This window comes from Syzygium oleosum, unplaced genomic scaffold (genome assembly GCF_021117445.2).
Source record: "Syzygium oleosum isolate NSW1041296 unplaced genomic scaffold, Sole_v2.1 Sole_v2.40, whole genome shotgun sequence".
In the NCBI taxonomy this organism is placed as follows: domain Eukaryota; kingdom Viridiplantae; phylum Streptophyta; class Magnoliopsida; order Myrtales; family Myrtaceae; genus Syzygium; species Syzygium oleosum.
In genome coordinates this window covers 2763909-2834136 of record NW_026607524.1, presented here as the reverse complement: position 1 = coordinate 2834136, position 70228 = coordinate 2763909, and the positions used below count along the sequence as shown (strand labels likewise).

The following is a 70228-nucleotide window of genomic DNA, read 5'->3' as shown; positions in this document are numbered from 1 at the left end:
ATAGGTAAAACCATCTGATGCCACTTGGGGATCTTGCATAATTTCCTAAAATAAAATGCCAATGAGGTGTATAACCATTTCAAAGTAGAATCGATATAATCATGCCGACATATAGCCAAAGATCTTAGACTTTAAACAGCGATCTATATCCTAATACACAAATAATAAGCAAACTCACCTGGTAGATTGGACAAATGAAATATGGAGGAGGCTGGCTAGGCTCTTCAGGACCTGACCAATTGGACGATGAATCTTCACTAAGAATTCGCATCTGCTCGAGCACAGGCCACACTTCGGACTTGAGCTCAGGCCGGTTGCTGGGATTTATGTCACAGCACCTCAATGCCATGTGAGCCAGCTCCCTGGCTTGCTCAAATGGCCAGTGCCCTGCTGTAGGATCCAGTAAGTCCTTTAAGTTCTCTAGAATGAATGAGTCTTGCACTGTCTCTTTTAAACTCAAGGCCGATTTCCCGATCAGTAACTGCAATATTATAAGACCAAATGAATAAACATCTGAGGCAAAAGATCGTTCCCCTGCCGTTGGCTCACAGGACAGTCCAGATTTTATTAGTTTTGGCAGGAAGTTGGTGTCGAGAAGAATATTTTCTGGTTCCAGGTCACCATGAGCTATTCCACTGTGGTAATGCAGATAAATTACTGCAGCACATGTTTCCATACAAATGCATACACGAGTTTGCCATGACAGAGGCGCAGTGTTGCCTACGCAGCAGAGTCGGTCTTCAAGGCTACCATTGGGGAGATACTCATAGATAAGAGTCCAAGCTTCAGTGCAGACTCCGATGAGATTAACCAAATTCGGATGTCTTAGCTTACTTGCTGTGTGGACCTGAGAAAAAACCCACAAATTTGTCAAACTTTCCACTTAGGACCTACAAAAATTTCATGCGTCTATCGTCTCTCGAACTTCTTGGACGGAAAAGTTAAAAAAGTTCTTTATGTGCCTAGAATCAAATGAAAGTTGAATGACCTTCCAATCTTATGCTTTGGATTACATATTAGAATGACGTACTGCGATATAAGCCTGCATACTTCTGATCATTTGTCAAAACAACCACAATATTCTTGAAAATATGCTAAGACTGCAAATGCCTCACCTCTTGATGGTACTGTGAGGATCCCTGGGAAAGCAACTTAATGGTCACTAGGATGTTACAAAGAAAACCTTTATAAGTGCTCCCGTACTCTCCTTCCCCAATCTTTAAGGATGGATCGAAACTGTTGATAGCTTCCATAATTTCTGAGAAAGAAAATTCAGAAAGGAAGTCCTGCTGATTTGCAGTCAAGGGTTCGCTTGCTTGGCTTGTAAGGAGCTCCTCGTTTACTTTCAGTGCATTCTCTAGCAGCATCTGTAACTCATCCAGTTGGTTCTTCGTCATTTCGAGTGCTTCCTTTTCTTTAGCTAGCGATTCCTCAAGACCGTTCCTCCGCCTTAACTCCTCCTGAAGTGCTATAACCTGTAAATAAGCAACGATGTTCGGATAGTTTATTATATTACTAAGATACTCAAAATTCTGCCTCTAACAATGTCAACTTATGAAACTGAGGCTGTGCCAAGCACTTGCATCAAAGATGGACTGAGCAACTTCCACCTAATGGAATCTGCTCAAACTTTAGGAATACTAACGTTCTAAGTTCTTTGAAATCCAGATGAAGGAACTTCATTTAGATTGGTCTACAAGACTTCTGCATCCTCAAGTGTACCATCTAGAGTACTTTGTCCGGACATTGACTTGAGGTAACAAAACTAGCAAAAAGAAAGCAGATTCTGAACCATTGATTAACTAAATTTGTCTCCCATGCACGTGTTGTCTCTGCTTTCTATCTCCAATACCTCAGAATCCATGAATACATCTGTGCACAGAACATAGTAAGATAATCACGACAAGAACATTACTCTGCGATTAGCATCAATTGCATTTTTTTCAGCTTCTTGACGATTGATCCACTCTTCATATGCCTCTCGTTTTGCCTTTGCAGCCTCTGCCATTGCTCTGTCAAGTTGTTTATAGAGTTCATCGTTACTTCCTTCCTGTCAGGAAATTTGGAGCCTTAAGAATGACTCATAATCCCAGTGCTCAGTTGTATATGAAACTATCTAGTTTACTGAACAGATAGATACGCTTGAAAGTAAAGAAATTTTCTTGACCAAAAAAAAAAAAACAAAGAAAGTACAGAAATTTTGTTCTACCAGAGCACAAAATGGCGTTGGAGGTTCACAAGAAAGTTCATCTGAAGGTTTTAAAGAAGGTCCAGAGCTTGATTCTGATTTATGATGGATCCTCTGGCCTCTCGTAATCCAAACCAAGGACCTATCGTCTTCAACTTCACTAGAGTTGGATCGTGAAAGAGCTGATGAACCTATAGGGCTTCTCAAGTTTTGTGATCCAGATTCCGCAGCAGAATTCACTGATACCGATGATGGGGGAACATCCATATCGAAAGTGTTTAAATCTCCTTCCCTATAAATTTTTTAATAATCCACATCAGCTAACATAATAGTTGCATTTGACAAAAACAAAAAACATCATAGTTGCATCCGAGGCATGAAAAGTTGAAGAAGAAGCTTGAGCAGCAACCTCCTTTATATGCATAAAATGGAGATGGCCTTCACTAAGAGATGGTGATTTGGACAGAGTGAACTTAAGAGAATACATTGAAAAGCGTTCAGACATAGGTTCCAGAAAAGACAGCATAAACTCTCATCAGCATATGAAGATGCACTCTGGAAACTCAAGATGCCATTTTGAAACTTAGCCTAAGAGTTCCGGGTATAGAACGACCAGTGATTTAGGGTTCACCCTAACAAGGTATTCGTACCAAGAGCAGAATGGGAGGAGCAAATAGGAACAATTCGAAAGAGAACAAACAATGTAACAGATTGTCTTCTGTTTATTGAAAAACACTTTACTCAATCTAGACGATTCACTAATCAGAAAACAACCCTTCAAGACCAAACTAGGCATAAAAAACCTTTATTCATAGGACTGTTAAAACATAAGTAAATACCCAAAAGAACTACAAAGACCAGAATTGAAAAATCTGCTACAGTAACCGTGATATAGGGGTGACCAATCGGTCCGGTTCAATTTGGGAATGGAATTGAACCACCCGAATTGAACCAAACCGGCCATACCCGACCTATTCGCATGAGGACCGAGTAGGTACTTGGGTAAAATATTGGGAAACGGCGTAGCTCTCGATTTTATACCGGTTTTCTAGTCTAGGAAATTCATCAATGTCTTAACCACTATGCCATATATTATTCACAGGGTATGTTTTCCTAAAATAATAGTTATATTACTTAAAGTTAGGCCCAGTTCCCTATTTACAAGGTAGGTTCAAGGTTCTCGGTCTCGAACCCACCCACCCTGGAAACGGTCACCCTTACCACTCGAGAAAATAGATGACATTCTCCTATGCTCCTGCATCAACAATAAAGAGGTTTTAAAGGGGTCGGCCATTCGGTTTTAGGTAAGTGGTTTTCTTATTCTGCTTGTTGCACATTTCATGTTTCAATGACTTATTTTGTAATTCTCTACATGTTGTTCCAAACTCTGGATGTTATTCTAGCCAAGAAGTCGAGTTCTACACAACTATGTATAAAAATATTAGTGGTGGTAACTACTTTCCATACACTGGCTTAATTCCTTACCTCTGTCCCTGCTCAGCACTAGTAACATGAATGAGTGATTAGATAAAACAAAAACTTGTTTTGTGGTAATTGCCATGTTCGTGCTTGTCATCAACTACATGGAGAAATAAAGTAAAATATGGTTGTGTTGTTACCTGACATGAATTAGCTGCCCCTTGCAGATAAACCAAATATAACAAGATGGATCGGCCTGCTGGTTGACAAATATTGCTTTTTTGGATTTAAGTTGCGCCATCCCTCTGCAATGTCAAAGGCGCATCAGCAACCAAAGATTTTCGACAAAGGAATGAAAATGTTGTGTCTGACTTTGTTAAAAACTGCAGTCGTCAATAGGTGCTGACCTATGAAGCAAAATAACAGCTCAACTGAATTAGTCATCATCCAAAATGACTGAATTTTACTGAACTCTCTCTCCAGTTGCCGCACAAAAGACATGAGGAACCATATCCATGGCAAACTACTAGCTCACCTCTTCATTAGATATATAATGATATATGAGACTCAAGATAATACTTTTGCAATGCACTTAAGATGCACTCTTTGAGCAAAGTTGGTGTCATTAATCTAAGACTAGGACTCAAAGTAGCTTGTCGACTGCAGAGTTCACATTTTCTTTTACCTTCGGATCTATGCTAAATAAACGAAGAAGTCATGAGTAAATCATACACAAAATAGCGCTTATCTGCTGCTGCTCCCATAATCAGTTTCTCAATGGCATGCTCCTCAATAAGTTGCACTATCCCCTTCCCTATATCTTGCATCTCAATATATCTTTTCTCCGCAGGAACCTGCAGACAGGAAAACATTAATGCGGGCACAGACAAAACCCATATTGGATTCCAGTGTGCATGTCAACGATTAACTTTGAAAAGTTTTGAATGATGGGCTGATGTCAGGTTACATAAGCATATAGATTTCTGGGTAAACTTACCATATTAAAACCTTAAAACAGAACTTGACACAAACCTAATCCCATACAACGATGATATCTCTAACTTCCACCACCCTTTTGTGCTCAGTTAATTCAGAAGAAGCTGGGAGTACAAAATTATGGGAACGAAGTCAAGACAATCTGATTTGGACGAATTAAGCGCTTAGTTTTTCCCGTAATATTGTCTTCTCTACATCACTAAAATGGGAAAACAAGAAAAAAAAATTCTTACAAATTTAACAGTAATGCTAAGAAACAACAAACTAATCATATGGCAAATGTGGAGGAAGACATATGATTTGGGTAAAAACGAACCCCTGTTTGGTTACAAATGCGAATGTACTCATCCAGGATCTTATCCATGTTCTGCCTCGCAAGTTCTTGAGGAGTCCTGGCACCATAACCATACGACTGATTCACTGGGAAATTTCACAAGTCAAGGAAACTGCTGTTACGAAATTGCTGCAGTGGAAGAATTTAAGCTAATGCCGACTTGCACAGAAAAGGACTATCAGGACTAAAATCATGTTCCCTCCAAAGTTAATCAGTCCTCGGAATAAGGAAGCCTCTCAGCATGCAAACATTTCGTAAATGCATCACATTTGGACTATACTTCCAAAAATGCGAGCACACACAACCCCATAGACCAAGAGTTATTTTCGCATGGAAAACTACATGACTGCCAACATTACAATGAAGTCCAATTGACTTGTGTATACCAACCAGAAATGTTTCTTCAAATGGAGCGACAGGAAAGTACTTTTCACAAAATGTTAATTCGAGATCACCTTACTGGTTAGAGGAACCAGCATGAGGAATGGCCAACAGTTTCATTCAACCGCAAATTACCAAAAGTACTTAGTTCAACAAAACTAAATCGTGCCACCTCATATGCAGCCACGTCTCTGTGGAATTAAACAAAGCAATCTCTAATGATGTATAGCGGTCGAATGCAGCTTATCAGCTAACAATGCCAGAGAAACCATTCTCACAAGAAGTATCATCATCGATACAGTAGACACTCATGCCCTTTTAGAGTCCTCCTATAAGAAGGTGCGCTTGAGTTAGCATTCTACTTAGCTGAGGTATCAAACTTTACCGGTGCGGCTATCATGCCCCGCCGCACCGTGTCCCCGGCATCCTAGGCCGTCGTAGAGCAGTTCAGTTCCACGTAGTCCGATACAAAGAGTCTTAAAAAAGTTATTTTGTGATAAAAAAAAAAAAAGGGTTTCAGTTTACGGCATCCTACGTAGATATACGTAGGTTGATGAAACTTACGAGGTGGGTTGAGATGGTTCCTGTCATTATCATCCTCGGGAGGCTGATGAACATGGAGGATGCGGAAGTGGCCGCCGAAGTTCTGCAGCGCCCACAGGAGAGTCGACTTGCTCTCCTGCACGTCGCTGCCCACGGCCACGTAGACTCGATCGTTGACCAGCCGCGGCGGCGACTGACCGTCGCCGGCCTCCATGAGGACGGGAGGAGAGGAAAGACGGAGCACCCTTTTGAGCTACAGTAGCAGAGGGAGAGAGGGAAGGAGGAGATGAGTGATCGCTCGGACGATGATGATGGTGGTGTGAGAGTACTTTCGCTTGAGGAAAGCCAACAAGGCCAATCAGTGAAAGCTTACTGTGTCAAAAGAAATGTCCTCTCTCTCTTTCTCTTATCTCTCTCGCGGAAAAGGAAACGAAGCCGCAGGTGGAGGTGGAGGTCGTTCCAAAGTCTTGGTGAAGTCAATACACCAACCAAAGAACTCGAACAGTTAAGTAAACAAGAACAAAGACAGAGAAAAAGGAAAGGGTGGAGGCTGCTTCCTCCACACACATTTTTTTTTTCCTGGCTAAAACAAATATTTTAAACTTAACTGACCAAATTATGGTTGAATATTTAGTAACATTACTCTCTCTCTCTCTCTTCAAACATTTCATGTTCTCTCTCCTATGTGTCACGAGCTGACAATTTCTTGTGTAACATCTGGTGAGTCGAGAACACCAGACCGGCCTTCTTTGTATAGATTGCTCCTAAGAAAGTTATGGCAAATTGCATCTTCGTATCAGATCGTACCACGTCCAATTAAGATCGAGCATTCCATTCATCGAGCATCCCGTTCGTCGAGCATGACACATAGATTATTTCAATACAACAACTGGTTTTATCCTGCCATGGTCATATCAGGAGAGCAGCATTAACTCCTGATCAGTTTGTACATGGGAGACTAATCCCACCTTTTAACTTGACTGACCAAATTTTGGTTCAATATTTAGCAAACATTACTTTCTCTGTATTCATACATTTCATGTTCTCCCTTCTTTTACATACCCCAATTTACTAAGTTATAAGAAAATTGAATGAAAATTTTAAATAAAGATATGAAGTTGGGTGTTTTTTAAGAGATAGCCCGGTTCAAATTAGCCACTGAAGTGGCCAACTTAGTGTCAAATAAGGCTTCGAACGTGTTTTTCAAGCCATGACAGGGGCATTCTCGTCTAGGGCAATTTTCTTTTTCTTATTCTTTCTCTTTTGCTTTTCCTTTTACCCTTTCGGTTCGTTCATCTTCTTTTATTCTTTACTTTTTTTCCTACTTCCGATGCCCGATCTCGCTTGACGTCATGAAGTCACCGGTGAGCCTATGTCTCGGCATCACCTACGACTACTCCTCCGTCCGGTGCTAGCTCAACAACATCAATGGCCGTTCTCTCTCTTCTCACTCACGGCCATGGCTACCAAATCTCCGAGCTAGCTCTCGACCACGTAGAAAGCGAGTTCAACGTTGAATAGTGAAACTAAAATGCAAGATGCAATTCAGACATCCTCATAAATTCGGATGCTTTTGGACTCCAATTAGTCGCACTGAACTTTAGATGATGTTAATTAAGGTCACGAGTGACTCCAAATTAAGTTCTGGTCAAAAAAAAAAAAGAAGCCAATTAGCAAACTAAACGAATTAAATCAGCACATCTCGAGTATATCGCACAAATCCAAGATTTTCTCATACGAGTTGGGTGAACATTTTCAACCACGACTTCACGCATAAAAATCCAGATTACAGCCAAATGAAGAGAGAGAGAGAGCGGCCATGGATGCGAGTTTAAAGCTAGAGTGGCCATGGTCACTAGCTCGGAGATTTGGCAGCCTTAGTCAAGAGCTCAGAGCTCCAGCGGCCATGGTCGCGAGTGAAAAGAGAGAGAACATCCATCGATGCCGTCGAGCCAACCCTAAATGGAGGACTGATTATGGCCGATGCCGTTACAAAAGCTCACCAGCGACTTCATGAAGTCGAGCGAGATCAAGCATCAAAATTGGGAAAAAGAAAAGAACAAGAATGAGATGAACAGAAAAAGAGGAAAAAGAGAAAAAAAATAGAAAAAAAAATTCGTTGGAAACCCTAGTCATGACTTTAAAAATGCCCTCGGGGCCGTATTTTAGATTAAGTTGGCCATTTCAAAGCTTATTTAAGAAGATGTCCATTCTGGATCCTCTTTCAAGAAAATAGCCTCATTAAGGGCATCATTGGAAATTTTCCGAGAAATTAATTAACTTATCTTTGCTTTTAAATTGTAATGAGTGTAGAACATGTTTGATAATTGTTTACCAACTTCAAAAGTAAATAATATCAACAAAAAAAAGTGTCTTCATTAGAAAAATAATTTTTCAAAATTGAAAGACAAATTGTCTCTATTCGAATACGAATCCATTAATTTGTTAACGGTACGATGTTGTTGGTTTAAGTTATTAATACATTGTTCATCTGAGCGTTGCGTAATTTTGATGTGGGCCCAACCTAGTTACTATTTTTTGTATTACTCATATTTTTTTTCATCAAAAAACTCAGTTACTTTCTCTATATATAATTTTCTAGAATTATGGGATTGTAAACAGGATTAATGACTTTTTTTTTATAACCCAAGAACCCCCGCACGGCCGACAAATGTGAGGGGTAAAAAAATTTAGTCTCGATTTTTCCCGTTGCTTTTTGATTTTTTTTTATCTTGTTTCATCTTTATGGTTTTAAGATCGGAAGGGACGAATAAAATAAATCTTAAATTGAATTTATAATTAAATGCGCATTTCTTGGATTTTTTGTTTGGCCTTTCTGAATGAAGACGTAAATTATTATCTTCAATGGAAAATATTTTGAAGCAAATTTAAATAAGAAAGTAATAATTTATGTATCCCAATTGCCTAAAAAATGTGTTATTAAGTATCATTGCATGCTTAATCCCAGTCGAAGGCTAATTTGATCAATTAATTTAGAAATTGTGCATCTTAAATAAAAAAAAGGTGTGGAAAAGTCCCATAAAAAAAAAAGAAAACAAAAAATGCAAGGAATTGTCCTCCTTGCTCCTTTTCTTTTTCCCCTTTTTTTATGGCAACACAGATATTTAGAAGTGTTTAAAATAAATAATGAAGCAATAATGAATAAAATAGAAAGCTACTGAGGCTCCGTTTGTTCATGGAGAATAAATGATTAGGAAAATATTTTCTTAAAAAAGATTACTTGAAATAATTAATTAATAAAAAATATTTTTATTATTGATAATAATTTATTTCTAAATATTTTTGTAGACGGTGGAAATATTTTTCGTACGTTCATTTTATGTACATACCAAAAGACCCATCAATAGAAGCAATTGCAATCTCAACTTTATTATAATTTAAAACTATTTTGCAATCTCAGCAATTGCGTCATGAGAGCCCCACACCGTCTCTCTCTCTAATGTGGAGGACCCCATATTTGACTCCTTCTTTGTTTTTTTTCCCTGTCTTTTCAATTTGATAATAAAATACACAGAAAATCAATATATGAAGATTTGCTAAAACACCATGGCCCCGTTTGGTTCAGCTTTGAGAAGGGGCTTTCGGCCTCAAAAGCCCCTTTCCCAAAACGCCGAACTGCTTGGCTCAAATTTTCCGAATCCGAAAAGTCGAAATGCCGGATTTGAATGCCGAGCCCAAAGTGGCCCGACTAGCTTTCGACTTTCAAAGATTCCACAAATGCTAACCGTTTCCAAAAAAAAAAAAAATTCTTCAGCAAAGCGTGGCCGGCTAGGGTGGCCAGCTAGGGCGGCCGGTGAGGTCGCCCGACCCAGGCGACGGCCTCTTGGGGGTCTGGGCGACCGCCCAGCCGCCGCCGCCCGGGTCACGCGACCTCGGCGATGGCCGCCTGGGGTCGCATGCGACCGCCCAGCGCCGTCGCCCGGGTCGCGAGACCTGGCGGCGACGGCCCGGGTGCCTGGGTCGCTTTGACCCAGCCATCGCTGCTCGGGTTGTGCGACCTCGTGCGCCGTCGCCTGGGTCGCACGACGCCGCGGCGCTGTCGCCCGGGTCGCACGGCGCGGCTAACGCCGCCGGCGGCGACGGTGCCTGGGCGGTCGCGCGACCCCAGTGGCCGTCGCCTGAGGTCGCGCCACCCACACGAAGGCGGCCTGAGGTCATGCGACCTCAGGCCTCCTCGGGCGACGGCCGCCGGCGCCAGATCTTGCTCGTCGGCGGCCGTAGCCCTTCGCCGGAGCTGGCGAAGGGTACTTTAAAAAAAAAAAAAAAACCCTCCCAACGCCCATTTGTAAAAAGGAATTTACCAAACACAATTGTATTTCCCTAAGTGACTTTCAAATGATTTTTTACCAAATATCACTTGCATTTTTCCAAGTAGCTTTCACCTAAAAATATTTGTATTCTTCCAAGTAGCATTTGAAAAGCTGAACCAAACAGGCCCATGTCGGTGGAGTTGCTCTTTGTTTGTTTGTTTTTTTCACTATTTAGTGTTAATGAATATAGTACGTGGCAGGTCATACGGCAATTCATTTTGTTGTAACACCTTTTATTTTGCCATAATGATTGTGCATCGATCACTGCGTAAAATCTCTTCATATTGACTTGTGATAAATTGTCGTGATTGGCTCTACCCAAGACTGCATAAAAAATTATCCAATCAATTATATGGATGCCAATTCAATTTTAAACTTTTCAATTTTACCAATTGAATTATAAATCTTTGTGCAATATTCCAATGGAGTCATTTAAGATAATTTTCAACGGAAATCACTGACGTGACGGTAGGAATGAGCATAATTCTAAGGTCGAATCGACCGATCCAGTTTCAGATTCCAATGTGCCTCGATCCGATTCCCAGTTCCATTGTTTTAGGAAGCAAATCGGGGGAACTGAGAAAACCCTAAAAAGAATCCTTTTACTTCTTTTTTTCATAAGAACTTAGATGTGCATATCTATAAAGGGGTTTATATTATAGATATTTATACTAATCTATCTTGCAATCAATGAGGATCAATATGCTTGAGGTCGTCTGTAGTTGAAATAGGGGTTACTCTTAAGGAGAGATCTAATTCTCTACTAATAGTCACTTATAAAGTTCTAACAAAGGGGTTAATTAGATTGAGACTTAACATGAAATGTTTTCAAATACCAGCAACTACCTACATAGAGCGACAATAAAGTTGTATATCATACTAATTTTCTTCATTTCCTAAAAACAAACATATAACATTGGTGTCTTGCTATAATTCATATCATTCTATGTTGTTGATAGACTGAGATAAATTACCCTACAGTAAGCTATCGGTTAAAATATGCAATGTATCATACCATCACAAAATTCCACATTGCATTCAATATATTCAAGGGAAATTTGTTGTGTCTATTAAAATAGATTGGAATCAATGGACTTGTGCTTTGTAGGATTGTAAATATGGTAATTAGTATGGTCATGATATTCATTGAAGATTGGTGAAGCTTATGTTGTCACATGTTAACATGTATGGCGATAATCTATATTTTAATCTCTCACTTGCTTTAATTATACGAACACCTTCTAATTATATTCTTTTATTTTTGTGAATGTGTGAAGTTAATGGAGGGATTGCCAAATTTTTTGCTTAACTAAAAATGAAACCAAAAAAAGGAACATATTAGATCCTACAACCTGTGACATGGTAGGTTCTGGGTTCTAAGATATGCAGAGTAGGTTTCAGGTTCCAAAAAATGAACAATCTATTCCAACAGGTAGGTTCCAAGTGGAACCGTAAGGAACTTGGAACTGCTCATCTCTACATGGCGGTATACCACATTGTTAATTATGATCTTAACTCATTATAACCAATTTCATTTTTTCATAACTAGAGGTGAAATGTCATAATGGCTCTCCAAGGAATAAATCATTATAGATCCTAACTTGGCTTTGAATATTCAATAAGTCGTATAAAATAACTTAGGAAGATTGAGGAGGCGAGGTCTACTTAGTAAGTAGTACCTACGACACACCCTTTTGTTCGAAAATGTCCGAGACCCGTGAGACCTGGGGGAGCTTTGAAGCATCCATTGTTATTTATAATCGCAATATATCGTAATCGATTTATTGCCGTGATTCGAAGTGATACGCTGGACTAGCTCCGATATCGAATGATACCGAGATGCTTTCGATACCACTATGACAGGCCACCTCCGTCATCGGTTGCAACCATTCTAACCTACAGCCACCGCGGCCACCAATTTTAGGCACGTCCGACAATCTCCTACTAATGCATGTCAAATATTGGAGGTGAAATTACGAAAAAAGTCAAACTTATCGCACTTGTGACAATTCAGTCTTAAATCTCTCAATTTGGCCGATTACAATTTGTCAATGTAATCCATCCGGTCAATTTTGGCCGAAAATCGATAACATGGACACATGCCGTTTTACATGGAACGCCCGGCATTGATGTGGACAATTTTTTATTTCTGTTTTGTTTTCTTTTTTTCCCTTCTTCCTCCTCCGGTCATAGGGCCTCGTTAATGGCCAGCGAGGCTTGCCCTCACCAGATCTAGCGAGGGTTGACCTCGTTGGCCACTGGCGAGGATTGACCTCGCCTGTTGAGCGAGGTTTGCCCATGTAGGGGCGAGGTCACTAGAGGCTGGCGAGGGTCGATGTCACTGGCTCACCACCTGACGAAGGAAGAAGGAAAAAAAAAAGAAATAAAAGAAAAGAATAGAAAAATAAAAATTTCAAAATTGTTTACGTCGGCACCAATCATCCTAGCGCCGGCCATGCCACATAGGACAGCCGGTGTCCACATCATTGATTTCCGGCAAAAATTGATCGGATGTATTACATTGACAAATTATCGAAATGTTGAGAACTAGATTGGTTAAATTAAAAGGTTTATGACTGAATTGGTACAAGTGCAATAGATTTAAGACTTTTTTTTTTTGGTAATTTTCCCAATCACAGAAAATCTTTGTTTGGTAATTTATGGAAGGATAATCAATAAAACTTCACATTCAATAATAAGCTCAAGCGAGCTTGCAAAGCTTTTGCCGTTTTCAAAACTCTCTTAACGTTTCATGTTTTATCGTAGGACGATTTTATTACGTCTTCTTTCTCTTACCATCTTCCATACGCGTAGCAACGGTTGATATGTGCCGGCCCAATTGCGTAAGCATGTTGCTATCTAAATACAAACATTGCTTACTTTACCCAAAATTACACTTTTATAGTGGAGAGACAGATGAAAACTCGGTAAAATCTGTGGGCTCTCAATTCTCGAGATGACACGAATTCATAAGGTAAATTCTATATTCAACATGCCAAGAACAGCTTCGAAATTGACGTGAATCGACCCATTTTTTACCATCTTTCATAAAAGCAATTTATAAATGGGTTAATATCATAAAAAACTTCAAACCGGTACACCTTTGATAAATTTAACAAAAATTAATTTTTTGACCATCAAAAATCCTAAATTGATACATATCAAAAATTCGCAAACTGGACAAATTTACCCTCTATCAATTTCTGTTAAATTAGATTAATATCTCGAAAATCACAAACCGATACATCCGCGACGAATAGAGAGTTAAGCCCCCCAACCCAGATATCCGTCAACCGTCACGCGTCATCCAATTCGCAATTTGACAATAAAATCTAACGAAAACTAACGGAAAGTAATTTTATCGCATATATATATCAATTTAAAATTTAATTTATAATAAATTTATTATAAATATATTAATTTAAAATTTTTCGTCATATTAACCCTACATCGATTGAAATACGTAAACGTTACAAAGGTGATTGATTGGAGAGTCTCAAGGGCAGCTAGTGGGGTTTTATTGGGGCCACATGATGTCACGTCTCGAAAACAATGCCTTCAATTATACTGCAATGAACATTATCCTATATGAAGAAAAGCCAAGGCTATGCTGTCGTGAGCTATTTATGGCCCGTCACGTTGACAAGGACGACTACCAACGCCCACGATCCGACGGTCGACAGCAAAATGGTTGGATCTAACGGCTGACAATGGGGGATCTTTTGGAGTGTTTTTAAGGAGCGTAGAACCGGCCGAAATGCTAATTATCATGCAAAATCTGCTTCTAGTAATCATGCGACGAATTCTCATCTAGCATCATAGGATAGCTAGGGAAGGGCACGTTTGGAGTTTCTAGATTTCATTTGTTTTGTTTATGTTCTCGAGATGAAAATAGATTAAAATATGTAGATAAAAAATGCTTTAATTATTATTATTATATGTAAATTGCCAAATTTGTTTCATATAACATGATTCAATTAGGTGCGTATATGTAACATATCAAGTTAGTTATATATATCTACGATCTCCTTATACATGGGACTGTACACGGATATGAAACCCTCTTGCCTAGATTAATCACGTTGATGACAACTTTGGATAACACTGCCTGTAGTGATATGAAAGCCTAATCTCACATGATCTATGTGTTACGGTTGTTACATTGGTAGATAACTCTTGTTTCATCTCACGAGATTACATACTCAAAATAGTTATATTGGATATCGAATGTAGGTGAGTCCTGACCAAAGCGAATAATATTGTGCTTGCCTCAAGCTACATCAGTAGCCTAATTTTCTTAAAAAAACCCCGAATTTTTGGTTTAATCTCAATTCTATCCCGAATTTTTTTTATCTAGAAAAAAAAACCCAAAATTTAGGTACTGTCTAAATCTGCCCCGACCTTTTCTTTGTTTAAAAAAAACCCCCAAACTTTAGATTTAATCCCAAATTTATTACAAACTTTTTTTTTGCCTAAGAGAAAAATTGTCAATTTTTTACTTTAGTCCCAAACCTGCCCCTATTAGCCCTCTGCCCAAAAATCGCCGTTAGTCGTCTCTATTTTCATATCCTAGAATGGTTTCATTGTTGAGATAATTTTTCATGTCATCTTACTGATGTGGATTTGTTATCGATGTGGAAATGCCACTTCAAATTGAGACTATATCGCGGGGCTAGATTTGAGAATAAATTGAAAGCTGATGGACTTTATTTTAGACAAAACAAAATTTGAGGCAGATTTGGGATCGTACTAAAAATTTAGGGTTTTTTCTTTCGAGACAAAAAAAGCCCGGGGCAGATTTTGGGATCGGACCTAAAGTACGGGATTTTTTTTCCGAGACCAAATAGAAGTCCGGGGTAGAATTGAAACTAGACCGAACATCAAGAATTTTTTTTTAGGGAATTAGGGCCCTACATCATTAATCTTTAAAAAAAGGGGAAAAATCTTATCTCTTTCTCCTCTCCTGATGTCACGTCGATCTTGGATGCTGTCCTAATCCTCCACACACACACACACATACACATATACATATATATATATATATATACATATATACATATATTAATGTAACCTACATAGGTTTTATTTTGTTTTTTGTGTCAAAAGCTACGTAGTTTAGTGGTGTAAAGAAAAACGAATGCGTAGAAACACCTCCCCTCCATCTCTCTCTCTCTCTCTCTCTCTCTCTCTCTCTCTGGTGATGCGACTTCGAGGAGAAGAAAATGGCTTCACGCAGGCCCCACCAAGGTGGGGCGTGGGGAAGAAGACGAAACCACAAAAAGAGGAGGACGACGCAACTGAGAACGTAAGCGGGAGCCAGCGACCGAGGCTGACGCCATTCGCTTCGTCACCCACACGACTTCACCTTCCCCCGTTCCTTCCTCCCCTTTCCTTCGTTCACACACGCACGCCCAGTCAACCGAAACCCCACACACGCCCCAAGCAGCGATTCTTTCGTGCCTTCTTGCCTTCTTGCTTTCTTGCTTTCCCTCTACCTTTTTCTTGCCCCTCAATATTTTACCCACGTCCCCTTTTTGCCTCTCTCTCTCTCTCTCTCTCTCTCTGTGCGTGTGTGTGGAAAGCGAAAACTGAAGTTTCGTCTGGTCTCTTTCCGTTTGGCGTTCCCCTCTTTCCCTTATCCTTTCTGGGTTCGGTCTCTCCCTGCTCGGTCCGTTCAAACCCCCCTCCCCCCCCCCCCCCGGTCTCGACGTCCACCCGTTTTCCACGCTGCCGCTTTCTTGATCTTCTGCTGCTTTTTCTTGCCGCGGCTTGGACCCATCATCGGCCTTCTGGAGTTCGTTCTTGCCATTGTGCTGCTTGATCTTGGGTCGTCTCGGCGAGATCTGTTGGAAATTGAGCAGGAGAGGTGTTCTTGGTGACTTCTCCTGGGGGAGAATATTAGTTGGGCATTGCGTGCTTTCGGTGGCTTCCCTTGAGATTGTGTTGGTGTCCACAGTCTTAACCCAGTTTCGTTTTCTTGAAGTTTTCCAATCCCCCCAAGTGGCTATATTAGATTCGGGCTCGTTCTTGTGATTACGCAATGTGCGGATTTCCAGTGTCGGAGTCTCTTGGTTCTATCACCTATATGCATGGCGTTTAATCCAAATCTTGGTGCTTCAGGTTTCATATTTGTCGATATCTTGAGTCTGTCCCTGGCTACACCTATGCATATATTTCATCTCTATGCGGTGTTTCTCTGATGCCCATTCAGAAGTTTCGGAACAGATTTCTTGAGGTATTGGTGGTTGCAAATGAATAGATATTACCAAATCTGACCTGCCTGTTGCCTCTTTTATGTGTATAGTGCTTTTGTAAATATATAAGGTTTGTGTTAGACCAGATTGTCCTGCACTTATGAGCACTGCTAGCTAAACTGAGTTTCAGCTCTAATCATCGCTAGGAAGTTTCTACCCTCCTCTTGGGTTTCAAGGTTGAACTGCAGTACAACACAGGTCCTTCAGTAACTTAGCCTTCCCTAGTTAGATTTATGGCTTTTTCGATAGAACCATCATCATCTTTGAGCTTCACTTCATCTTCCCATTTGTCCAATAACTCCGTCAGCAACAACCACCTATCGGGTCCTTGTAGCTCTGAGACGGGGCATAGCCTTGAAGTCATCAGTCTTGGCAAACTCAGCTCTAGTTTGGAGAGGCTTCTTTCTGATTCCACTCCCGATTATAGTGATGCTGATATTGTTGTCGAAAACATCTCGGTCGGTGTTCATCGATGCATTTTGGCTGCCAGGAGTGACTTCTTCACTGACCTTTTCAAGCGAGAGAAGGGATCCTGTGAGAAGGAGGGTAAACCAAAGTATTACATGGACAGTCTTTTGCCTTTTGGCAAGGTCGGACATGAAGCCTTTCTGATTTTCTTGAGCTATGTGTACACGGGAAAGCTGAAGCGTTCTCCGGTGGAGGTTTCTACTTGCGTTGATAATACTTGTAACCATGATGCATGTAGCCCAGCTATCAATTTTGCGGTGGAGCTGATGTATGCCTCGTATGTCTTTCAGATCCGGGAGCTGGTTTCCCTCCTCCAGGTTAGTCCCTTCCTCTCTATGCTGAACAAAGTGCTGTACCTGTGGAAATAGACTTGTCCATCGAGCGTATGTTAATTTTAACACACAAAATTCAGTCTTTTTTAAAGTGATTGCTCTTTTATGGCCCCATTTATATGGTGAAAGATTTAAGGAATGTCAAGATAGCATTGTCACTTGAAACTCGTCCACATGGTCTCTGCATCTTATGAGAATCTCCCTTGCGGAAGTATATTTGAGAGTGACAACTTCAAGAATGGTTAGAGCCATGAGGGAGACCAGACTTTGCTGAAATTTGTGGCGGATTTTTTAACTAGCAGATGCCTTAATTTGGCTCTTGCAAGGCCATGTGGCGGAATTAGAAGGAAAGTTTTGGTGCAATCTAGGACTGTTCGTATCATCTTTATTGTCTCTTTGTGGTCTGTTATAAGCTGGAAACCTGCACGTTTGACCTTTGTTTTTTGATCAATCAAAACGAACAAAATTTCCTTATGCAGATGATTTGCATTGTGCTGTAGATAATTTTTGAATTGCTATGTCATGCAACTGCAGCGACATCTTGTTAACTTTGTTGGGAAGGCTCGATCGGAAGACATCATCCCAATCCTTACCGCTGCTTTCCACTGTGAATTGAATCAACTTGTGATGCAATGTGTTGATAGAGTGGCTCGATCTGATCTTGACGACATCTCTCTTGAGAAAGAGCTTCCCCATAGGGTTGCAGAAGAGATTAAATTGCTGCGTCTCAAGTCTGAACCTAAAGATGAAGCTAACTTGGAAATTACAGACCCCTTGCATGAGAAGAGAATTAGGAGAATTCACAAAGCCTTGGACTCCGATGATATTGAGCTTGTTACGCTTCTCTTGAGCGAGTCCAATATCACCTTAGATCAAGCCTACGGCTTACATTATGCTGCAGCTTACTGTGACGCCAAGGTCGTTTCTGAGTTGCTTGGTTTGGGCGTGGCTAATGTCAACCTTCGAAACCGGAGGGGATACACCGTGCTTCATGTTGCTGCAATGAGGAAGGAGCCTAAGATAATAGTCCCATTATTGTCAAAAGGCGCTCGTGCATCGGAATTGACATCTGATGGGCAGAATGCTGTCAGCATCTGCCGAAGGTTGACAAGGCCTAAGGATTATCATGCTAAAATAGAGCAGTGCCAGGAAGCAAACAAGGACAGGCTGTGCATAGACGTACTGGAGAGGGAAATTTTGAGGAATCCATTGGCAGGAGATGCTTCTGTTTCGTCTCCTATTGTATCTGATGATCTACACATGAAGCTGTTGTATCTGGAAAACAGAGGTACTGATTTTTTCGGCTTATATTTGGTTTCTTGTAGATTATGGTGTTGCACTGTATGTTGCAGCATTTGCTGCCTGAATATTCTTGAGATGATCCAAGCTTTTTATTGAAAATTTACAAGATGAACGCCAAAATTTGAGTGCTTATGTATCCCCGTATGTGCAGTGCAATGAATAGTTCCAGCAGGGATGTCATCTTTACGAGAATAGAAGGTTGTGTGGTACAACCTACGCTTCGTGGAGGGTGAAAAGAAATTGAAACAAATGATGGTTTGAGTTGTTGAAAAGTTCACCGTTCTGGAAGGATAACAACTAATCTGGATTGATTTCATGTAACCTGCAAGATGTTTTGTGTATGTTGATTCTGTGAATTCCACCCGCAATAAGTCGCATGTCTAACATTTCCTTGCTTTCCTTGTCCCTTTGAAACCTTCAAGTGAGATAGAGATTTGGAAGATTGGAAGAGAGCAACATGCTAGCACAAGCGTAGATCCAGTGGTGTCCCACTGTTCTATAGTATGGAGAGAATTGTGGGGACAGAAATGATTTCTGTACAAGTCAATGAATTGATGCACATTAGAGGCACCTAAACTAGTGGTTGTAGTGTAGGTCCATTTTGCTTTTGGGATTGACCTCGATTGACTCTTTGATAAGGCATCTAAATCATCTTGGTTTTACCTAGGGCGATTCTGAGAATCATGGCGTGTGCTTTTCTTTTGGTTGTTTCTTAAGAAAGCTTCAGAATATTTTGATTTCACGTTTTGTTCTTCGTGGAGAACACTTTTTTTTTTTTATCAATTTATATTTATGCTTCTGCACTTCATGGATATCAATCATTTCTGCAGAATTTATTATCTCCCTCATTGCTAAGTTAATTAAACTTAATACGCTGTCGGTATCACGAACTGCAGTTGCATTTGCAAGACTGTTCTTCCCAACTGAGGCTAAATTAGCTATGGATATTGCTCATGCTGAGATGACAGCTGAGTTTGCTGGTCTTTCTGCAAGAAAAGGTTCAAGTGGAAATCTGAGGGAGGTTGATTTGAATGAGACCCCCATAGTTCAAAACAAAAGACTGCGATCTCGAATGGAAGCCCTCCAAAGAACAGGTAACTTGAAACATACTCTTTTGCTGCTCAGCTTTATTGATTAAGAAAAGTTCTTCCTCTTTCGTCTTGGAATGATGTTGAGTCTATAACTAGTAGTTTCTTAAAAAAAAAGGGGAAGAGCATACCTTGGCTTTTAGTTAATTTTTTCTTGCTTTGAACGATTGAGTTTATAAAATCCAATGCTGGGCCAACAGCTTTTGTGAAAAGAAATTGTATGTCTTACTATAAAGACGAAAAGAGAAATAAAGATCCAGCTAACAATGGCCGCAAAATGCTAATTCACGCTGTGATGTTGAAAAGGGGTAAAAAGAGTCACATAAAATGCTTCGTGACTTCATGATGAAAACATGAGAGAGTGCTCTCTATATGCTTCCTAAAAGTGCTCCATGCTGCTTTCCTCCTCCTCCTCTTCCTCCTCCTCGTGCTGCTCTCTCTCTCTCTCTCTCTCTCTCTCTCTCTCTCTCTCTCTCTCTCTAGTGCGCGCGCAGCACATTGTGGGTAATGCCAGTTTTGCATTTCGGTGGCTTATGGGGCCAACACGCGTGCATGTCATTTCCTATCATAACTTTAATTTCAAGCTGACTGAGCAGTCTAACTAATCTATCTCGCGTCGCTGAGAGACATTCTTGCTTTAGATCCCACATTCTTTGTGATGAGCATGCTTTCAGATGCTGAACAAACTGACTTGGATCATGATCTATCTGATTGTAAATTCGAACTCATTCGTTTCAGAAGTCTGGTGATTATATGTTGATTTGATGTAAACACAGCTTCTAAATTGTTTTTGCTGTCGAAGTTTCATGTGGATGAGGCCAGTTCAGTTCAATTGTGTTATTCACTGACGAGAACCCATTGTCATGGTGGCAGTGGAAATGGGTCGGCGCTACTTTCCTAATTGCTCTGAGGTTCTTGATAAGTTTATGGAGGATGATCTGCCTGACCTGTGTTACCTCGAGAAGGGCACGCCCGACGAGCAGAGGTTAAAGACGAGAAGGTTCATGGAACTCAAGGATGATGTCCAGAAGGCCTTCTCTAAGGACAAGGCGGAGATGAGCCTGTCAGGGCTCTCATCTTCGTCGTCCTCATCATCCTTAAAATACAATAACAAAATTAGAAGATCGTGAAGACGTACATGAACCAATATGGAATAAACCAACCTATTGAAGGGCAACTGGTTTTTTTTTCTTTTAGGTAAGGAAGCGAAAATTTTGGCTTCTGTCCTCATTTTGTTGAGCTGACAAAGATATATATTCAGACGTTCATAGGATGTTTTGGTAGTGATCTGAGATGTTTTTGTCTTTTTTTTGAGGTCTCCACTTGTTCATGTTACCTAACAAAGAGCTTTGAATTGCATCATGTACAGTTATGCATTATTTTGCAATCAGTCTGTTCTGCAAATGTTATGTACAGGTATAATTATTTTCAACAGGTCAGATTCCATGTTTTGCTTTTAATTTTTTTTTTCCGATTATCTCGGTCCATCTTTGGCTAGATAAAAGTTATTATAATTCGAGAATCTTTGGCTAGATAAAAGTTATTATAACTCGAGAACCTCGCGCGATGGTCGGAGCTTGCAATGTTAGGAAATGCTCTTCCTTTGGCTAAAAATTAAGCATTTACGTATCGGAAAGGTTTTCAAACGTGAAAGGATTTGCCACAGGCCTATTATTCGTGGAGCTCATTCATGCAATTAGCTTAAAACAGGATGATGATTGACATGCCATTTTGTGGACTCCAAATCAGATGATATGTACTGCTCAAGTTGGAGTTGGTCCGAATGGTTGTGTTCAGAACTGAGTCGCAATGTTCAGCTTTAGATGTTAACATGAGTTTCTTCTGTTTCTTTGGTCGGACATTGATGCTGTAGATTCGAAGGATGATGCTGGCGCAAGATCTTTCGTCCTTTATTCAATGAAGTATGCTGAAACAGAACATAGAGCCGATTTTATCAGGTGTTCCTGATCATCAGGTAGACGATGATCGATGTCTAGAGTATGACGTACCGTTTCAATTTGATTTCCAAAATGGCAATCCTAACCTGCTGAGTCCAATGGCTCTGATTTGAATGCTATGACTTCCAAATTGCGACTGTCTTTACCCGATTCGATCAAGTGATGGAACAAACATCTTGACCTTCGATTTCGCCGCTATGATTCTTGGCACCAGCATGGCGCGATCTCATAATGTACAGAAAATCAAATCAGAACAACTGGTGAACAATGATTTAGTATCACCTAGGACCCTCACAGCTTGGAAACTATCGCTCGTTTGCTGCACTCGAATATATGTAAGCCTAGGTCCGCCGGCGGTTATGCCACTTCTTTGAGTAAGATACCTATATTAAGACGTAAGAGACGAATCTGCTCTGCATCTGCAAATCGAGATTTTTCTCAAGATTAGTATGCAAGAGACGATGGTTCTGATTTGTAATTCTAATGGACGAACAATTAGAACATCGATGATTTGTCAACATTAGTAGAGCAGTGTCAACGGTAGTATATTGCTATGCAAGCATTCCGTCGCCTCAACTCGCAGCAATTTTTCGATACTCGTGTTAAACCTCTTCTTACTGATTCTATCCTCTTCAGATGCAAACATCGATACACGAGCCTAAATCCCGAACAGTTTCCTTATTTTGTGAGCAGCAGATCCATGCCATGCCAGAGTTGCTTCACTCAGAAATTCGCAGGACACCTAAAACAGTACTTCCAACGGACCCCAACTGTCAGCTTCAGCGGGCTGCTACGAGCAGTGGGGACAGCAAAGAGGCAAGAACGTTCAGGGGCCCCCTGGTACAGGCAAGAAACAAACCGAAAGTATCGACATTATTACAATTCATTGCTCGGAAACTGTTCATCTGAAAGCTGCAAGCAAGCTAGCCAGGGCAGTTCCGATAGTGATGCAACTGGATCGATTGAACAAGTTCTTCGGAGCATGGATCAATTTGCTCTCAGCAAAGCAGCTGGGACTTTTGCTATACAGCAGGAGCCTTATCGAGATGTTTCAACAGAGGCTGGATGCCCAGCAATGCTGTTGTCCGTCCGGTATCGGATGTGCATCCGCAAGTCCGTGGTTTCCCTTCGAGTCATGGATTTGGCTTTGTTGCGGATATTTGTCGAATGAATATTGCTCCAACTCATGTTAGGAGAGCACAGAGACGGAATTCAGATTGTTTTTGTGTCGTCTGCTTGACAGGTGATGTGAAACGCTAGTGCTTTGTTTAGTCTATTGACTGGGCTGCAATGACTGCTGATGTCAAAGCCAGAAATTGTTACATGGACATAGATTCTGTCCCCAAAGACTTCTTCATGCCTAAAGGACCAACTCGAGGGGGTCGAGGTCAAGTGGATCGAGGCAAAGATCGACAGACAGGCATACCGAGCTGTGGTCAGCGGTGGCACCAGAAGGTGACGACATGCTTGCCTTAGGGGAAAAAAGCTCCGATGGTCGGAGGTGCTGCTCAAACGAGCTAAAATTGAACAGAATCAGGTCTCCCTTGAAAAAACATTAGCCATAGTCATGCATGTATTGGGAGCGCGCAAAAGAAGTCCTATTTGCACTCAAAAACTTAGAATTAACGTGTCATGAATCAATTAGGATATATTAACTATTCTACACACAACAATTCTTCGATGTGAGACACTTCTAACCCAACTCACACGTGTATTTTATTACCTTCTGTCTTTTGTTGTCGCGACTCCTTTTATGATTATTTATTCCTTGGAAAATCAATTCTTTGATTTAGATTAGTCGACGCATGTGCTGTTAGTGTCGAGTCATAATGTCATATAATATTCAATGGCTATCAAATTCAATAAAGTGAACAACCCGTATCTCCTAGATTAGCGATAAATCATATATGTCTAACAAAACATTTATCACTTTGTGGGAAGAATAAAAGAAACTCCGAAGCCCTAATTCACAGGTCAATATTAACAAAATCTTATCATGAAAACGTTCTAACAAAGACTCAAGCTGCTGCGTTGCTTGTGCCGCAAGCAACCTTCCGAAGTACCGTAAAATGGAACATGCATGCGTTCGTGTCCCAGAGCATCCCGATCTCGTCGTCCTTCTCCAACCCTCGTCTCCTGACGAACTGCTTGTTCCACTCCCCGTTCAGCAGGTAGCTGTTCGACGATGCCCAGTAGCGGAACACGAGCCGGTGCTCGTTGCCCGTGTCCACGTCCCTCACGGGGACGTCCATCCCTTCCCGGCTCTGGACCTGCCTCACCATCTCCGCTCCCATCCACTGGAGCACGTGGATCCTCATGCAGTCCCGGGGGAGCAGCAGCCGCGACAAGTGCCCGAGGTCGCTGGGCTTGAGCTTCTTCTTGATCTTCCACGGGTCCTCGTAGAGCACCAGCTCCGTGGAGATGCCCTTGTAGCGCTTCTCTTCTTCCTCGTGTCTCGGAACGAGCCGCTCGTTCTTCTTCGGGACGGCATTACATGATGATCTCTTCGTCTCCACGCACATAACGCCGGTTTTGTCGGAGGTTGACGTCTGCGCAGATTCCTGCTTACTGCCCTGAAGCGTGGCGGGAGCGATTTCTTGACGCTGGTTGCTGCCATTGTTGTCCCCGACCGAGAAAGACGAGCTTTCTTGAATGTCAGTGCTGGTCTGAGTAGGGAACAAGTCGAGGGTCAGCGGAAGACGTGGAGACAAGACTTCTTCTGGGCTCCGATTCTTCCTCTCATTATCATCGTTAGTGTGGGCCACATAGGAACCACAGGACGAAGAGACCTTCGACGGTGCCGGCGGCGAGCCGTCGATGATGATCGGAGGAGACTCGGGGTTGAAGAAATCGAACATCTTCACGGGTTTCTTTGCTTTCTTCTTATCCATGTTATGTCTTTTCTCTGGAGAGACAAGTGAGAATTGAGGAGCGTGGAAAATCGAGAGATTGCGCGTTTGTGCGCGAGACCGTCGCGGATCGTTAAAGAGTGATCGAACTACAGTTGCACAAAATCAAGTTGTGAAGTGGGCACTTCATATACAAAGTATTGACTAGTTCGGGTTGGATTAGGAAAGGGAATTCCAGATAGTGCAGTGACCGCGATTGTCTCTGGAATAAGACTATATGTTTCCTAAAATGTGATAGTTTAATATAAGCAAGTAAAAAGAACGTTCATCCATGTGTTTCGCTATTATCTCTTAATAGAACATATTCAGTTCGAATGAAAAGTGTGGAATCCCAAGGGTTCACACCCTCTTTTTGGATTAATTTGAAGTATACGGCCCGTGTAATCTTTCTATTAATCCTTCCCTAATACCACTCGAGGTAGGAGATGCCACAAAGATTGGGATTAAACCTTGATGAAGCACTAACTGCATTGGAGTCTTTTTATGGAACTGCAAGTCTGTTCTCTCTTTTATCAACGAAGCTTTCAATGTATTGGGTCACCCTCACTCAAATTTATGTTGTATATGAACTGGGTGGGAGTATGGTAATGGAATACCAACTTGGATGTTATCTAAAGAAGGTTATGAAAACTGCATAGAACGGCTATTTACAACAGCAAGCTACAGAATGTACTAATGTAGCAGTCGAGCAAGCACCCTTCAGAAACGGCAGACCCTACAGGTTGGGATCGCCACTTATGCTGTTAAATATTTGCTTGATACCCTAACCAGATTGGTCATCAATCAACAATGGCCATGGTACAAACCCCGACCTACTTCCAGGTGCAGACCGATGCCGATGCCGTGGTCGACAGAACAAATAATAGCGACATGCTAGACAGCAGAGCACCCAGAGCTTAAGGATGTCGCCAATAAAGGAATGATTAGGGGACATTGAAACGAGGAAGCAATTTAAAAGCAAACCAGCATGTTCAGATGATACTTATTTATAGGTCTGGAATCTGGGAAACTAATAATGGGAACTTGTTAAAGTATGCTTGATTAGGAACACTTCGATTTTTGAAGCAATGATTACACAAAATGAGAAAAGTAGTGCACTAAAAACCGTAAACTTTCCTTGATTGCCTGCTTAAATTAAACTGTGTCTTGAAGGCACTCGTTAATAAGATTCTTTGTTAATTTAGAGAGAAGAAACTATTACTGCAACAATCCTTCCCAGTTGAAAGAGAAAGTCGTACGTCCATAGTCTCCCCAACTCATCAAAACAACCAACCTTGCCTAGTCCGATTTGCGGACAACATTGTTGAAGCACATCTAACCATGATGAAATGTTACAGTGATAAGCAACTATATGCGAAGAACCGGCGATCAAAGCATCTGGCAACTTTTTTCATTTACTTAATTTTGTCGGTGAAAGAACCCAGCACCTTGTACCAAGATGCTCTCATTGAAAGCATTTTTAGAAATTGTGTGTACACTGATAGCATCAGAGAATCTACGCTAAAAAGAATGTCAGGAAGGGTATCTTTAGCCTGAATGTGGTGACTGTTTTATACTTTCCCACATCACTGCACCTTCAGGATGAACATCTACAAAATACCGTACAAAACGAGCATCTGAACATGCAAGGATGGAGCTGATGGACATCATTGGCTTGACTGCACCTCTATCCCTCGACCAAATGTACATTGATATTCTTTTTTGTATTCTCTCCATATCGTAGCATAGATATGCTGGAAAGGCCACAAGGATTTCTAGTGGATAGCCCAACCGGTTGACTAAGCAATCAATCTTCTTCTCAATGACATCTTTCGTCTGGTTCAGCACCGTAGGAGCTTGTTTAACGATTTTTGAGGCCAAATTGAAGTCCAGACCAGCTTCTACAAGACAGTCAAACCTTTCCTGCAACTGATCTCCTCTTCCTCTAAACCGTTTCAATGCTTTTGTCATCTCCTCTGAGTTATCAACAAAGCCCAACCTCATCAAGAATGTTTTTTTCTCTATGTATTTAGTTGGATCTTGGTACAGTGTCCCTACCCTCCACTTGGATGCCAACTGGAACAATTTCAAAGGATCTTCCTTTATCATAAGAGCTAAGCAGTCTCTTATAACTTTCAATTCTTTACAAACAGTTTTGGGTCCTTTGAGGGAAGACGCGGCCAAAAGCTTCATGTGGTTGGAAACTATATTGGCTATTAAATCCATTTCCACTCTGATTTCAATCAGAAAGCTGACAGCTTTTGAGATATTTTTCAAGGACTTCTCAGACAGAATGAAGGGATTTTCAGCAAACAGTACACAAGCCTCATCCACATTGATGCCCACTTTCAGTAATAGGCCAAAAACCACATACACCTTCCTCCCTGAGCCATTGAACAGAAAAGCAGGATTCCTCTTGACTAATTCCCCCATCTGATTCTCTCCATTGTTTGCTTTCTCAAGGAACTCTATGGTGTCAAGAATTCTGCACCAACTGTATCTTTTCTTATCAGATAAATACTCACCGATACAATTAATATCTACACCAAGCCCTTTCAGTTTATCTAGGACCTCGACAAACTGTAAATCGATGCCACCGACCAACAGCGTGGGGCAACATATTACCAGCTTGATAACTGTCGATTTACTCAGACCTAAACCCTCATACGCCTCCAATCTCGAAGGCAACACCCCAATATCACATCGAAAGATATCTCTAGCTTCTTTGAAAATCTTACCGATCCTGTTCCTCGGAATCCCATAATTACACAAGGTCTGAAAATTCTCAAGCATGAGATGATCATCACTTAAAAACATCCTGTTCCGCGGAAGAAGCGACTGCAGGTCAGATGGGCGCACGCCCACGCTCTCGAAGAAGGGCTCGAACTCATTGATAGGATTATACCTAAGAAACCTCTCTACAGCCGGAGCAACATCCTTTTCAGCATTGACACTGGAGAGTAGATCCCGCACGAAGATCGGCGAGTTCTTGCTAATGTACTCGGCATCGGAGAAGCTGAAGCTCCTAGTGCAGTGCAGGTAATCGAAGAGCGCGTCCTGCGCCCTGCTCCTGGCGACACGAGAGTACCGGTGAGCCAGGAGGGAGCGCGCCGGCGCACCCAGCCCGGCGGCCGGGGCCGCCCTCCCGTCGCAGTCGAGGCTCGACCGGCCGAAACACCGGACCTTCAAGGGCTCGGAAGACGGGTTCGTTCTGGCCCGGGACTTTTCGCAAACACGAGGAGGGCACAGGAGGCGGTGCCCGAGTTGGGCCATCATCCTAGACAAAGGGGGCGACTTTCCGCGGGTTCTGCGGGTAAACATGGCACGACACCATCTGGGTCGACCGTATGCGGCATGGCTAAGCGAAGAGGCTTTGTGGGTCGTTCACCATAGCTCTTTGCCACCGACCCTGCAGCTGAAAATGGACGGCTGACGGAGAAATCCGAAGAGGGTCTTGGAGGCTTTGCTCGTACGTACCTCGGATGGCTAGAATCAATGTCTGCTTCCGGGTTACGCGCACCGAAGCTCGAGCTCAACAACAGCGGAATGCGAGGGACGGTGAAGGAGATAAACCCTAGTAAACCTCGAAGGAGGAGAAGAAGAAGGGGGGGGGGGGGGGGCATCGCGTGGGGGAAGGTGACGTCATCGATGCTGCAGATTTTCCATGGGTGAATTTGCAAAACCCCCTCAAATTTTGGACTTTTCTCTTCGATTAGATAAAAAAAGGTTCAATTTTCATAGTACTTTTTTTTTTGGGTCGAATAATTTTCATAGTATTTAACTGATTACATATTTAAAAAAAAAATAGAAAAGAAAGAGTTCATTAGTTGGAAACTAGAACAAAGGGTTCCTTCTTATTCTATGGGTAACTAGGATTCAATAATTAAAAACCCTAAATTCTTAGCACGTAAGCCAAATACCGCCTTGTCTTAAAACCCAATGGAGGTGGACAGCATCGTTGTTAATGACATGGGAACACGCAGCAAAATTCTAGTGCCTTAATTGGATCGCATAATCTATCGGGAAAATTTCAAATTAATACTCAATGTGAGGTCATTTTCTCAAAAAGGAGTCTAAAGTGGATATAGTATCAAATAAGGGCCTAAAGTGCCCGATGCCGGTGAGGGTCGGGCAAGGGTCGCCCCACCCAGGTCCTTACTTGAGACTAATTAGGCACTTCGGACCCCTATTTGAAACTGATTGGGCACTTCGGGCCCTTATTTGACATTATGTCCACTTTGGATCTCTTTTTCGAAAAAAAATGACCCCACTTTTGAGTACCGATTTGAAATTTTCCCTAATTTATCTAATCTGATCGATCTTCACTCGAAAAAGTCAAAAGCTTGAACAATCGAAACACATTAACTATCCTGAAACCACATTGATTTTCTCCGATCTGAGATTTCATCTGACGCCCGCCGCTCGCGCGCCGCCCACCCTCTGTAACAACTCGTAGGGGAGGAATTATTATTGTTGCACGGGAGAGACATGGCTGGTCCTTCCTACATAAACCTGTGCACGTAGAAATTTAGGTAAAAACCGAAGAAGTTGACTTTGGGGACCCTGCAAGTCCCGTTCCCTGGACAACGCGGTGTCTGTATCATCCCGCGGACACAGTAAATTTTTTTTTTTTCCGGTGGGTGACCCCCCCCCCAAAAAAAAAAAACTTCATCTTTATGACACTAAAATCATAAAGTTTTGATTTTTCTTGGATGGAAATGCAAGGAATGGCCATCCTCCCTCCTCCTCCAACGACCCAACCCAACACAGGAGAGAGAGAGAGAGAGAGAGAGAGAGAGAGAGAGTAGAATTCACAATCAGACAGCAACTCCTAATTTGCCTTATCACGCACTCTGCCTCCCCTGCCCACCCAATCCCTCTCTCTCTCTCTCTCCCTCCCTAGGCCTTCCTCCACACTTTATTCGTTTCGCAATTCGCAGACAGAGAGAGTGAGAGAGACGCTCGCGCGAGAAGAATTGTTGCTTTCTGGTGGAGGGATTCCCTCGTTGCTGCTGCTGCTGCCGCCCCGCGTTTTCCATCGATTCGGAGGGCCTCTGGGTGGTTGGGTTCTCCTCCCGGTGGTTGAATCTCATCTGGGTCCGCGCCATTTCGCCTCGCCTCGCGGTTCTTGATTTCTTGATTCCTTGATTGCCCACCTGCCGAAAACCCACCTGCGTTCGCCTCTTCATCTCCGCCTCCGGCTTCTCCTCCCCTGTATCGGATCGCTTGCGGTTCTGGGTCGGTCTAGGCTTCGGCTCCCCTCATCTGGGTTCGGGCGCTCGGCCGGCGTTCGGTCTTCGGTCCGGGTGAGTTGGGTTGCTCTGGTCTCCCGCATTCGTATTCGTGGGCGATTCCGGCTCTCTGCGACTTGGGTCGTGCGCTATTTTCGTTGCTTTTGCCTGTGCTGGTGTGGGGTGAATTCTCGAGTTTGGTTTGGCTTCTCAACTGGAAGTGGAAGTGCCATCCTTTGTTGAAAGTCTTGTTCTTACCTTGCTGGCATTTGCTTTTCTCTTCTCCCTCTTTGTTGCGTGATGAATGGAATTAAAAGGTGTGTGATTGTATCAAGAGTTTTCTCTGTTCAATTTTTTGTGTACTTGATGTTGTTCTAGCAGCTGATCTTCGCTCTGCTAGTAGGACTTAAGCTAGCACCACCTTGGGGTGTGATTTTAAGGTAGCATCTGTTTGTGGGATGACCATGTTTTGATTAACAGAGGAGAGCACACGAGCGTTTTTCTTCGGTTGCGCTTTTGGTCATTCGATCAGTGCCGGTATGCGTCCTTTCTGAGCCAGTGTGCATTGGTGTGTGTTCGCGGTTCAGATCTCTTTCGGTCATTGTTATTTGTTTGTCCATGCTTTGATGCCTCACTTGTTAACATTACATATTTTCCCGTTGAGACCTTCCAAGTGTCTTCTCAGAACAGCTCTTGTGTCTGATACCTTGTCTCTATACTCCATCGAACTCCTGTTTTTCTTTTGGGTCACAATATCACATTAAAGTGCCTAATGTGCATGAAAGAGTAAAATGAGAACCATAATGGATAATCTCGAAGCTCTGGATGATTTTTGCGTTCTATTTTTTTGGCTGTTCTCAAAATAGAGCTCTTGGTGTGTGTGATGTGTGCATTTATGTAGAATAATAATTTCATTTCAAATATTGTGGTTGTGCAAGTTTAGTGAGAACACAGTAAGGGAAAAACAGCAAGCCTTAATGTGAGGTAGATGCAGATAAGAATGATTTAACCGGTTGTGCTTAAACATAGAAGTGCCCAAAGAGTAATAGTTTCATCGTTATTGGTGCAATTTCTCTGGCTGTTGTTACTAACTCGAGGTTATGAATTCATGTATTGGGAAGTCAAAATATATATCAAGATTCATCCAAACCGTCATCATCGATTTGACTCTTCTTCAGTATTTCAGTCGCCTTTTTTAACATATAGTCTGCTAAAGCATATTCAATAACTTGTTGGGGTGCAATTTCTCTGGCTGTTATTACTAACTGGAGGTTATGCATACTTTTCTCTCGGCATCATGTATTGGGAAGGCAAAATATACATCAAGATTCCACCAAACCGTTTGACTCTTATTAAGTATTTCAGTCGCCTTTTTTTAAAATATAGTCTGCTAAAGCATATATAATAACTTGTTGGGAAAATCCATCGTATGCTCTGAGCTATGACTGACTAATATGCTGATGCTGCTATCGAATACTGGAGTTTTTTTCTTGGTCCTTTTCTTTTGTCAAGCCTTATGCCTGGAAATCATTGCCATCAATCATTTTCCTTTGCAATAATAAGTCTTGAATTGGCAAGCCTTTCTGAAAATGTCACTCTTTCTTGGTCGTACATGAAAAGTATATAGGGAAGTTTTCTATATCAACTTCACTAAGGCGCTTGCTGAAAATTATCTTATATCAATTGAACCTGTCAATAATGGTGCTGTAGATGACTCATCCTTTCATATGCCTTACAAATTTACCAGCTCTTTTATGAATTGCGGTTACAGCATAAAGAATCAAAATGGATAGGGAAAGATAGCACTAGAAGAGGCAGGAGGCACAAACAACCTGGAGATCCATATGTGACCAAAGAGTTCATCATGCGGGCAGTTTCCAAAAACACTGTTATGAGTATGGAGGCTTACAGGAACCAGGCCGAAGTGTTGGTCAAAGGCTATCTATTAGCTGATACCTTACTTCCATTTACGTCCGTTGTAGCTGGCATTTTGGCTTGTAAATTGGTATGCTCTTTCAGCGAATTTTCTTTTTTCCCTTCCATTGTGAAGCTTCTTTCCTCCAATTTTGCTTGGCTTGCTGGGCTTTTGGCTGGGTCCTAGGTTGTAGCAAGGCTATTTCTTTAATAGACAGTGACAAAAACCTCTTTTAAAAGAATGCATGTGATCAGACATCTTCTTTCTACGTTAGTAGCATATGGCTTTTCGTTATTCTTTTACTTTCGTTTTCCTGACATTTAAATATCTTACAGGTGTATGATCTCACCCAGTTAGTCAGTATGTTTTACTTCAAAACTTATGCAAGTCTGACAAAAGTACAACGCATCGAGTGGAATAACCGGTGGGTGGATATGTTAAAACTTGCTTAATGAGTTATAAGTATAGCTCCATGGTTGCTTCTAATATCAATCCTTTTTTAGTGGTATGTCAACAGTCCATGCCATTTTCATCACAACCATGTCACTATACTTTGTGTTCTGGTCTGATCTCTTCTCTGATCGACTTGCTGGGCCTGTGACTTTTCGACATTCGCCTCTGTCTACTTTTCTTCTTGGGGTAAGTTTCTCTCGTTCTCCTGAACTCATTTGAAGTATCATCTTCTTTCTGAATGGTTGAAACATGACTGTCCGTGCATAAAATGCAAAGTAGACAAGTTCTAACCCTTTCTACGCCAGAAGACTATCTAGTCATGAGACAGTTTTTTCCTCTTTGGAAAGGTCCTTCATCTCTAGTATGCAAAAACTTATTTTCTAAGACCGATACACTCATATTACATCGCTGTAACTAGGATTCATTTAACTATGGATGTGTTGGGCAATAAGTAGAATTCATGAGCATATTCTTTAGTTAGATAGCCTATATCATATTCAATGTTGTGCTCTTCCACCTCCTTTCTAATGTGACTTCTCATATTTGCAATGAGATAGGTTTTGAATCGTGACCTTTCTTTCCTCTTATATAAAGTAAAAGGGGAGGACAGTGGGATCAAGTCAAAACTCAACATGGGGAAGACTTTCCTGCATAAATTGCTTTGAAATCTGATTAAGAGAAGTCATCTACCATTGAAATTGTTTATTTTCTTCATTTCTCACTACCATTGTGGATGAAAAGTCTTCACCAGGGTTCCATTTCTAATAAACTTGTTGATTGAAATCATAGGACAAGCCCTTAGTAGTTGACTCCCTCCAGCTTTGATTTTACAAAGAGGGAAAACGTGTTTAAGGTCTTAACAGGATCTCTGCAGAGTGTGCGCATGAGTGATAAAGCCACCTCAAATCCTACTCGAACGACACTAACAAAAAACCTTGTGGAGTATGAAGACAATTCTTTGCAAAGCCCTTGGCCTTGATGATAGCTTTTTATTCTCCCAGCGCCAGCCTTCAGTTCTGGTGGTCACGCGCTCTCATTTTTTTTATTTTCCGAGTCTTCTCTAGCCAGGTTTAGTTTCTTCGGATGTAACAGACACTCTATAGTTCTTCATTGAGAGGGCTAGCAAGTTCCCCGGGTAAATGGCGGAATTTTAGGACTAGCAGAGAAGCCTCCTGATTGGATAGAGAAGTGTTCCTCACGTCCAACCAGAAAAATGAACTAAAATAGCAAATTTGAGCAATTATTGACTGTGTTTTGAAGTTATATGCTCAGTAGCCATTGTGAAACGTAGATCTCAAAATGTGTACTGCTACTTTGAGAAGCAAAGTATATTTTTATTACCATTAGTTGACGGTGCAAAAGCAGCTGTATTATGATTAATTTTATTAACCATTGTGCTTAATTAGTTGATTTGTGAAGTTTATTAGTAGTGCTTAATTTTTTTAGCACAAATCCATTCAAAATACTTGTAGAAGCACAACACTTCTTTGTTAGAAATAATTGGACTGGGTAAGTGCTAAATTGGCTATCCTTGGTGGCAGTCCAAGGTAAGATCCACTTGATTATGCTCTCCTTTGAGAGGAATCTGTAACAATATACCAGGTAATGTTTTACAGGGATGCAACACCATTTTGTGATTATGTCTTTTTACTTGCTTGCCTAGATAATCCACAGTTATGGCCCTTACGAAGATCTTGCTCAAAGTGAAATCACTTACCCTCCACCATACTCCCTGCCCTGGCCTATCCTCTGCTTACCATGCACCACTGTGTCAAAGAAGCTAGAATTTCGTAATTTGTATGAATCCAATATCTTTTCTTTGGCATTTTATTTTCAATTGAGAAGTGACGCACACAATTCCTGTTGATCCTTCAAGCTTTTCCACACCTAGTTGCAAAGTAACGCATTGAGAGTTGTATTATTAAACTCTAGCCTATCATAATCCTTTCTCTTGAAACTAAGCTCAAAATTTTGAGAGATTTTTGTCTGTAATTGCTCTTAACCACTGTCAATCGTCATTCGGTGATCAATTTTTGAACAAAGTATTCAGTAGCAATTATATTTCTCAGTGTAACTATAATAATAGATGTAGTTTGAGCTTGAACAAGAGTAGCTCTAATAGTTAATGACCGGCAATCACCACCACAAAATACATTACACTTGAGACCCACCTATTCGTGAGTAAATTTTGTTCCTAATACTTAGGACTTTGGAAATATCTTATACATTCACTCGGACAATTTTTGAGGGGTGAAGCTTGGCTTAGATTTGACTTGATGTTTGGGAAGTCACAGAGTTCCACCGGACAATCGCAGGTAAGTGCTGTGTGAACTGTAGTAGCCTGAGCTAAGTAGAATACCTTACGTGGATAATGAAATATTAGAATGGTAGGCTTCACTTGAAGTTTACTTCTGTTATATCAGATATACTTTTTATGGATGCACCCTGTTGCTGCATTGATAGCTTGCATCATTGCTGATATATGCTCCGACAGTTATTCAGCTAGTGGAAATTTTTTGGCAGGTTTCTGTTGGGTATTTTCTTTCAGATCTCGGAATGATATTTTGGCTCTATCCTTCTTTAGGTGGAATGGAGTATGTAAGTGATCTTATAATAAATTTTTACTTCTTGTTGGATCATGGGCAGAGTTTTCTCACACATGCGTTTTTTCGTCCGTACTGTCATCTTAAACTAATTTTATTTCTTTCTATTTAGCAAGGAAATGAGACTTAATTTTGTATTGCTAGTTAAATGAATAGGGAGATCGAAAAAGAGTTAAATCTTCATAATCAAGACAGGTCTTTGGTTGAGTCTCATGCTTTATTGAATTTACTTGATAGTTTGTCAAAACCATGTTCAATTAAAAAAAGAAAAACCTATGAACACAGTTATATGCTCAAATACGGTATTGCAGATAATTTGATGCATGCAAATACATTGAGCAATAGAAAACAGTAGATTTTATCATAGAGTAATTACCGCTGATGAGTCAGTACCCCTTGGTCTCAGGTTATACATCATTCACTCTCTGGAATTGCTGTAGCATATTCTATGGCTTCTGGGGAAGGGCAGCTTTATACATACATGGTCCTTATCTCTGAGATTACGACTCCAGAGATCAATATGAGATGGTATGTTTGTTATATCTTGAGCCCTTCATTAGCTTTTCGTGTCGTCACTGTAATATGCATTTTGAAGGTTTCTCGACACTTCTGGGATGAAGAAGTCTGGTGCGTACCTCATTAATGGCGTGGTCATCTTTATTGCCTGGTTGGTGAGTCTCTATTTCCTTTTCCTTCCAAGATCTAGACCCTCTAAGGCAATATCGAGACAGAAAATATCTCAGATGTTTGCTTGGTTGGGCTGTTTGTTAAACCCAAACCAGGTTATGCTAATTGTACTTGTCAATCTTGTAAAGATATTTTCTCTGTTCATATTCAGATATACCATGAGCTGTCATGACTTACAAGGTGGAATCTCTTTTTTGAGCTGGTTCTGACATTAGTGCTAAGCATACTTTCTGTTACATGCAGGTAGCAAGGGTTCTTCTGTTCGTTTACTTGTTCTACCACGTGTATTTGCACTATCATCAGGTGTGCAGATTTCTGAGAACCTGTTTACAATTTGTATCTGCAACTTTCCAAGGGATCTCCAACTTCAGATTCCTTGGAACACCTGTTACCTCCTTCGTCATAACTAGTTAGTGTCTTTTTTCTTGGTGTGCATACAGAGTCGTTTTTTCAATGGACAGCACTGGCTGTTGGAAATGTCAAGAATTTTGACATTAGAACTGGAAATATGTGGATTCTAACAAGATTTGAGTTAACTGCCCTTCAGGGAAAAAGAAAGACTTAATGAACTTGGCTTCTGTAACATTATTTTTTTGGCTTTCCAGGCCTGTGATGCCATATCTCATCGTTTTTAATCATACTGAAAGTACAGCTAATATACTTCTTTAAAAGTCCAATACCTACCAGTTCAATGGTATTCTTGTCTAGTAGTTTGGTCTGTTGTCTTTCGATCTGTCCATCGGTTACTTCTGTGTTCATATACAAATTTCAGCGATGATACCATGCAACCAACTTTTGTCTTCTTGGCAGGTCATTGAGATGCACATATTCGGGTATCTATTGGTCTTTCTGGTGCCGGCAGCGCTGGCAATCATGAACTTGATGTGGTTTGGGAAGATCATCAAGGGGTTGATGAAGACATTAGCTAAAAAGCGGTGAAGATCACACGCTTGTTCTGCTACGTGCCCTCCTACATTCTCTGTTGTAAAAGTTGTGGTTGCCCTCATAGTAAGAAGTCTTAAAAGCTCACAGAATCAATAGGATCATCCAACCGACCGACAATCACGTTACTGTACATGTCTATAGTTTCATTACAATCTCACGAGTCATTACTTACTATTTTTTACCCCCCCTTAATTATCGATAACGCTAGCAGAATTCTGAATTCCGATGCCTTAATCCCGGACGTATCATATAATCGAAAGCTATAAGGTCTTCTGACTCTCTGGACTGGTGGTGCTGAATCTGCTGATTTTCCTTCACTGGGGTGTCGTGATTTTGTAGTCTTGATGATGCGCACTGACATGATCTATATGAGACCTGCAATGCCAAGTCGATCTATGGAATGTAAAGTTGATGTGATTTCTAAGCCCACTTGCAAATTGCAAGCAACATGGAAAAGATTTGAGACTTTTCACAAAGCATAGATCCAAACGAGAGGGCAACAAGCCGCAGAAAGATAAGCAGCGAAACTAACAGAGTCGATGATCGACAAAGCCAAGAACCGCAGCCATGACAGACAAAAGGGTGATGGATGAAACCCCAGAAGAGAAGGCAATGGACCCTGCAAAACGATGTGTTCGAGGGGGGTTAATCCGAGGATAGATTGACATAAGACAGGATAAAAGTAGGTGATCGAAAGTCGAAAGAGCGGGCGGACCACTAGGAGTAAGAAGTAAGCAAGTTAAAAGCGGATCTTTCAAGCCTGCACATTCTTGGAACTCAGGGTCGGTTTATTTGAAGGAAAACTATTTCCAGAAATTTTTCGACTCGGTGGATCACTAGGAGTAAGAAGTAAGCAAGTTAAAAGCGGATCTTTCGAGGTTGTACATTATTGAAACTCGGGGTTCATTTGTTTGAAAGAAAATTATTTTTGGGAAATTAATTTTTGATTTTCCGGTGTTTGGACGACGGAAAATTAATCGATTCATGAAAAATGTTTTTCATGGACGGAAAATAACAAACTAAGATGGCAGGAAGGAAATCATTTTCCCTCGAAAACTAATCATTTTCCATGAAAACTGATTTTATGGAAAATATTTTTCTTTATTATGAAGTTTCCAGGTGAAACAAGTGCACCCTGAATCTAATTTTATAAAGCTTATCTCTATTTTTTGGCAACTCAATGGATAAGTGGTTTAGGAAAGGACTTTCGTATCGGAACGACGCAAATAAACGAGACTTCTATTTTTAAGGGGTCTCAATCAATTTTTTTTTCCTTCTCTATATTTTATAAATATCTTGTCCATGGATGAATGTGTCATTTCACACTTTCTATTTTATCTTTCGCGTGTTATCCTATAAGAAATTTTCCTAAGAAGATTTCAAATCTCAAAATATAATTCTTTTTCCATATATATATATATATATGTATGTATGTATCAATGCACATTGCTCGTATTGTCCATTTTTATCACTAATTTCCTTATGTTAATCTAATAATTTAAAATCCCGTAATAAAATAATTTTGCTTGATGATTTATACGTCAATTCTCTACGCACACGCGACATCTTGTCAGCAATTGAATTAGAAAAAAGACATATAATAGCATTTAGATGCCCGCTTCGAAAAAAACAACTAGCAACTACTAATAGTAAAAAAGCCAATCTAGCTTTATTTTTGTTCTCAATTTGGTGCATAATCCCTTTCTCGGTGATTTTCGGTACGCTATCGTGCTACTTTTTTTTTTTCTTTTTCATATGGGAATATGAATCCCGCAACTATAACAATGATTAATGGAGTGATTAGTCTGTATATCTGACGACCACATTTTAATTTAATTTTTTTCTTCATTTTGGTCGGCGACTCTCCCCGGCTGTTGGCGAGGGCCGCCTTGCCTGTGGCCGATGGGGCCGCAAAGGCCCCGAGCGAGGCCATCATGGCCTTGCTCGGTGAGGCCGCAATGGCCTCCTTCGCGACCCTGCCGATCTTGAGTGAGGCGGTCCTTGCCAGTGGCGACCCTCGCGTGGCCAAAATGAAGGAAAAAAAGGAATAAAATTCAAGAACATTATTAAAAGTTATCCATTTCAGCGCCGATCGTGCCACGTAAGATAACTGGTATTTATGTTAGCGATTTCCGATCAAAATTGACTGGATGGACTCAATTGGCACAAATGCAAAATGTTTAAGATTAAATTGGCCCAATTAAAAAGCTTAAAACCGAATCGATACGAATACAATATATTTCAGACTTTTTTGGTACTATATCATAAAAAAAAACATATTCTTTAGATTATTATTTTGTTATTTATTTTCACGATGGGTGTACTTGTAATTAAAAAATGTCTCGTATATATATATACACATCCTTTTTAACAATCAAAGATGGCCGAAGACATAATCAAGGAAAGACAGCTGGGAATTCAATTGCCAAGACCAAGTCGGACAAAAAAACCCTAAAAAATGACCCCCTAAAAAAAAAACAAGTGAAAAAAAGAATAAAACAAAAGAAAAGAAAAGAAAAGGAGAAGATGGAAACATCCACCACGTTATTCCCTAAAGGCAACGTACCGGCTGCGATGTCACCAGTGGAATTTCTGCGTGTACGCCAAGATTAAAAAATTTGTTAAAAAAATAAATAGGATGAAAAGGGAAAAGGACATAAATAACCCCCTAAATTTTAGCTTAATGTGCAATATTCTCTTTTAACTTTTAATTCGTTCAATATCGTCCCTGAATTTTATTCTGATGTGCAATATCACCCTTAAACTTTTTAATTTTATTTAATAATAAATGTTCAATGTTGTTCTTGAACCAGAATTAACGGAAGGATAACATTAGATATTTTCATAGAGTCAAAAAATAGTTTAGAGGAATAAGTTGAGCATGTATCGAAAGTTCAGGAATCACATCGAATAATTCGGGACCGACATCGCATGTTGGGCTAAACTTTAGGAGCATCACAGAATAAATTAAATGATTAATACTACGAAAAACCCCAAACTGTTATACCTGTGACAAATTTACCCAAAACTAATTTTTTGATCACGAAAAACTCAAAACTGGTACACCTGTGATAATTTTACTCCGAACTAATTTTTTGACCACGAAAAACCCCAAATTGGTATTCTTCTGATAATTTTACCCCGAATTAATCTTAAAACCTCTAACTAGTACACATGTGACAAATTTACCCTCGATAAGTTTTCGTCAAATTTTACTATCAAATTGCCGAGTTTGATGACATGTGGTAGTTGACGGGTGTACCGGTTTAGGGTTTTATCCCTCTATTTGTCACAAGTTTACGAATTTGTGGTTTTCGTGATATGAATCTTGTTTAACGGAGAGTAAATTTGTCACAAGTGTACCAGTTTTGAATTTTTTGTGGTAAAAAAATTAGTTCGGGGTAAATTTGTCATCGGTGTACCAGTTTAGGGTTTCTGGCGATCAAAAAATTAGTTCGGGGTAAAATTGTCACGGGTGTACAGGTTTGGGGTTTTCCGTGGTCAAAAAATTAGTTTGGGGTAAATTTATCGTGGGTATACCAGTTTGGAGTTTTTTGTGATAAAAAAAAATTAGTTCGGAGTAAAATTATTACACGCGTATCAGTTTGAGGTTTTTCGCGGTATTATTCCTAAATTAAAAGACGAAGATAAACAGCAACCCGCAACGACCCTGACGAAGACGACGTACCAACTGCGACGTTGCCACGTGGAATTTCCGCGCGTACGCCGAGATTTAAGAAATGATGAAAAAAAAAAGAGGGCTGGAAATAAAAAGGGGGAAATTGAAGGCCGCGTTGTTGCTTCAAAGGAAAAAAAAAAATCAATCGCTTTCGGAGGAGACAAGGGAAGAAGAAGAAGAAGAAGAAGACGCGGAAAGCTTCGTTGGTTGGACCGTTCCCCTCCTCCCTTCTTCCTTCTCCATTTCTTCTCCCGTGTTGGAAACCTCCTCCTCCGCCTCCGCCTCCGCCGCCGTCAACGCCGCCCCCCCCCCTCGCCGGAGCCCGATCCGATCGCCGACGACCGACCGACCGCCGCTCGGATCTCCGACCGTTCGACCCACCCACCCGATGGCCACCTCCGGCAACAAGAACATCAACGCCAAGCTGGTCAGCTCCCTCCCCTCCTCCTGGCCACCCCTCTCTGCTCCCCGTCCCCCCCTTTCCTCCGGGGATCGGGGAATTGGTGCTCGTTCTCTGGTCGTGTCGTGCGTGCCCTTTTCAGGCTCGATGCGTTGCGAATTTCCCGTCTCCGATCGCGGGTGTTAGGTGGGGGGGATTAGCTCCTCGGTCGCGGAATTTTCGTCGATTCCGATCGCCGAATCCGGTAGCGATGGTAGTAGTCTTATCGACGATCTCTGCTTGGGGGCGTGCGCTTTCTCGCCGAGAGAGAGGGTCCGATCTTCTCCAGCGTCGATCCTTTGATGATCCTTTTGGGATTAGGGCGAACTGGAGCGCGCACGCGGTTGTTTTCTGCGAATCATCGCCGATTTGGGAATTCGGTGTGGGTGTTTCGCTATTGCTTTACGCATGCCTTTTGCCTCCTTCCCCTTGGGGGACTTTTGTATTTACTTGAGTAAGGGAGGGTTCGTTTTTTACTCGGTCTCTGACCGTCGGTTTCTCCTCTTACGGTAGCCTTTATGGAGCAATTCGTTTTGCTGCTACCTGTTAATGCGTGTGTTCGAGCTGTGATTGATGTCCTCGATAGTCTTCGTGTTGCAGCTTCTCTGTTCTGTAAAATTTGTCGTTGCTTGCTTATATTAAATATGGGTTGCTTCATGTAGCGTGTTACGAGTGGTATGCAGCTTTATTGGGCTTCAAAATTTGACGTGAAAATGATCATTTATTTCTTTGTCTCTCTGGTTCTTGGGAGTTCTATATCTTCCAGAATGCCCTATTGTGCTTTGCTAGGTTATCGTTTCGAGAAGATAGTGCTAAAGAGGTGCAACCAAGAAAAAAACAAAGCAAAATTCGAAGTGGGAAAATAGCAGGGTAGAAAAGTGAAATTTTGGTAACGCTAGATTGAAAAAGTCAATGTATAGTTGATCGAAAGTGCTTATGTGTGCAATAGAAAGCTAATGAGAAAATAAAGATTGGTGGCTGGAGGCCCTTATGCAATCATTGTTCTGCATTTCTTCTCTGTGACTTTGCGGCCTTCTGCCAATCACCTGGTCGCAGAAGAATCTAGTACATTACCAATTGCGATCCTGACACTGGAAGGATAACTGTGATAAACATATTATTTCGTTTCCTCTGCCTACTAATAAAACTTGCCCAGCGAAAGGCGTATCATCTCGTTGTTTCATAATCGCGGGCTTTTGTTGATAACCTCCATCTATATTTCCTTAAGCTTTCATGCTTGCTTTAACTTGAAATGGTTATGATTCAGTATCAGGATCTATTTCTTTCTGTGCTTCTTCACGAGCTGATTACTTATTTTATCGAATCTTCTGTTTTTGCTTGTCGTTTTTTGTACATTAGGTGCTTCTTGGAGATGTTGGAGCTGGCAAATCTAGCTTAGTACTGCGGTTTGTTAAAGGCCAGTTCGTTGAATTTCAGGTTCACAAAACTAGAGTATTGATTTATAATTTTCAGCTGATTTCATTTCTTATCATAGTAGCTTGACTATGAATTACTTCTGATGTTGTAGGAATCCACCATCGGCGCTGCCTTCTTTTCTCAGACTTTGGCTGTAAATGATGCAACTGTGAAGTTTGAGATCTGGGATACAGCTGGCCAAGAGAGATACCACAGCTTGGCTCCCATGTACTATAGAGGAGCTGCCGCGGCAATCATTGTGTATGACATGACAAACCTAGTAAGTGAAGTTAACAACAAACCAATCATTGCCTCCTATGCTGTATGATGTTGCTAAGTCGACTAATCTTTGATTGTGGCTAGAGATCTTCGTACAAAGTAATAGTTTTCACTACAACTGAATTCATGTAATATGTGAATCCGCTTCTTTTGGCTTTCAATTTTAGCATTCTAGCACTTCAGTTTTCAAAAGATGTTCATTTTTTGATAATGGATTGCATACGCTGGTCCTTTACTTTTGATTCTTAGGAACCATCACCAACTTTCCACGTACAAGTTTGTGTCCTCAAGAGGTCATTACATATTATTTAGTTGAAATTGTTGCTCCCATGGTATGAGTTCTCCGTGGAATTATCAAAGAGTGAATCGATTTATCCTTCTCCAGAGGCCTGGCTGACCTTTGTTGGGTTGGAGTTATGATTTATTGTTTGGTTTTGGTTGTTAAGGTGCTTCTTGCTCTTGCTGTGTATCTTGGCAGGTGGTGGCTTATAATAAACTCAATGGGTATAACAATTTTAATTGCTTAAGATATTGCACACTGGCAGTCTCACATCAATGATAATAATGTTGGCAGTCTCACAATTGTTCTGATCTTTGATATCAGCATAGCATTTTAATGATCCTGTGGTGTCACAAGTGAACTTGTTTTGAGCATATCTCTATTAGATGCATACTATATTGTTGTCCTTGCTTTTGTTGATGTAAACTTCAACTGTCTATGTCGAAGATTTACTATCTTTCTTAAACAGGATAAACTTGAAACTGGTTGTTGATGTATTATTCTAATCATGGTGCATGATCCAATTTTCCTTCTTACTATATCATCCCCATTTTTTCTACCGTCGATCTTTTCGCTGTGCGCTCCCAAGCAAAATGTTTTGCAGGATAGTTTTATTTGGAATGTCCACTCTTTCTCCATAAGGTTGGGGAAAGGAGGGAAGTCCCCTATCTCAAAAAAGGACCACTTCTTTTTTTTTTCGGTCGGAAAAAAAAAGGACCACTTGACCTATGCCTTTGCATGACATTACTGATTCCTCTCGCTAATTACTCGTATTGCCCTTATAATCTAGCTTTACTTTTTCTCTCTGTTCATATTTACCTAAGTGTCAGGCTTCTATATGAAGATGAGGCATTGATCTGACTGTTTGTATGACATGACATATGATGTGTTCAAACATGGTTCTATATATCTGCCTTGCTGAAGGTCTATGTCCATATAGGAAAGTAGAAGACTTTACCTATACAGTTCTGCATCTGCTTTGATGCTCTGCAGCTTTGTGCTTTCTTTTGCCTTAGATGTTTTCCTAGCAAAGTGACAAGACTGTTTTCTTTCTTGTAGGCATCATTTGAGCGAGCCAAAAAGTGGGTGCAAGAACTTCAAGCACAGGGTAGTGATTAAATCTTTTTGCTTAACTTCTCTATGTTATAGCTATTTGTTTGGCTTTGCCGTTGGCATTCACGTTTATTTATGTTTGGTGGCATTTAAGTGGGTAGACTTTGTTAACTTCTTGATCTCCAATATGCTTGTGACTTTTTGCTCTTCTTTTCATGTGTTAAAAGAGACATTTATTAAGTTTAGTATGACCTTGGGGTGCTGGTATACGCAATTATCGTTCATATTTTATCATGGAGATGTTTGGATGAGATCTCCTTATCTTTCTTCAGCAAGAACCTTATATCATCTTGCAATAATTTCATGGTTAGTATTTGAGCTAACTAGTTGTCTCCATTCTTGTCAAGGTAACCCCAACATGGTTATGGCTCTTGCTGGAAATAAAGCAGATTTGTTGGATGCCCGGAAGGTTACAGCTGAGGTAATTACAGTTTTCTTTCTGTTTTCCTTTTGAGATGATTGCTTCTGTTTCCTCCATAATTATGTTTTCATTTATCAAGAGGAAAGTGCAATTTCATTGAGGTGGCAATAATGGGGTGCCTACCTCAGTATCCGCTAGATGTAGGATGTCTACATCTTCCAATCTCATGCGATGTTTGGAGAAGAAATCAATTGAGAAGAACCGAGACTCCTTTTTATTCACTATCTACTTCTGATAATGCACCTGTTCCTCTCCCTTCTCGGTAGACAAAATGTTGTATGAGGAATCTTTTGTGGATACTTGTTTATCTTTGCACAGTCTGATACCTATCCAAGCCTTCAGTCCTCTACAGAAATCATCTCGTTGGATAAAGATGTGTGAGATCAGGAAAGTTAGTCTTCTGAAGTTTTATCCTTATTATAGATAATAGGCTGGGAGATTGTTCATGCTGCTTTTGATGCTTATTCGTGTCCTTGGGGTATCCTTATGCTTTCTGGACTCCTAATGAAAGGTGGAACTTGATACTATCACAAATTGCGGGCATCAAAATGATGTTATTTGAGTTGGTTAGATAGAGTGAACACAGAGCGAAGAACAAGTGTCTCCATTGATTTTTTTATGATCTGAGTTGACTCTAATTCAAAGTGGTCATTGTCATTTATGGAGATGACCGACTTTTTGGGAGCTCAATGGGAAGAAAAGCTATGTTTAATTAGCCCAGCCTAACCTTGTCGAGCTCACTGTCAATAGGCAAGGCATGAGGAGAAGTTGATTGATTATGCAATGGCACTGTTGACAATGAGCTTATGGCTCAGTTATTATTCAGTATAAAGCTTTTAATTGATCATGATATCAGTCAAAGGAGAAAGTTTATTTGGAACATAGCGTAGGTTCGGTCCAGATTGTTGGATAAGGACCAGGACGTTAATGAGACTCACTTCAATTATTGTCCTCTTTAAATTGCTCATGTCTGGTCCCTTTTTACTGCAGGAAGCGCAAACATATGCCCAAGAACACGGTCTCTTCTTCATGGAAACGTCTGCTAAAACTGCTACAAATGTCAATGACATTTTCTATGAAATAGGTATGACTGTCTTGTCAATGTATTCGTCTCGTGAATGCATAGTTCATATCATGCACGTCATTGCATTGACTGGTTTTCATTTACAAGTACTCATCTTTGTCGTAGATACTGCATGCTGTGAACTCCGTAATTAGGTTTAGGAATTTGGATATTGCTTGTAATCTGTCTCTGCTCTCAACCGAGGATGGTGATTACAGCGAATTATATACAACACCTTCTACGATGAAATGTTCCCGCCAATTTTTCTGGTGCACATTTTCTTTCTTTGTCGATGCCATATAATTTACTGTTATTTTTCATCGATACAGCTAAGAGACTACCCAGAGTTCAGCCAGCACCGAACCCATCGGGAATGGTTCTCATGGACAGACCCGCCGAAAGGACGGCGGCCGCATCGTGTTGTTCTTAAAAGCGGCCCTCGTCCGTGCTTTCTGTAAAAGCCCATGATGTGTTCTCCCCGAAAATGCATGATGAATTTTCGTCACTCAGAAGTTATCTCGACCGAATTATCGGGCGGAATTGTACATGCCATGTCAATTTAGGCCCCCTCTTATGCATAGTGTTACCAAGGGTGTGTGATATAATTTTTCATATATATAATGACTATGGTTTGGCTCCTGTATCGATTTCTGTACCTGAGGATTGCAAATCGGTTTCGATGCTCGTAATGACATTCCGACTTATATCTTTTACACAATAAGGTGGACGTAGTTGTCATTCTTGGTGCAGAAGAAAGCAAACTCGAGCCCATACATGATACAATGTTGCAGATCCTTGGGATACTTTTGGTAGGATCGTAGTGTGATGGCCATTAAGTAGGCAGCCTTGAACTCCTTTCATGTCCAAAATTAATCATATATCATTGAAACAACCCCCCTCAAAATGTTTCTCTGTTACATGTCTTTAAATTCGTACGACCGAGCAATCTACCATAATCAACTCTGCTCGTTCGAAGTATTCCTTAATACGTATATAGAATGTATAAGAACGGAACGGGAGATTTCGTATATGACCACAATACAAAAGAAACGACTCAAGAATATTGAAGGCGTTAGAATGGGGCTTCAAGAGAATCACTCACCAAGAACTGAATTTCTAAGGGAAAATTAGAGATAGTATGACTGCATATAACGACAAAATTCCATCACTAATGTTCTTTCTCTAAAGATCAAAATTTTTCTCCTTGGTCACCGAACTAATTCAAGATCAAATATAATTGAATGGTATGGTCACTTAAGTGATCACTAGTCAGTTTCACAAGACGCTAATTTGCCTTGCGAAGAAGGCTGAAATGGAACTTGCTAACGGTAGGATCCCAATAAATTCCGACCTCATCGCCAGCCGCCAACCCCCTCCGTTTCACGAACTCCTTGATCCAACCCCCCTTGAGGACATAGGACCCAGACGACGCCCAGAACACGAACACCAGTCGATGCTCGGAGCTTGTGTCCATGTCCCTCACGATGACGTCGGCCCCCTTGCCGCTCTCGACTTGCCTCACTGTCTCCTCACTCATCCATCGGAGCAAGTGGCTCGTCACAAAGTCCCGCCCGATCAAGAGCCTCGACAGGTGGCCGAGATCGCTCTGTGTAAGCTTCTTCTTGATCTTATAAGGGTCGTAGAGCAGCACCAACTCTGTGGAAAGGCCATTGCGTCTTTCTTCCTCTGTATCACATCCTGGGGCCTCTTTCTTCTCCTTCTGCGTTCTATTGTACTTCACCTTCTTCTCCACAATTAAGGTTTCGGCATCGGCGAGTGAGGCCATAGATTTTTGCTTCGGTTGGGCGGGAACGATTTCTCGACGAGGGCCGCCGATTTTCTTCGTGTTCAGATCAGGCGTAAGGGGGAAGAATTCGTGAGCCACCACCACTCCTGCAGATGAATTTTCTCTTGCCCCTTCATCGCCATTCTTCTCCTGATCGTGCAGATTACAAACACACGACCAGGAGCCCATCGATGGTGGCGAGTGGACCTCGCCTCTCAGGACGTCGCCAATGGGAGGCGATCCGGGGCCAAAGAACTCGACGAGCTTCATGGGTTTTCGGTTGAAGAAACAGAAGAGTACTTCGCAAGAACAACAAAGGGCAACGACACGGTGCAGAGGAATTTAGAGAGAGCTGAAAGAGAGAAGACAACAACGTTGGAGAGAATAGAGAGAGACGAGACAACATAGGCTCGGAGGTAAGAGAGGGATATATAGTTTACCGTTGGAAATGGGATGGGGAGTGCACTTGAAAGTGAGGGACTCTTTCCTAATTCGAGTCAGGTTAAGATTAGTGTATGTGGGGGATTAATAAAATAGGATATAATTTCAAGATTCAAGATTGAATTTCCTACGGATAGTACAAGATCACCTCTTTTTTCCTCAAGGGATTAAAGGACAAGTACATTAATCTCCACTCAAATTTTCCATTGATAGATTTTAAAAAAATAATAGATAACCACATGAATTTATAATTCTTTTTACTTACTTATGCTAAATTATCACATTTTAGGAAATGTATATAGTCTTACGGCACGTGCGCGCATGCACTCTTTAGGAAATACTTTATAGTTCAAGTGCGTACTTCACAACTTGATTCGGTCTAACTATAGTTCGATCACTCTCGATAATTTGTAACGGTCACGGCGCAGATGAATTTTGGGTTCTGTCTTGATGAAAAAGAAAATCTTCAGATAAGAAATAATAGCTAATTTATTAAGCACAATAGAATGAGTAAATACCTTATATTAGGTATGGTTTTTTGCATGCTAATCTAGAGAGATTTGAATTTGCCAGGTAGTCTTGTCACCTAAAATTGATAATACCTTTGGAATTACGGATACATCTTACTCGAATTCTTGCTTGAAGAAGTGAATTGAGGATTTTATGCCCATGTTTTGATGTTAAAAAATCGGGAGCAATGAAAATAAGATGTACATTATCCACAAGAGGTGCACGAAACATGCTATTTGTCCATTTGAGATCAAGTAATTCCATCATTCAAACTTCAACCAAGTTCAAACAATAAGTGGAATTGGAGTCACATACTACTATAATCGTACGATTCCCTGAAAGAGACTAATGCTAAGCAGTATTAAAAGATTCGAATACATTTAGGGCTGCAACTTAAAGATAAATGCTACATCTTAAGATAAAATCGATACCCTACTATTATGATGTAGTAAATATTAATTGGGTATTGAAATAAATGCCCACTTAGAGTACGATGTGTCGTCAGTAGATCGGTCTTAGTATATTTTAGCACTACTCTTAAGTTAATCCCAATCTTACTAGCTTCCTAACTCGAATGGTATTAGGGAAAACTAATGCGTCGAGTGCTTCAATTAGGACAATCATTTAATGTTAATTATCCATATCATCTTTTCAAGATTCAATAATGCTGAAGTCCGAAGGTACGTGTCTTTACGCTTAACCCGAGTTTGTTTAGATTTTTAACACATCATGTCTACTCTTAACAATATCAAAATAATAATTATGGGAGATATTTTTCAATCGATTCTACATGTTTACTTGTTAGCTTTCAAATTATTACATAACATGAAAATATAATATATTTGTTTCATAATCTATAAACCCTTCAAAAAAGTCATATGTTATAACGGGCACATTTAAGACCAACTGCACAGCATCCCTGTCACTCTTCATAAATTTTGGCTGTGTGCACAGCCAATTTTATTCTGGAAATAGCAAGTTTCAAGAAATTGAAAACCTAAGAGTAACGATTGTAAACTCAAAAGAGAGATTATCTTTTTATTTTTTAAGCTCCGTTTGCTTTGCGGAAAATGAACAATCTTTTTGAAAAATATTTTCCTAAAAATAATCATTTGTATCACTTGAAATAATTAGTTAATGAAAAATATTTTTGTTATCGACAATAATTTATATTTAAACATCTTCGTGGACAATGAAAATGTTTTTCACTCATTATTTTTGTAAGTGATATAAGTGATCACTTTTAAGAAAAAATTATTTAAATTATTCATTTTCTGTAAAACAAACGGAGATGCTCCATTCGTTTTGCGGAAAATGTGATGTTTTTGGAAAATGTTTTCCGGAAAGTCATTTTCCAAGATAATAACAATATTTTCCGGTGTTTGGCTGAGAGCTGAAAATGCACTAGAAAATATTTTTCGTTGTTTGGTATGGAAAATCATTATTCCACTCATTTTAATAAATTTTTATTTATTTTTGAGTATTTTAACATTTCTTTTCTTTTCTTTTCTTTTTAACTTTCTTCTCCGGCCACGGCAAAGGCCGATGATGCTTGAGGGTCGCCAGTGGGTAGCGAGGCTCGAGGCTGGTAGGTCGGCAAAGCTTGAGCGTCACCAGTAGGCGGTGAGGCTCGAGCCTTGCCAGATCGTTGAGGCTCGAGGCCTCAAGCTCACAAGTCGACGGTGAGCGAGCTCACCAGACCGCGGCTCACGAGGCGGCGGCAAGCTAGGTGGCGGATCGCTCGCTCACCAACCTCTGGCGAGGTATCGAGCCTCGCTGTCCTTTAAATGGGTCGGGTCGGATCGAGTTTCCATGTGACCCAATCCGATCTAACCCAAATCATAAGGGTTGTGCATTCTTTTCGGGTACGGGAGGATAGGGGCTTATTTGACACCCCGACTACTTGTGACCGATGAAAGTCGAAACAACAACATGATTAGAGCTTTGGAGTTTATCTTGTTCTTCCCACAAAATGACAAGTTTTTCTTTTTCGATTCGAATGTCTATGATTGAATGCTAACTGAGGAGATGCAATTCGTTCACTTTGTCGGGTTTGTCGATTAGCTAACCATGAATTATTTGGTCGTTAAACTGTAATAGAGAAGTAAATCAAGTGGCAGACTGGATTATTAAAACTCAAAAGTACAAATCTTTGCCTTATAATTGGGTCTTTAATCCTCCCGAAACTCTTAGGAATCTCATATGTACTAAAACTCATCTATGAAATGAAATGATCTTGTTTCGAAAAAAAAAAATGTGCTCCTTTTGAAGTTCTAATTTGCTACAATGCTAGATTCTTGGGCATCAATCACCTTTTCAAAGCATCACCCCTTTTCCCCTTAAAGCACAATCGACGAAACCAAGCCCCGTTTCCCCTGACATCGTACGGACAGCAAGCTCATGCCAACCCCTCGCGTTCCACTCGTCGCGTGCCCAACAAGGTGTCAATGCAGAGCAAGCCCAGACGATGATCATTCCATGAAGTTTCTTTAGTGTTGCTCCACTTCATTCAAACAGTTTCGTAAAGGCTGTTTCGTGAGAATAAAGGACAAGGCGACTCGGGCAGCCCACCTGGGCGACGTTTGACTTTTGAGAGAGAAGAAGAGGTAGAGAGAGGAGGCACTAATATCCATGGAAACCAATCCGAGTACCTTGTGACATGAAGACAAGCCAGCTTTCGAAAAGCGATCAAATTCTCCTTTAATCAAATATGCTTTAGACGTTCCGACCCTGGCTTTGATTATATAGACATGTTCTGTGTCTCCTGCCCTAAGCTAAAAATTCTCGATCACCCATTGAGTTACAGCGGTTGATGTGGACGAAAGAAAAATAGGTAAACCAATTGTCAAGACCGATATATGGAAAGCTTCATTGATATATGAAAAGAGTGGAATGAATTTAGTGCTGCATCAAGGTTTAATCCCAATCTTTTGTGGCATCTCCTACCTCCAGCGGTATGCTTCAAATTAAGGTAATTATCCCAAAGAAATACTAGAGAACCACGTGGATTAATCCAAAAGAGGGAGTTAATCCCGGGGATTCCTCACTTTTCATTCGAATTGAATATGTTTTCTTAAGGAATACTAGCTAGAGAACCACGTGGATTAATAACTTTTGTACTTAGTTATATTGCATTATCATATTTTAGGATACATATAGTGTTAACCCCCGCACGCACACACGCCCGTTGCGCTATCTTGGATCCTTCTTTTCCTAATCCAACCTGAATTAGGAAATATTTTGTGTTAAAGCGCGCACTTCACAACTTGATTCTGTGCGACTGTAGTTCGATCACTCTCCATGATTTGCGACGCGAAATCCGTGGGATTTCCACGCATCTAATTTCGTGCCGGTCTCTCCAGAAAAAAGGAAATAACATGGATAAGAAGAAAGCGAAGAAACCCACGAGGATGTTCGATTTCTTCAACCCCAAATCTCCTCCGATCGTGATCGATCACTCGCCGCCGGCACCATCCACGGTCACTTCGTCCCGCGTTTACGTTGTTGCCGACATTACCCTGCGCAGACATTCGAGAAAAGCTCGTCTTTCTCGGTCGGGGACAACAAAATAGGTTTCTTTGAAACCAAAGCGGGATCAAGACATATTGGTGGAGGACGGTCGGTGGGACAGAGAGGATGGACAAGGACAGGAGAAATCAGAGAGCGGTTGGATTCCACAAGTCCAAAGCAAGTACATCACAGGACGGTGTTAGCAGATACTTTTTTTCCTTTTTATGGAAGGAAAAAGAATGCAAAGGAAAAAGAACGCACCAAGCCGATTGCTATTCACGAAAAGCGAAAGCTGATTGATGGATTGAGTCGATTGAACACGGACAGTATAACAAGGACTTCAGCCGCTCGTTCCTAGGTGCGGCGCGATCGATTCTACTTATTGCACCAGGATTAGTACCCGAGTCCCAAACAAGAATTTGGCTACGAAATACAATAAGATTTTCTCATTACTGTTTATAGTAGATTTGATTCACTATTTGGAGATCCTCCCTCATTCCCTCCCTCTCCCCCGCTTTTGTCCCCTCGTCTCTTTTTTCATGCTTCCAACCGTCAACTTTCACTCCCCCTCCTCGTCTCTCCAGTACTTATAATGATGGGATGGAGGTCGCCGTGAGGGACGCGGAGCGCCGGCTTGTGTTCCGCTGCCGGGCATCGTCAAGGAGCTATTTGCTGAACGGGGATTGGAGCAAGCTGTTCCGTCAAGGGACTGAAAACTCACTTTTGGCAATTCAATTCTAAATCTTTCTATTTTGCCAATTGAGTCATAAATATTTTTATATTTTGTCAATTGAGTCCATCCGGCTAATTTTGGTCGGAAATCACTAATGTGGACGCCGGCCATCCTAAGTGGCACGGTCAACGCTGACGTAGATAATTTTTAATAATAATTTAATATTTTCCAATATTTTTTTATTTTTTATTAATATTTTTTTTATTTTTCCTTTTTTTCTTTTCTTCTCTTTTCCGTCCTTTTTTTTTTGTTCTTCTTTCTTTTTCCCTCCGCCAGGCCTCTTTGATGGCAAGATGGATTCAATTAGCACAAAGTGAAAAGGTTTAGAACTTAATTGACAAAATTAAAAGGTTTATGATTGAATTGACAAAAAGTATAATAGGTTTATGATTTTTGGGATGATTTTTCTACTAGGGATATATAGTTTACTGTTGGAATTGGGATGGAGAGTGACGTCATCAATCTTTACAGTCTAGTTTTGAGAGTGCATTGGGGAGTAAGAGGGGCTTTCCTAATTTGAGTCAGGTTATGATTAGTGTATGTGGGGATTAAAAAAAAAGGAAATAATTTCTTAATTCAAGATTAATTTCCTACGGATACTACAAGATCACCTTTTTCCTTAAGGAATTAAAGGACAAGTACATTAATTTCCACTGGCAGATTTTTTTTACAAAAATAATAGAGAACCACATGAATTTATAATTCTTTTACTTAATCTGTTAAATTATCACATGTTAGGAAATATATAGTCTCACCGCACATACACACGCACTCATTACCACACGCTCTTAATTCAATTTCAGGGAAAATTATCCAAAAAGTCATAAACTAATTGTACTTTTACCAATTCAGTCCCAAACATTTCAATTTTGCCAATTGAGTTATAAACTTTTTTTTACTTCTTGTCAATTAAGTCCATCCAGCCAATTTTGGCAGGGCTGGCCAGGCCTAGCTCGCGCAAGTAGAGAGGGGAAAGAAAAAGGGATGGGCCCTGGGCTAGGGAGGAGAGGGCCGGGCTAGGCCGGCTCTGACTCGCCCCGATCGGATTTTTTTTTTCTTTTTTCTTTTTTCTAGTTAAAGAAAATATATTCTAATAATGCAAAATACACCTAATATCTATATGCCATGCAATTAGATAAAAACTTTTGCTTTAGGAGTTAAAAATTTAATTCCTAAATTTTGTGCAATAAATTTTAATTGGGTAATTTAGGTGTCAACAATATGTAAGTAGGTAAGGACCGCTTGTATTTGTACACGGAATTCCTAATTCCAATTGAAATGTACAATGATTCGGTAGATTAACTAAACCAAGAATTATTTGGTCATTAAACGGTGTACCTTTTCAAGTTCTAACTTGCTGCAATGCCTAGATTCCTGCTCCCCAATTACCTTTGGAAGGCATCTAAACCTTTTCCCCTTGAAGCACAATCGAAGAAGGCGATGACCAGAGCCCCGTCTTTTAATCCCAATCTTTTTGGCATCTCCTACCTTCCAGCGGTATACTTCAAATTAAGGTAAGTATCCCAAAGTCGGGCCAATTTTTTATTTTTTTCGGAACCCACTATGCATATGGTGATGAACGGGGGATTGTGTAATAGAAAGATCACACGGGCCGTACACGTCAAATTAATCCAAGAAGAGGGAGTTAATCCCAGGGATTCCACACTTGTTATTCAAATCGAATGTCTTTTCTGGAGAAATACTAGAGAACCACGCGGATTAATAACTTTTGTACTTAGCTATATTACATTATCATACTTTAGGAAACATATGGTCTTAGACCCCGCGCACGCGCGCGCTCATCATTGCACTATCTTCGATCCTTTTTTCCTAATCCAAACCGAATTATTAGGAAATGCTTTTGTATTAAAGCGCGCACCTCACGACTTGATTTTGTGCGACCTAGTTCGATCACTCTCCACAATCTGCGACGTGAAATCTATGGGATTTTTCCACAATTCAAATTTAGTGCCGTCTCTCCAGAAAAAAGAAATAACGTGGATCGGAAGAAAGCGAAGAAATACACGAAGATGTTCGATTTCTTGAACCCCAAATCTCCCCCGATCATTATCGATCACTCGCGGCCCGCACCATCCTGTGTTTCCGGTGTTGCCGACGTTGACAATGAGAATAATAATCGGAGCCAAAGAAGAAGGTTTATCTTCACGATCTCGGCTAACCCTCGACTTGTTACCCTCCACTAACAGTCGAGAAAGCATGTCCTTATCGGTCGGTGACAACAGAATAGATTCCTTGGAAGTTTAGTGGGCGATCAAGTCATATTCGTGGAGGACTGAGAGGATGGACCCTACAGAGCAATTCAGAGAGCGGTTGGTATTCCATGTGCAAAGCTGAAGTTTATTGAGAAAATCTTCTTGGCATCCACTATTAACATTAATAAAAATACATCACATGATGATTGCAACGAGTCGATTGCGACGAAAAAGAATGCGACGAGTCGATTGCAATTCGCAAAAAGCGAAAGCTGATTTATTGATCCAGTCGATCGAACACGACGGTATAACACGAACTTCAGCCGCTCATTCTTGGGTCCGGCACCATTGATTCTATATATCGCACCGGGATTAGTACCCGAATCCAAACAACAATTTGGCTGCGGAAAAACAGTTAGATTTCTCCTAACTTGTTTATAGTGGACTGATTCGGTATTCGGATATCCTCGCTTGTTCCATCCCTTTCACTGTCCCCTCCTCTCTCCAATTATAAGGATGGGATGGAGGTGGTCGTGAGGGACGATCGGCCCTGCTTTCTTGCAAAAATAGATTTCTTTTAATTGAATATGCTTAATGACTACCCCACCGTCAGCAGCGCACGCATGTATAAAATCTAGATTTTCGAGTAGTCATGTCACCTAGGAGCCTGACATTCACATCAGTGATTTCCAATCAAAATTGGCTGAAGAGTTAAATTGACAAATCGTGAAAATATTTAGGACAAAATTGGCACAATTTCGACAAATAAAAAAGCGGCACAATTAAAAGATTTAAGACTGAACTGACTATCGTACAATACGTTTATGACTTTTTGGACAATTTTTCATAATTTTCTAACTAGATGTGATCGGTTTCAAGGTGGGTAGGTTATTAATCTGGAACCTAGAACCTACCATGTCAGAACCGATTCTCGATTTTTAGAAAGGGAACAGAATCGATCGACCCTAAAATCAGTCTGGAACCGAAAACGACCAATTCCAAAATCGATACGAGAACTGGCCCCACCTCCTCCTTTACCTTCTCCTTCTCCTCCTCCTCCTCCTCGTTTTCTGTTTTTCTTTTTTTTCGAAATCGGGAACCAAGTTCCTCCGTGCCCAAGAAAAGCTTCTGATCAGGCGTGATGGGGAAGAAGTCGTGAGTCACCACCACCGCCGCAGATGAAGTTTCACTACCCTCTTTGTCGCGATTCTTCTCACTATCATTGCAAATAAGAAACGCACGACGAAGAGCCCATCAATGGCTGCAGGTGGACCTCACCTCTCAGGACGAGGCACTCGCTCGAGACGAGCAGCAGTTGTGGCCCGAACCGAACGTTCCGTCGCCTCCTAACGGGTTATCCTCGTGGCAGCGCTCAACAGGATTCCCCGACGACACAAGTTATTAAGTTAGGGAGAGATCATAGCAAACGATCAAAACCCGGCTCCTCCCTAATCGCAAAAATATCTCTCTCTCTCTCTCTCGACCCCCTCATTCTCCACCACACGAAAAAACAAGAAGAAGAAAAACAATCGAAAGGAAACGCAAAAAAGCTTAAAGTCAAAGGAAACGAGAAACGGGGTTATCGGCAACGAAAGAAGCAGGCGTGACCCTCGCTTCATCGTAATTTGTTTTTTCTTCGGCAACTTGACGCCCGAAGCGATTCCTTCCTTCCCCACACGCCCCAAAAGTCAAAAGAGCGGCCAAAATCCACGACGCCGCGACCTTGTCACTTACCACCACCACCACCACACAGTAACTTTCGCTGCTTAGCCACCACAAAAGAAAGAAACCCTATTTCCGAAATCTCATAAATCGAACGATTCCCTGAAAGAGACTGATGCTAAGCAATATCAAAAGATTACAATACAATTTAGTGCTGCAAATTAAAGATATATGCTACATCTTAAGATAAAATCGATACCCTAATATTATGATGTAGCATATATTAATTGGGTATTGAAATAAATGCCCACCTAGAGTACACCACGTCATTAGTAGATCGGTCTTAGTATACTTAGCACTACTCTTACGTTAATCCCAACCTTTCTTAGCTTCCTAACTCAAATGGTATTAGGAAAATCACTAATGCGTCGAGTGCTTCAATGAGGACAATCGTCTAATGTTAATTATCCACACCGTCTTTTCAAGATTCAATAATTATGGAGTCCGGAGGTATGAGTCTTTACGCTTAACCCGAGTTTGTTTAGATTTTTAACACATCATGTCTACTCTTAACAATAACAAAATAATAATGATGGGAGATATTTTTCAATCAATTCTACATTTTAGCTTGTTAGCTTTCAAATTATTACATAACATGAAAATAATATATATTTGTTTCATAATCTATATACCCTTCAAAAAGTCATATATTATAACGGGCACATTTAAGACCAACTGCACAACATCCCTGTTACTTTTTATACATTTTGGCTGTGTGCACAGCCAATTTTATTCTGTAAATAGCAAGTTTCAAGAAATTGAAAACCTAAGAGTAACGATTGTAAACTCAAAGAGATATTATCTTTTTTTATATTCAGGCTTCGTTTGTTTTGCGAAAAATAAATAATTTGGAAAATATTTTCTTAAAATCGATTGCTTGTATCGTTTGAAATAGTTAGTCAATAAAAAATGTTTTCATTATCGGCAACGATTTATGTCTAAACATACAATTCAGTTTCCAATGCGATTTCACATGTGCATTCACCATCTTGAACTTCATGTTCGAGATTAATCAAAGATCATTAATTGAGCATCCTTACTCAAAATATCTCTCTTAATCCAACACAAATTAGGAAACACTTTGTAGTTCAAACGCCTACTTCACAACTTGATATTGTTCAACTGTAGTTCGGTCACTCTCAATGATCTACGACGGTCACAAACACACATGCACGATCTCTCGATCTCCCACACTTCTAATTTCTCACTTCCTCTCCAGAGAAAGAAATAACGTGGATCGCGAGAAAGCGAAAACAACCCACCAGGATGTTTGAATTCTTCAAATGCAAATCTCCCTGATCATCATCGGTTACTCGCCGCCGGCACCATCAAAGGTCACTTTGTCCTATGTTTCCGATGTTACCAACATTGACGATGATAAGAAGGAAAATCGGAGCCAGGAAGAAGTTTCATCTCTGGCCAACTCTCAACTCGTTCCCTACTCAGACCTGCAATAACATTCAAGAAAAGCTTCTCTTTCTCGATCGTGAACGACAGTGGCGGCAAACCCACATCGAAATATCGATCCCGCCCCGCTTCAAGCCGACGAGCAATGAACAATTAAGAAAACGTTCGGCAATAATGGATCGGTAAGAGTTGGGCGATTCACGTATCGCCTGATCCTAAAGAGTAACGATGCATGACACGAAAGTCCAAGTCCTACGGCGTCACCGAGATTGTGATCACTAAACTAGATGATGGGGTATATATCGTTGCATCCTATCCCTGTCGGGCCGAATTTGGTCCGTCTTAGTCGGCTTCCGCGCGTTATCACATAACTCTTTACTTGTCAATTCCCAAGATCCCAAAGAAATTCTGTGCATGCGATGTTTTGTAGCTTCTTAGAAAGTGCCGACAGCTAAAAGGGGATCAAGACACGAAGAGGTGGACAAGGAACAGGAGAAATCAGAGAGCGGTTGAATTCCAAGTCCAAAGCAATAGTTTATTGAGAAAAGCTTCTTGAAATCCACCATTAACATTAAAAAAAAGACATCACGGAATGGTTTTAGCGTATCTTTTTTACTTCCACCAAACCTTTTCTTTGGGTTAGCGTATGCCCCATTCTGATTCTCTTGATGCTAGCCATCGTCCATGCACGAAACGGAAGGAGAGTTCTAGCTAGATTCACCCCCAACCTCTTAGGGTGGAAAAGGAACGCACCAAGCCGATTGCCATTCGTGAAAAGCGAAAGCTGTCTTATGGATCGAGTTGATCGAACGTGACCATATAGAACGAACTTCACCCGCACGTTCTTGGGTGCGGTGCGATCCATTCTATCTATCGCACCGGTATTGATACTGAGTCCAAACAAGATTTCTCGTTACTTTTCACCAGCAGACTTGATTCATCTGTCTCATGTTGCCAATCGTCATTATTTGGAGATCCTCCATTATTCCCTCCCAACAAGGTGTGAACGCAGTGCACGACCATGATCCTTCCATAAACTTCCTCAGTGTAGCTCCCCTTCAATCGAATGATTTCGTAAAAGTCGTGTTGTGAAATAAAGGACATGGCGTTGAATTTGTTCACTTTATCGGGTTTGTAGATTAAAGCTTACCATGAATTACTTGGTCATCAAACGGTGTACCTATTCAGGTTCTAATTTGCTACAATGCTTGATTCTCGGGCGCCCATTACCTCTTCAGAGCATCATCATCCCTTCTCCCCTTAAATCAATGAAAGCGAGATGACCCAAGCCCCGGGTCACCAAACATCTTACAGACCCTACCCGTTCAACTCGTCGCATGCCTGACATGGTGTCAACTCAGTGCATGATGAGACTGTGATCATTCCATAATAAACGCTTCTTTGACGGTGCTCCTCTTCAATCAAACGAAGCGAATCGACCAGACCCCCGTGGTCCAGGTTTGACTTTTGAGAGAGAAGAAGAGGAAGAGAGAAGACGCCACGACCTTTTCAAAACCAATCCGATTACCATGCGACATCAACATAAGCAACTTCCATAGAGCGGTCGTGATCTGGAGGAGGTTTCCACCCAGCTGTCTTTGATATTTACATGGTTGTGTTGCAGGAGGCACACAACCATGTGCAGTTGATGTGGACGAAAAAAATAGGCAAACTATTTGTCAAGACATATGCAAAGAGTGGAATGACATCAGTGCTTCATCAAAGGTTTAATCCCAATCTCTTGTGGCATCTCCTACCTCCAGCGGCACACTTCAAGTTAAGGTAAGTGTCCCAAAGTTGGGGCCAATTCTTATTTTTTTTGGACCGATCATGCATATGGCGTTCGGAATCGCACACTGATTCCAGAAAAAATAAACCCAAACAAACAATCCGTACCAACAGAATATAGTCATAAAAAGAACGAAATCGAAAGGACGCACTAGAGAACCTGTTAGTGAACGTGGATAGCACAATAGAAAAAGTGAATTAAGGATTCTATGCCCATGTTTTGATGTTAAAAAATCGGGAGGGATGAAAATAAGATGTACATTATACACAAGAGGTACACGAAACATGCTATTCGTCTATTTGAGATCAAATAATTGCACCATTCAGACTTCAAACAAGTTCAGATAACAAGCGGGATTGGAGTCACAGACTACTACAATCGCACGATTCCCTGAAAGAGACTAATGCTAAGCAATATCAAAAGATTACAATACAATTTAGCGCTGCAAATTAAAGAAAAATGCAAGATCTTAAGATATAATCGATACCCTACTATCATGATGTAGCAAATATTAATTGGTTATTGAAATAAATGCCCGCTTAGAGTATGACACGTCATCAGTAGATCAGTCTTAGTATATCTAGCACTGCTCTTAAGTTAATCCCAATCTTCCTTAGCTTCCTAACTCGAATGGTATTAGGAAACAAACTAATGCGTCGAGTGCTTCAATTAGGAGAATCATCTAATGTTAATTATCCGCATTGTCTTTTCAAGATTTAATAATTGTGCAGTCCGGAGGTATGTGTCTTTACGCATAACCCCGAGTTTGTTTTAGATTTTTAACACATCAGGTTTACTCTTAACAATAACAAAATAATAAATTTGGGAGATATTTTTCAATCAACTCTACATTTTAACTTGTTAGCTTTCAAATTATTACATAACATGAAAAAAATTATATATTTGTTTCATAATCTATACACCCTTGAAAAAGCCATATATTATAACGGGCACATTTAATTTTAACTGCACAACATCCCCGTTACTATTTATACATTTTGGCTGTGTGCACAGCCAATTTTATTCTGGAAATAGCAAGTTGCGTGAAATTGAAAAACTAAGAGTAACGGTTGTAAACTTAAAGAGAGATTATCTTCCATTTGTTTTACAGAAAATGAACGATTTGAAAAATATTTTCCTAAAAATGATCGGTTCAAATAATTAGTCAATGAAAAATGTTTTCATTATCGACATCAATTTACGTCTAAACATCTTCATGGATGATGAAAATATTTTTCGTTCATTCATTTTTATAAGCGATATAAGTGATCACTTTTAGGAAAATATATTTCAAATTATTCATTTTCCGCGAAAAAAATGGAACCTTAGTTCTCTAAGAAATCTATTGGGTTATCGTACGAGGAAATAAAATTGTACAACACATGCGCAAGTACAATTAATTTTCCTAATCGATTTCACATGTGCATTCACCATCTTGAACTTCATGTCCGAGATTAATCAAAGATCATTTAAGCATCCTTGCCCAAAATATTTCTCTTAATCCAACCCAAATTAGAAAACAATTTGGAGTTCAAACGCCTACTTCACAACTTGATCTTGTTCAACTGTAGTTCGATTACTCTCAACGATCTACGACGGTCACAAACACACACGCATGATCTCTCGATCTCGCACACTTCTAATTTCTCACTTCCTCTCCAGAGAAAGAAATAACATGGATCGCGAGAAAGCGAAAAAACCCATCAGGATGTTTGAATTCTTCAACCACAAATCTCCTATGATCGTCATCGGTCACTCACCGCCGGCACCATCGACGGTCACTTTGTCCTATGTTTCCAATGTTACCAACATTGACGATGATAAAGAGAATCGGAGCTAGGTTGAAGTTTCATCTCTAGGCTAACCCTCAACTCGTTCCCCGCTCAGACCTGCAATAACATTCAAGAAAGCATCTCTTTCTCAAGTTGTGAATGACAGCGGCAGCAACCCGCGTCGAAATACCGATCCTGCCCCGCTTCGCGCCAAAGAACGGCGACCGATTCGGCACGAATGGATCGCTAAGAGTTGCGCGATTCATGTATTGCCTGATCCTAAAGAGTAACGATGCACGACCCAAAAGTCCATTTCGATTGCACCCTACGGCGTCACGGAGATTGTGATCACGAATCTAGATGATGGGGTATGTGTCGTTGTATCCTATCCCTGTTGGACCGAATTTGGTCCGTCTTAGTTGGCTTCCGCGCGTCATCACTTGACTCTTTACATGCACAGTGTGCATGCGATGTTGCGTAGCTTCGAAGAAAGTACGGACAGCCAAAAGGTGATTAAGGCATATTCGTCATATTCGTCGAGGACAAAGAGGAGGACAAGGACAGGAGAAATCAGAGAGGGGTTGAATTCCAAGTCCAAGGCAATAGTTTATTGAGAAAAACTTCTTGGCATCCACTATTAACCTTAATAAAAATACATCACGGAATGGTCTTAGCGTATCTTTTTTTCTCTTCCACCAAACCTTTTCTTTGGGTTAGCCTGTGCCCCATTCTTATTCTCTTGATGCTAGCCATCGTCCATGCACGAAACGGAAGAGAGTACTAGCTAGATTCAACCCCAACCTCTTAGGTTGGAAAAAGAACGCACTAAGCCGATTGCCATTTGCGAAAAGCAAAAGCTGATTTATGGATCGGGTCTATTGAACATGACAATATAACATGAACTTCACCCGCACGTTCTTGGGTGCGGTGTGATTGATTTCATCTATCGCACGAATTTTGATAAAGAGTCTAAACAAGATTTCTTGGGTGCGGTGCGTCGTGCAGTGCACGATGATGATCCTTCCATAATGTTGCTCCCCTTCAATCGAACGATTTCGTAAAAATCGGGCTGTGAAACAAAGGACATTACGATGAATTTGTTCACTTTATCGGGTTTGTCGATTGGCTAACCGTGAATTATGTGGTCATCAAACGGTGTACCTGTCAAGTTCTAATTTGCTGCAATGCTAAATTCTCGGGCGCCAACCTTTTCAGAGCATCATCATCTCTTTTCCCCTTAAAGCACAATCAATGAAAGCGAGATGAACCAACCCCCGGGTCACCAATCATCTTGCAGACCCCAACCCGTTCAACTTGTCGCATGCCCAACATGGTGTCAATTCAGTGCATGACGAGACAATGATCATTCCATAACAAAGGCTTCTTTAACGTTGCTCCTCTTCAATCAAACGAAGCGAATCGGCCAGACCCCCGTGGTCCAGGTTTGACTTTTGAGAGAGACGAAGAGGAAGAGAGGGTAAGCTACGACCTTTTCAAAACCAATCGGATTACCACGTGACATCAAGATAAGCAACTTCCATAGAGCGGTCGTGATCTGGAGGAGGTTTCCACCCAGCTTTGTCTTTGATATGCACATGGTTGTGCGGCTCCTGCCAGACAACCATGTGCAGTTGATGTGGACGAAAAAATAGGCAAACTATTTGTCAAGACATATGCAAAGAGTGGAATGAAATTAGTGCTTCATCAAAGGTTTAATCCCAATCTCTTGTGGCATCTCCTACCTCCAGCAGCATACTTCAAGTTAAAGGTAATTGTCCCAAAGTAGGGGCCAATTCTTATTTTTTTCAGACCGACCATGCATATGGCGTTGGGAATCGCACACCGATTTAAAAAAAAAAATCAAGGCAAACAATCTACACCGATAGAATATAGTAATAAAAAGAACGAAATCGAATAGTGAACGTGGATGGCACAATAGAAGAAGTGAATTAAGGATTCTATGCCCATGTTTTGATGTTAAAAAATCGGGAGGGATGAAAATAAGATGTACATTATACACAAGAGGTACACGAAACATGCTATTCGTCTATTTGAGATCAAATAATTGCACCATTCAGACTTCAAACAAGTTCAGATAAAAAGTGGGATTGGAGTCACAGCCCACCACAATCGCACGATTCCCTGAAAGAGACTGATGCTAAGCAATATCAAAAGATTACAATACAATTTAGTGCTGCAAATTAAAGAAAAATGCAAGATCTTAAGATATAATCGATACCCTACTATCATGATGTAGCAAATATTAATTGGTTATTGAAATAAATGCCCGCTTAGAGTATGACACATCATCAGTAGATCGGTCTTAGTATTTCTAGCACTACTCTTAAGTTAATCCCAATCTTTCTTAGCTTCCCAACTCGAATGGTATTAGGAAAAAAACTAATGCGTTGAGTGCTTCAATTAGGAGAATCATCTAATGCTAATTATCCGCATTGTCTTTTCAAGATTTAATAATTCTGGAGTCCAGAGGTACGTGTCTTTACGCTTAACCCGAGTTTGTTTAGATTTTTAACACATCAGGTTTACTCTTAACAATAACAAAATAATAAATTTGGGAGATATTTTTCAATCAACTCTACATTTTAACTTGTTAGCTTTCAAATTATTACATAACATGGAAAAAATTATATATTTGTTTCATAATCTATACACCCTTGAAAAAGTCATATATTATAACGGGCACATTTAATTTTAACTACACAACGTCCCCGTTACTATTTATACATTTTGGCTGTGTGCACAGCCAATTTTATTCTGGAAATAGTAAGTTGCGTGAAATTGAAAAACTAAGAGTAACGGTTGTAAACTTAAAGAGAGATTATCTTCCATTTGTTTTACAGAAAATGAACGATTTGAAAAACATTTTCCTAAAAATGATCGGTTCAAATAATTAGCCAATGAAAAATGTTTTCATTATCGACATCAATTTACGTCTAAACATCTTCGTGGATGATGAAAATATTTTTCGTTCATTCATTTTTATAAGCGATAGAAGCGATCACTTTTAGAAAAATAGTTTTCAAATTATTCATTTTTTGCGAAAAATACGGAGCCTTAGTTCTTTAAGAAATCTATTGGGTTAACGTACGAGGAAATAAAATTGTACAACACATGCACACGTACAATTAATTTTCCTAATCGATTTCACATGTGCATTCACCATCTTGGACTTCATGTCCGAGATTAATCAAAGATCACTTAAGCATCCTTTACCGAAAATATTTCTCTTAATCCAACCCAAATTAGGAAACACTTGGTTGTTCAAATGCCTACTTCACAACTTGATCTTGTTCATCTGTAGTTCGATCACTCTCAACGATCTAGGACGATCACAAATGCACACGCACGATCTCTCGATCTCCCACACTTCTAATTTCTCACTTCCTCTCTAGAGAAAGAAATAACATGGATCATGAGAAAGCGAAGAAAACCCATCGGGATGTTCGAATTCCTCAACCGCGAATCTCCACCGATCGTCATCGGTCACTCGCCACCAGCACCATCGACGGTCTCTTCGTCCTATGTTTACGATGTTACCAACATTGATGATGATAAGAAGGAGAATGGGTGCCAGGAAGAAGTTTCATCTCCAGGCTAACCCTCAACTTGTTCACTACTTAGACCTACAATAACATTCTCGGTCGTGAACTACAGCAGCGGCAAACCCGCGTCGAAATATTGATGCCGCCCCGCTTCTGGCCAACGAGCGACGAACAATTAAGACAACATTCAGCATGAATGGATCGGTAAGAGGTGCACGATTCATGTATGGCCTGATCCTAAAGGGTAATGGTATGCATAACCTTCAGTCAACTTCCGAGCGAAAACTCGTGGGGTTGCCTGTGGTCTTGACGAAGAACCCGACAGCCAACATCACCATCAAGAGACAAGATCTCATTAGGAGTGAGCGGTTTCCGATCCGGTCCGGTCCAACCCAAGAACCGGGAACCGGACCGGGAGGACCGGTTCCCAGTTTCTAGGACCGGGGACCGGACCATCGGTCCTGTCCGGTTTCAATGTGATCAATATTAAATATTTTTTGTGAACCGGGAACCGATTGCTCCGTTCTTTCCTTTGTAATTATGATTTAATCCCATAAAGCCATAGAAAAAATTGGAAAAAAATACATAATATATGAAAAAATTGAATAATCGGTTCCAATGGGACTAATATTAAATATTATATATATGAAAAAATTAAAAAAATATATATTTATCAGTTCTGTCCGGTTCCCACCCTAAAACCGAGAACCAGAACGCCTGGAAACCGATTCTACTTTTAGGAACCGGGAGCCGGATCGATATTCCCGAGAACCGGACCAAACCGGTTAGTCCGATCCAGTCCGATCCGGTCTTGATTTGGGTGGTCCATCTTGCTCACCCCTAGATCTTATGGACCTCCAAAGCATCAGTGACATGTGGTTAGAGTCGTATGCAATATTTTCTTCAAAAACTAATATTTTATTGAGAAAAAGCTTCTTGTCATCCACAATTAATATTTTTTTTCAAAAAAAAATCCACAATTAATATTACTTTATTAACAAGATAAATTGCCAATAGAGATCGTTTATTACGTACGGTCGTCCCTACTATTGGGAGCTCGTCATTCATCGACATTCAGTCCCTGCCCTTTCTACGTTCTATCCCTTTCCCAGGGAGACATGAACACCCCCGCTTTTTGTTTCTCATGTGCTTCAGACTCGAGGACTTGCACTCTCTCTGTCTCTCCTCCCCTCCCCTCCCGTCTCGGCCTATAAATAAGACTACTGTCCCAACACACGCTGCGGCAATGATAGGATCAACCTCAGACCGGGAGTTGCAGAGAGCCCTCCGTCGACAGCAGGTTTCACTTTTGGTGAATACCGGAAGCAAGTTCAAGAGGACGTCGAAAGAACCGGCCGTAAGGTTGGTCTTCTTCCGCATTTCAGGCTAACAAGTAAGTAAACACAGTTCATTCAGTTGAGATATCCGAAAGCCATCCTATGGCGACCCCTCCATGGTTTATACTAGTCCATAATTCTGAGAACTCCGGAGTCGCCGACTCTGACGAAACCCCCATTGTTTGTGCAGAGAGGAAGAGAGATCATCGCGTAGGGTCGTCCCGAACAAGAATGAGCGACCTGTTCCGAGACGAACGCGAGGGAGCAGAGATGTACCGTGCTGACGTCTCCACGAGGTTGGAGCTCTACTGGGACCCGTGGAAGATCAAGAAGAGGCTGACGGAAAGCGACCTCGGGCACTTGTCGCGGTTCCTGATCCCGCGGAGCTGCGTGGAGACCCACGTGCTCCCGCAGATGGGCCCGGAGATGGTGATGCGGGTCGGGAGCGGGGACGGGATGAAGGTCGCCGTGAGGGACGCGGACACAGGCGACGAGTACTTGCTCGTGTTCCGCTACTGGCTGTCGTTGAAGAGCTACGTGCTGAACGAGGGCTGGAACAGGCTGTTCGTCAGGCGGCGAGGGTTGCAGGTTGGGGACGAGATCGGGATGCTCTGGGACCCGGGCTTTCTCAAGTTCCACTTTAAGGTCCTTCGCAGGGTTGCTCGCCACGACCGGTGAAAGGCGAGACAACAACATGACATATAAAGACAAGCAGCTTTCGGATGGGGATGATGATCCCGGCTTTCTTCTCCTTCTTTTAATTAAATAATGCTTAGTGACCGCGCCCCCACTGTCAGCTGCAGCCGTGCGTACGTAAAACCTAGGATCTGGTGTGTATTTGTCGGCGGTTCGAATATTGACTATTTCGACGTCGAATCGATCAAGTATCGATTTTTTCTTTTCTTTTTTTTTTTCCTTTTTTTGGCCACATGTTATATGGCAGTCTATGTATTTGCATGCGATTTTGTGAGGAAATAATTTGTTCACCGATTTTGCAAGATCTCACGATTAATCGAAAATCGTTAATGTAGACGCCGATCGTTCACCGTGAAAAAGGTTTTGAATACAGCACATGCATTGTCCCCTTAATATCAGGAAAAAGCTGACCGAAAGCGACCTCGGGCACTCGTCGCGGCTCCTGATCCCGTGGGGCTGCGTGAGGACCCACATGCGATTAGAAAGTTTTTTTCATTAGAAAGTTTTCGCCATAAGAATTTGTTCTCTTTATTTTTCTTTTCTCTGTTTTTTAGTGTTGGCTTGTGATAGGCGTGTAAACGGTTGGGGCCTATTTGGGACCCCTGCATTGTAACCGGTGAACGTCAAAACAATAACATGATTTTAAGCTTTGGAGTTTATCTTGTTCATTCCACGAAGTGGTAAGTGTTTTTCTTTTTCGATTTCAATGCAGTGCACCACAACGAGATAATGATCATTCCACAACAAAAGGCTCCGTTAACGTTTGCTCCTTTTTAATCAACCGGCTCGCTCGTGTCGGTTACCGGATGCTGTGCGAAATTTCGGACCAGCTCAGCAAGAGCCGAAGCTCCTTCATGTCACATTAAGAGCGAAAGGTTGCTATACGTGGCCGAAGCCGAGGGCCTTCAAAAACAGGAACACGGAGATACCTTATGGATTAGATCCTTGTACGTACGATTTCATGAAGGCTGTGTCGGGGAAGTAGAGGAGAAAGCTATTTCAAAGGGCCCCCTGGCCAACCGTGTACGACCCACGGATACTGAGCCCCACTGGGTCACTATCACCTAGACATACAAAAGACAAGACGGCTTTTGGATAGGGATGGTGATCTCGACGACAATTTCGCCCAGCCTTCTAGGAAACAAAGTAGACTTCTTTTAATAATGACTACGCCACTGTCGCAGTAGGCATGCTGATTTTGTGTGGAAAAAATTCGTCCATCAATTTTGTTAGATCTCACGTTAGTCGAAAATCGTTAACATGAACGCCAATCGTCCCATATGAAAAATATTTTGAATACAACACATATATTGTCCTCTTAATATCGATACTGGTGACACCTGAATTTTCCAAACGGCCAAGGTTAGAAAATTCGAGATTCGTAATTCCTGATCACGGCGAGTTTCTTTTATTGATCCAAAAATTAGATTGGTGTCGTTAATATCTCAATTGTGTAATAAATGTCAATTTTAGCATAGGCGTGTAGAATTAGGCCTTGGATTTCACATTTTCAAAAAAAAAAAAGAAAAGAAGAAAAATTTATTACTATTTTATTGGTTTTTAATATTATTTTAGATATTTGATTTAGGGATAAGTACCTCGAATCTGATTATTAAAGAAATTTCAATCGCAAGAGCCGATCGCGCGCTTGGAGAATGACACTGGCACCGTAGGATGTGAATTACTTGAAGCTCACCCCCTTTGAGATCCCGCCACTTGGCGCAGCTACGCGAAACCCTAGATGGAACTAGGTTATTTTGTTTCGGCAGAACCCAAAAAAAAAAAAAAAGGGGGCGCTGGCGGCTAAAGAAAGAAGAAAACAGGGGGGGATCTTCCCCTCGCTCTCGCTCGATCTCGCAGACCCCACATCCTTCACCCCGCCCGACCAGTCAACACCACCGTCGCCGTCCGACGACCTCCGGCTGGCAGCGTCCATCTCGCGGCTTTTCACTCCCGGATCCCGACATTTCCGGTGAGTCCGTTCGACCGTTGGGTTCGAGTCCCTTTTTCCCGAGGATCTTGGCTCGGAGACATCGTGTATGAGGCGGTCGGCCATAGTTCGACTCGTCTCGAACTCGCCCTCTAACCGCCGCCTCCCAGCGGGGTAGGGATTTTCGCGGTCAACACTCATTCCCGTGACCTCTTTTTCCTCGTCCTGTTTTGGCCGAACCGTGAGACCGAGGCCTGCTATTTCTAGTTCATATGCGTGTTGGGTGTCAACTAAGTCGTTTCCATTGACGTCGAACATTTCTTGGTGATTCCTGTTGGGTCCTATGTGTGAGTTCCGGTCCTAGAACGGCCACCAACTCCTCCTCTATCCTTGCTCGCCATGCGTTCGATGATAAGCCTGAACCGAGGTCGTATGTTTTTTTTTTTTTTTTCGGTTGTGGATGAGTTCGAACTCGTGTTGACAAGCATCCCACTATAATGATCTTTCACTGATTGTCGAGCTTAATTTCTTTTGTTCTAGTCCCGGTGTTAACAAAACCGTATCTGTCCCCAGTTGTTTTTGCCTTGCCGCGTCCCTGTATTTTCATGTATCTAGTTGCCGTTCAATAGGGATGGGTGGCGACCGTTTTACGCGGGATGGCGAGGAAGGTCCGGTGACGTGCGGGTGGGTGGACACTTGTGAAATTTCGCCTAATGCGTGGTCCATAAGTGACGCTTTCTTTTGTTGATTTTAAGTTAGGAAAATGACACAAACACTCTCTTAACTTTGGCCTAATGTGTAATTTGGTCCCTGAACTTTTAATTTGTTCAATGTAGTCAATGAACTTTAAGCCAATGTTCAATATGGTCCTCGAACTTTTGGTACATGTTCAATTCAGTCCCCGAACCATATAGGTTTAAGAACTTAAAAATGATCCCGTGTCACGCGAGGTATGGGCTTAGGGAGAGTCAACGTTTTTTACCAATGGCCCGCTTGTGGTGTTATCAAGGCCGTTACTTGTACATACCATTTGAACCGCCTCATAAACAATTACCTCTAAACCCATCCGAGAGGGTACGACCCTTGAAGGGTAGGTCGCAACAGATGCGGACCAGTTTTGTTATCAATGGTTAACGATTAGTTTTCGCTAAATAATTTCTCGAGAATAAGGTCGTTTTCGACTACGGGTGATCTTGTGAATGTTGTTTGGGAGCTGCAATCTTTGCCGATACCTCGTAGCATCGATAACATGACCGTGATTCGCCTTATGATGCTATCAATAGAGCGATACACTTCAAGAAGTTGGTGTTGTAGGGCCAGTCGTGCTTGGGTCGGGACACTTTCGGCTAGTAATTCTAAGTCGGATGCAGTCCTCAGGCCGAGCCAGTTCAATAGGCCTCATGCATTTCTACCAGAGGTGATTGGGGTGGCCGGAGTCAAAGATCTTGAAGGCTAGTCCGAATCCAAACTATTCTTCGGTTGTGGTTTCGGATAATGCTCACATTGACATGGCATGGCCGGCGCTTACGCGAATAATTTTTATAAGCTTTTTCATAATTTTTTTGATTTATTTCATTTTATTTTCTTTCTTTCTTTTTTCCATTTTTTTCCCATAGGAACTTGGGCAAGAGCCGCGACACCCTCGCTGACACCCTCGCCAAACACAGCGAGGGCGTTGTGGCCCTCGCCCATGGGCCAGCAGGGGTTGCCGAGCCTCGGCTAGTGGTAAAAAAGAAAGAAAAAAATCATAATTTTTTTTAAAAAGTTATAAAAATTGTTCACATCAATACCGGCAATGTCACGTAGGAGGCCG

At 41.1% G+C, this 70228-nt stretch overlaps 6 protein-coding genes, 1 long non-coding RNA gene and 1 pseudogene across 13 annotated transcripts in view; 5 read left to right on the top strand and 3 right to left on the bottom strand.

The window, feature by feature from the left end:
* LOC130136003 (U-box domain-containing protein 33-like) overlaps nucleotides 1-6327 on the bottom strand; it is a 6653-nt gene extending 326 nt beyond the window's left edge. Inside the window, exons 1-11 of one of the 3 annotated variants that reach the window (XM_056305957.1) lie at nucleotides 6235-6327; nucleotides 5883-6114; nucleotides 5704-5745; nucleotides 4920-5023; nucleotides 4340-4461; nucleotides 3808-3912; nucleotides 2210-2480; nucleotides 1916-2050; nucleotides 1116-1475; nucleotides 179-847; nucleotides 1-45 (exon numbers count right to left, since the gene is read on the bottom strand). The exon at nucleotides 1-45 is cut by the window's left edge and continues 326 nt beyond it. In XM_056305957.1, coding sequence (XP_056161932.1) covers nucleotides 1-45; nucleotides 179-847; nucleotides 1116-1475; nucleotides 1916-2050; nucleotides 2210-2480; nucleotides 3808-3912; nucleotides 4340-4461; nucleotides 4920-5023; nucleotides 5704-5745; nucleotides 5883-6075 — 2046 coding nt within the window. In that variant the 5' untranslated portion in view covers nucleotides 6076-6114; nucleotides 6235-6327. Of the gene's footprint in view, nucleotides 46-178; nucleotides 848-1115; nucleotides 1476-1915; nucleotides 2051-2209; nucleotides 2481-3807; nucleotides 3913-4339; nucleotides 4462-4919; nucleotides 5024-5703; nucleotides 5746-5882 lie in introns of all 3 variants that reach the window. The other 2 variants (XM_056305956.1, XM_056305958.1) reach the window with 2 other exon arrangements.
* A 9446-nt stretch (nucleotides 6328-15773) lies between these two features.
* Nucleotides 15774-21068, top strand: LOC115661331 (BTB/POZ domain and ankyrin repeat-containing protein NPR1-like). The gene is made up of 4 exons (XM_030583631.2): nucleotides 15774-17231; nucleotides 17781-18534; nucleotides 19445-19642; nucleotides 20510-21068. The coding sequence occupies exons 1-4, from the start codon at nucleotides 16680-16682 to the stop codon at nucleotides 20764-20766; spliced, it is 1761 nt and encodes a 586-aa protein (XP_030439491.2). The 5' UTR covers nucleotides 15774-16679; the 3' UTR covers nucleotides 20767-21068.
* A 165-nt stretch (nucleotides 21069-21233) lies between these two features.
* LOC130136005 (uncharacterized) lies at nucleotides 21234-21679 on the top strand. The gene is made up of 2 exons (XR_008815103.1): nucleotides 21234-21392; nucleotides 21510-21679. It is a non-coding gene; the product is annotated as an uncharacterized LOC130136005 (long non-coding RNA).
* A 1880-nt stretch (nucleotides 21680-23559) lies between these two features.
* LOC115661325 (uncharacterized) lies at nucleotides 23560-25764 on the bottom strand (annotated as a pseudogene).
* Nucleotides 25765-25905: 141 nt separating this feature from the next.
* LOC130135947 (transcription termination factor MTEF18, mitochondrial-like) lies at nucleotides 25906-28084 on the bottom strand. The gene has a single exon (XM_056305849.1). It carries the CDS (start codon nucleotides 27801-27803, stop codon nucleotides 26031-26033), a length of 1773 nt encoding a protein of 590 aa, XP_056161824.1. The 5' UTR covers nucleotides 27804-28084; the 3' UTR covers nucleotides 25906-26030.
* Nucleotides 28085-29344: 1260 nt separating this feature from the next.
* LOC130134661 (uncharacterized) lies at nucleotides 29345-36658 on the top strand. 5 transcript variants are annotated; one of them, XM_056305951.1, is made up of 10 exons: nucleotides 29345-29788; nucleotides 30095-30153; nucleotides 31485-31718; nucleotides 31964-32052; nucleotides 32132-32267; nucleotides 34605-34679; nucleotides 35091-35212; nucleotides 35280-35355; nucleotides 35615-35674; nucleotides 36182-36658. In XM_056305951.1, exons 3-10 carry the CDS (start codon nucleotides 31578-31580, stop codon nucleotides 36308-36310), a joined length of 828 nt encoding a protein of 275 aa, XP_056161926.1. In that variant the 5' UTR covers nucleotides 29345-29788; nucleotides 30095-30153; nucleotides 31485-31577; the 3' UTR covers nucleotides 36311-36658. The 5 variants fall into 5 exon arrangements, with proteins under 5 accessions (XP_056161926.1, XP_056161929.1, XP_056161928.1 ...); XM_056305954.1 differs by having other exon boundaries at nucleotides 31461-31718; XM_056305953.1 differs by having other exon boundaries at nucleotides 30092-30153.
* A 3600-nt stretch (nucleotides 36659-40258) lies between these two features.
* Nucleotides 40259-45727, top strand: LOC115661336 (ras-related protein RABF2b). Its single transcript, XM_056305970.1, has 7 exons — nucleotides 40259-40422; nucleotides 41794-41871; nucleotides 41963-42130; nucleotides 43469-43517; nucleotides 43870-43943; nucleotides 44934-45027; nucleotides 45336-45727. The coding sequence occupies exons 1-7, from the start codon at nucleotides 40384-40386 to the stop codon at nucleotides 45434-45436; spliced, it is 603 nt and encodes a 200-aa protein (XP_056161945.1). The 5' UTR covers nucleotides 40259-40383; the 3' UTR covers nucleotides 45437-45727.
* Nucleotides 45728-66020: 20293 nt separating this feature from the next.
* LOC115668280 (B3 domain-containing protein At2g33720-like) lies at nucleotides 66021-66467 on the top strand. The gene has a single exon (XM_030589756.1). It carries the CDS (start codon nucleotides 66021-66023, stop codon nucleotides 66465-66467), a length of 447 nt encoding a protein of 148 aa, XP_030445616.1.
* The last annotated feature ends 3761 nt before the right edge of the window (nucleotides 66468-70228 follow it).

Coding starts and splice junctions, on each gene's coding strand:
- LOC115668280 (XM_030589756.1), top strand. CDS start 66,021: ATGAGCGACCTGTTCCGAGACGAACGCGAGGGAGCAGAGATGTACCGT.
- LOC115661336 (XM_056305970.1), top strand. CDS start 40,384: ATGGCCACCTCCGGCAACAAGAACATCAACGCCAAGCTG. Junction 43,944..44,933: donor CCCGGAAGGTTACAGCTGAG/GTAATTACAGTT, acceptor TTTTTACTGCAG/GAAGCGCAAACATATGCCCA. Junction 45,028..45,335: donor TGACATTTTCTATGAAATAG/GTATGACTGTCT, acceptor TCATCGATACAG/CTAAGAGACTACCCAGAGTT.
- LOC115661331 (XM_030583631.2), top strand. CDS start 16,680: ATGGCTTTTTCGATAGAACCATCATCATCTTTGAGCTTCACTTCATCT. Junction 17,232..17,780: donor AGCTGGTTTCCCTCCTCCAG/GTTAGTCCCTTC, acceptor ATGCAACTGCAG/CGACATCTTGTTAACTTTGT. Junction 18,535..19,444: donor GTTGTATCTGGAAAACAGAG/GTACTGATTTTT, acceptor CACGAACTGCAG/TTGCATTTGCAAGACTGTTC.
- LOC130134661 (XM_056305952.1), top strand. CDS start 31,578: ATGCGGGCAGTTTCCAAAAACACTGTTATGAGTATGGAGGCTTACAGG. Junction 32,268..34,604: donor TGTCTACTTTTCTTCTTGGG/GTAAGTTTCTCT, acceptor ATTTTTTGGCAG/GTTTCTGTTGGGTATTTTCT. Junction 34,680..35,090: donor CTTTAGGTGGAATGGAGTAT/GTAAGTGATCTT, acceptor CCTTGGTCTCAG/GTTATACATCATTCACTCTC.
- LOC130135947 (XM_056305849.1), bottom strand. CDS start 27,803: ATGTTTACCCGCAGAACCCGCGGAAAGTCGCCCCCTTTGTCTAGGATG.